This window comes from Somniosus microcephalus, chromosome 16 (assembly GCF_052327205.1).
Source record: "Somniosus microcephalus isolate GS21.2 chromosome 16, FLI_Smic_1.0, whole genome shotgun sequence".
NCBI lineage: Eukaryota > Metazoa > Chordata > Chondrichthyes > Squaliformes > Somniosidae > Somniosus > Somniosus microcephalus.
The window spans coordinates 38,712,907-38,784,995 of NC_141002.1; the positions used below are offsets into that span (position 1 = coordinate 38,712,907).

Genomic DNA, 72,089 nt, shown 5'->3' on the forward strand with positions numbered 1-72,089 from the left:
TCAGTACCTTACCCACAATCCCATGTGCTTTAACTTTACGCGCTAATCTCTTATGCGGGACCTTATCGAAAGCCTTCTGAAAGTTCAAATACACCACATCCACTGGTTCTCCCTTATCTATTCTACCAGTTACATCCTCAAAAAATTCCAGTAGATTAGTCAAGCATGATTTACCTTTTGTAAATCCATGTTGACTTTGTCCGATCCTGACACTGTTTTCCAAGTGCTCTGCTATTACATTTTTTATAATGGACTCTAGCATTTTCCCCACTACCGATGTCAGGCTTATAATTCCCCGTTTTCTCTCTACCACCTTTTTTGAATAGTGGGGTTACCTTAGATACCCTCCAATCCATGGGAACTGTTCCAGAGTCTATAGAATTTTGGAAGATGACCAGCAATGCATCTACTATTTCTAGGGCCACTTCCTTAAGTACCCTAGGATGTAGATTATCAGGCCCTGGGGATTTATTGGCCTTCAATCCCATCAATTTCCCTAACACCATTTCCCAGAAATACTGATTTCATTCAGTTCCTCCCTCTCATTAGACCCTATGTTCCCGACATCTCTGGGAGGTTATTTGTGTCCTCCTTTGTGAAGGCAGAACCAAAGTATGTATTTAATTGGTCAGCCATTTCTTTGTTCCCCATTATAAATTCCCCCGATTCTGACTGCAAGTGACCTATGCTTGATTTCACCAATCTTTTTCCCTTCACATATCTATAGAAGCTTTTACAGTCAGATTTTATGTTCCCAGCAAGCTTACTCTCATACTCTATTTTCCCCCTCTTAATTAATCCCTTTGTCCTCCTTTGCTGAATCCTAAACTGCTCCCAATCCTCAGGTTTGCTGCTTTTTCTGGCCAATTTATATGCTCTCTCCTTGGATCTTATGCTATCCCTAATTTCCCTTGTTAGCCACGGTTGATTCACCTTTTTTGTTTTATTTTTATGCTAAACAGGGATGAACAAATTCTGTAGTTCATCCATGTGATCTTTGAATGTTTGCCATTGCCTATCCACCGTCAACCCTTTAAGTAATGTTCCCCAATCCATCCTAGATAACTCGCGCCTCATACCATCGTAGTTTCCTTTATTTAAATTCAGGCTGCAATGAGCAGGGTGTGGATGGAGAGCAAGATTGATCCTCCCCTTTAAGAACTGGCTGGCGCCAGTGTGTCTGTGTTCCATTGCTGACTGACATCACATGAGCTTTGCCAGCACTCTGAGGTAGCGCTTCGCTCCTCGGCGTTAGCGCCTTAAGAGAGGTGTGTAGTGTCTGATTTAGCGCTCCAATCACCTCCAGGGGCGATAGAAGCCAAGTTTGCAGTCGGAGGCGATAATTAGCGTCAGGCGCTAAACTTTGCGCCCGGCCGATAATTGTGCCCCAAAGGGGGCGATACCGAATTTCTCCCCCAAAATGTCATAACCTGTACTTTATCTTGACAGCTGCTGACAGGACCTGTTATGTAGTTCCAACACCTTCTATCTTGTTTTAGTAACAGAAACTGTCCTGACTTAACTCGTTCCAGTGGTGGTGGAGACACACTATTCTGTGGGCATGTCAAGTTACTGCATGTGCTGGTTCTGCTTCTGCCTCATGGGTGGAATCATAAATGGAGAGTGCAGCGTCAGAAGATCAGTACAGAGGAGCTTTAGCAATGTAACAGCATCTTTACATCTTTTGGTGACAAGAAGACTAAATGCAGTAGGTTTTATTTTGATGTTGGATTTTTGTCAAAAAGGCTGCTTAAATTCAAAGTTAAGCCTCATACATTAATAAATCCCTATTAGATGAGGCAACCAAAACCCTGGAGCCAGACCCCAGCAAAGAGCACAGTGCTGTGAGGTAACTGCAGCCCCGATTTCACTGCCAGCTCTGGAGGGTAAATGGGGCAGTGCAGGTTCTTAAGTGGCACACAGAGACCCACTGCAATTGGTGTTTATTTAGCTGGTCCTCCAAAGTTACAGTGCCACTGATGGTGCTGGACACCACGGCCCACCATTTTCCCCAAGCCTGCCCACTTAGGCCAGCTCTTACTGTTCTATACAGACCTTTCCCAGTCATCAAGCAATGTTCATGGACAGAAAAACACCTTTTTAAAATGTTTGCATCAATTTTTATCTCCACCCCCTCCTCACTTGAAGGTGTGGGCTCTTTACTGGGGTCTGGTTCCAGGGTTACGGTTGCCCTCAATACCTTAGCTAAGAGGGCTTTATTAATGTATGTGGCTTAACATTGAATTTAAGCAGGCTTTGTCGACCATGGGGGCACCACAGCTGATCCACACATCGAGTAGGAACTCTGGCTGAATTTCTCTTCCCCCAATCCAGGAGCACTGGGTCAAATTGTAGTGCCCCAATTGCCACCCATACTGAGAGCAGCTAACTCAACACGGCAGAGAGCAAACTTGGAACTTTCCTTTTCTGTGTGGCACATCCTATCATTGAGCCATTGGGGAGACAGAAGACCAGTTTCATCTCAAAAATGTCACTCAGCTTCTCTATCTCATCTCCCTCCTGAAATAAATGACATTGTGATGAAAGTCCATGTGTAGCTGTTCGTATTGTTCTTCCTGCCCAGCCACCGTTTGTAGTGAAACAACAAATGCAGTCTTCTCACTGTCAGGTACAATTAGAAATATAACCTGACCAATTTACTTAGTTCCAGTGTCAGCAGAGACCTCCTTTTTTAACAAGCTGCTGCCAGATTTAATCGCTCCACTTCCACCTGTTGCCAGATGACAATGTGAAATGGGAGCATGGTGCTGGGAGTCAGGTATAGCAACATGCTCCTGAAACTGGTGCTGGGAGACAGGTATAGCAACATTCTCCTGAAACTAATGCTGCAATACAAAAGTATCTGAATGCACTTGTCCTATTACCATCTCGTCTGGTTTTGAATACCTCTTAATGTCTCTTTACTTCTTTTGTTCTATCGCAGCCCTGCCTTCAATCTATTTCATTTCCTTTCCAGTTTTGAAAAAGGGTTAGACCCGAAACGTCGACTCTAATTTCTCTCCACGGATGTTGCCTGGCCTGCTGAGTTTTTCCAGCATTTTCTGTTGTTATATCTGAATGCAGACTCATTTCATCCATTAGTTATGAGTAAAAGGGTGTGTCACACGTTGGAATGGCTGAAGATATGTAAACCACAAAATTAATTGCCATCAGTGAGCCAACTCCAGCCTAAGGGACATTCCACAAAGTGAAGTGTAGAAATAACTAACCCTCATTGTAAATGGTAGAAACTGTAACCTGCCCACAATGAAATATTTTTCAAGGCAAATTTCCTTATCTTATGTGCCAACAATATGTACTTAATAAAAAGTAACAGGGTTACGGTACTGAGGGGTCACTTAATAAAACATACTGAAGATACTTGATGCAATGTACTGGCAGTAATTAATGCAATGTTATAAGGGTACTGAACCAGTACTGCACTGAAGTGTGAGCCTAGATCTTGTGCTCAAGTCTCTGGAGTGGGAGCTTGAACCCACAACTTTCTGATTCAGAGGCAAGAGTGCTACCAACTGAGCCATGGCTGACACTTCTGAAAAATAACAGAGCTACCTAATGCAAGGTACTGAGGTACCCAATGTAAAATACTGGAGTTACTTGAAGCATTGTAATGGGGTTAGCTAATGCAAGGTACTGCGAATACCCAATGCGCACAGACCTGGGGTTATTAATGTACTGTACTGGGGTTACCTAATGCAATGTACTACTGTAGAATACTTAATGCTCTGTACTGGAGCTCCCTAATGCATTGGAGGTATTTAATCCAAAATACTCCGGGTAGTTAATGCATTCTACTGGGGCACCTTAAACACCGATTATTATGTAATGAGTGTGTACCTAGTGCAATATTCTCTAGGTACTTAATGCAATGTATTGTATCTCGGACCCTTCTTTATCTGTAAGGCTCAGTTCTACTGACAGTGTATTTTCCAACTGACCCATTGGGAGGACTTTTTTTTGAGACAGTCGTCAAAGTATCTCATATATAGCTTCCCTAATAATCCTTTGTGTAAAGGCACTGTCTGGTGCAGTACAATCCCATACAAGTCCCAGGTTTGATTGCTGTTCTTTTCTGAATTAACTGATCTTGGTTGGGGCAGAAACTGGGCGATGACTCTTGCCTCCAGCACACTGGTCTGTGAAAGAAGAATCAGCCAAAATCCTGATCATTATCCAGGTAATTCTTAATGGAAACGTGCTAGTGTCTGGAGGTCGGGTCAGAACAGGATTGTGCTCGACTGTAGCAGCCTCCATGGTAGGACAGCCTGCTGACATTCATTTTCTAGCTTCTTAAATGAAAAACACTTTGGTCAAGGTATTAGAGGGGCAAAAATGGGGAATGTCATTCATTCATTGCAATGTGGGCAACACTGGCACTGCCAGTCTATAAATAACTCAGTTACCTGGTACTTTGGTGCTGAGTCAATACTGCTGGGGTCAAAGAGTAAATCCTAGTGGAATAAAGATGACTCTTACTGTCAGAGTCAACCTCTTTCCAGCCGCTGCTCTTTCACTCTGCAGGTAAAGCAGTGCGGCTGCAGTGAACTGCAACCATTGAGAGGGACATATGTTTTTACCCTGCACCACTGAGCTCATTATCTAAGCTGTGTTGGGAGGTGTCCAGCAGAGTTCAAGTTCTTTTCCACAAGGTGGAGAGAAGAATGGAAGGAGAACCATCCACTGGCTGCTTTCAGATTCAACCAACTACAGATAAAATACATTGCATTAAGTACCTAGAGAATATTGCACTAGGTACACATTCATTACATAATATTCAGTACACTCAGTACAGCTTTGCAAAGAGATGGGAGAGGCTTGGCTGCCCAACAGCATCTTTGCCACAGAACACAGGCAGCCTGGGTAGGCAAGAAGAGCCAGGGAGAAATAAACATGAAATAACCCCTGGAAACTGAAGAATTTTCAGCGAGTACATCAAAAATTGCTGTGTTCAAGCCATGCTCCACCATGCGTCTGTAAACAGGATGTCAGCCATCCAAGTGTAGTGGACCTGCCTGCCTCTTTGATCAGCCCCACATGGTATAGCACTAAGCCATATAGACACACAGCAATGTGGTTGACTCTTAATTGCCCTCTGAAATGGCCTAGCAAGTCACTCAGTTGTAACTAACCACTATGAAACATAATAAGAATGAAACCAGACGGACCACCCGGCATCGACCTCGGCACCGGCTATGGACACGGCAACGGCACACCCAGCCCAGTCAACCCTACAAAGTCCTCCTCACCAACATCTGGGGACTTGTGCCAAAATTGGGAGAGCTGTCCCACAGACTAGTCAAGCAACAACTAGTCAACTAGTCAAGCAACTAGTCAAGCAACTCCACAAATAAACTCTAAAGCCTGCACATCTGCCAATGCACTTTATTATGGTTATGTTTATGTTAATGTATTACAAGCCAAATGTTTGTTGAATGTTTAAATGTCTTAATCTAAATGTACACTCTCGGGAGCCGCAAGCCTACATTTCGTTGTACTGCACTTGTGCACTAACAATAACAATAAAAGATGATTTGATTTGATTTGATTTGATTGACATAGCCTTACTCACAGAATCATACTTTTCAGGCAATGTCCCAAACTCCTCCATCACCATCCCTGGGTATGTCCTGTCACACCGGCAGGACAGTCCCAACAGGGGTGGCGGCACAGTGGTATACAGTTGGGAAGGAGTGGCCCTGGGAGTCCTCGACATTGACTCCGGACCCCATGAAGTCACATGGCTTCAGGTCAAGCATGGGCAAGGACACCTCCTGCTGATTATCACCTACCGCCCTCCCTCAGCTGATGAATCAGTACTCCTCCATGTTGAAAACCACTTGGAAGAAGCACTGAGAGTAGCAAGGACACAGAATGTACTCTGGGTGGGGGACTTCAATGTGCATCACCAAGAGTGGCTCAGTAGCACCACTACAGACCGAGCTGGCCGAGTCTTGAAGGACATAACTGCCAGTCTAGGCCTCCGACAGGTGGTGAGAGAACCAACACGAGGGGAAAACCTACTTGACCTCGTCCTCACCAATCTACCTGTCGCAGATGCATCTATCCATGACAGTATTGGTAGCAGTGACCACCGCACAGTCATTATGGAGACGAAGTCACATCTTCACACTGAGGACACCCTCCATCGTGTTGTGTGGCACTACCACCATGCGAAAGGATAGATTCAGAACAGATCTAGCAGCTCAAAACTGGGCATCCATGAGGCGCTGTGGGCCATCAGCAGCAGCAGAATTGTATTCCACCACAATCTGTAACCTCATGGCCTGGCATATCCCTCACTCTACCATTACCATCAAGCCAGGGGACCAACCCTGGTTCAATAAGGAGTGTAGATGAGCATGCCAGGAGCAGCACCAGGCGTACCTAAAAATGAGATGCCAACCTGGGGAAGCTGCAACACAGGACTACCTGCATGCTAAAAACCGGAAGCAGCATGCTATAGACAGGGCTAAGCGATCCCACAATCAACGGATCAGATCAAAGCTCTGCAGTCCTGCCACATCCAGTCATGAATGGTCTGGACCATTAAACAACTAACGGGAGGAGGAGTCTCCATGAATATCCCCATCCTCAATGATGGTGGAGCCCAGCACGTGTGTGCAAAAGTCAAGGCTGAAGCATTTGCAACCATCTTCAGCCAGAAGTGCCGAGTGGATGATCCATATTGGCCTACTCCCGAGGTCCCCACCATCACAGAAGCCAGTCTTCAGCCAATTTGATTCACTCCACGTGATATCAAGAAAAAGCTGAGCGCACTGGATACAGCAAAGGCTATGGGCCCCGACAACATCCCGGCTGTCGTGCTGAAGACTTGTGCTCCAGAACTAGACGTGCCTCTAGCCAAGCTGTTCCAGTACAGCTACAACACTGGCATCTATCCAACAATGTGGAAAACTGCCCAGGTATGTCCTGTCCACAAAAAGCAGGACAAATCCAACCCGGCCAATTACCGTCCCATCAGTCTACTCACAATCATCAGGAAAGTGATGGAAGGTGTCATCGACAATGCTCTCAAGCAGCACTTATTCACCAATAACCTGCTCACTGATGCCCAGTTTGGGTTCCACCAAGACCACTCGACTCCCGACCTCATTACAGCCCTGGTCCAAACATGGACAAAGGAGCTGAATTCCCGAGGTGAGGTGAGAGTGACTGCCCTTGACATCAAGGCAGCATTTGACTGAGTGCAGCATCAAGGAGCCCTAGTAAAACTGAAGTCAATGGGAATCAGGGGGAAAACGCTCCACTGGCTGGAGTCATTCCTAGCACAGAGGAAGATGGTTGTGGTGATTGAAGGTCAATCATCACAGCCCGGGGACATTGCTGCAGGAGTTCCTCAGGGCAGTGTCCTAGGCCCAACCATCTTCAGCTGCTTCATCAATGACCTTCCCTCCAACATAAGGTCAGAAATGGGGATGTTCGCTGATGACTGCACTGTGTTCAGTGCCATTCACAACTCCTCAGATAATGAAGCAGTCCATGCCCGCATGCAACAAGACCTGGACGACGTTCAGGCTTGGGCTGATAAGTGGCAGGTAACATTCGCACCACAGAAGTGCCAGGCAATGACTATCTCCAACAAGCGAGAGTTGATGCGCTATCAATTACTCATAAAAGACGGAGAGTTAGGAGAGTAACTAAAAGGCTTTTATTAACAAAGAACAGAGCATGCCTCTCGTGGTTGACTGGTTTCCAAGAAGGCAGGGGGCTGCAGAGCAGTCACCTTTATACCTGGGCATGTGGGTGGAGCCAGGGGCGGAGCCAGCTGAGGCATGCATAGATACAACAGTGTGCAACAACAACAACAACGGTGAACAACAATAACAGTGGTTTACCACATTCACCCCTTGTTTAAAATTGAGTCCGATGGGGTGAAGTGTACTAAAGGTTCGTGTAAGTAAGTCTATCAGGTGGCCTTGTATGCCGTCCCGATCGTCGTGGTGGCGGCAGTGATGGTGCAGCATCCAACGTTGAATCTGGCGTCTCATTGAGTGGTTGGGTGGTCAATGACGGGTCCTGGGGCTGCGGCATGCCGTCTACAGGGGTTGGGTTGTAGGTAGTGGTGGATGGCAATGGTAGTGTTTCAGGGGCACCCGAAGGTGCGAGGTCTCGTATGGAGACTGTGTCCTCCCGCCCGTCCGGGTACACCACGTAAGCATACTGGGGGTTGGCGTGGAGGAGGCTCACCCTCTCGACCAGGGGGTCCATTTTATGGGACCTCACGTGCTTCCGCAGTAGGACGGGTCCTGGAGACGTCAGCCATGTCGGTAGCGAGGTCCCCGATGTGGACTTCCTGGGGAAAGTGAACATTTTTTCATGGGGGCTGGCATTGGTGGCCGTACAAAGCAGTGACCGAATGGAGTGGAGCGCCGCAGGGAGGACCTCCTGCCAGCGAGTGGTCGGAAGGCCCTTAGATTTTAAGTTTAAGAGGACGGCCTTCCAAACCGTCGCGTTCTCTCTTTCCACCTGGCCGTTCCCCCGGGGGTTGTAGCTGGTGGTTCTGCTTGTAGCAATACCTCTCGTGAGCAGGTACTGACGGAGTTCGTCGCTCATAAAGGATGAGCCCCGGTCGCTATGGATATAGCTAGGGAAGCTGAACAAGGCGAAAAGGTCATTCAGACATTTAATGACCATGGTACTGGTCATGTCTGGGCAAGGGATGGCAAACGGGAAACGGGAGTACTCATCAATTATGTTGAGGAAGTACACGTTGCGGTCAGAGGAGGGGAGGGGCCCTTTAAAATCGACGCTCAGGCGCTCGAAGGGGCGAGTGACCTTGATCAGGCTTGCTCTGTCTGGCCTATAAAAATGCGGTTTGCACTCGGCACAGATTTGGCAGTTCCTGGTCATGGTCCTGACCTCCTCGATGGAGTAGGGCAGGTTACGGGATTTGATGAAATGGAAGAACCTGGTGACCCCCGGGTGGCAGAGGTCATTGTGGAGCGTCTGCAGTCTATCAACCTGCGCGTTGGCGCATGTACCACGTGATAGGGCATCTGGGGGCTCATTGAGTTTCCCGGGCCGGTACAATATATCATAATTGTAGGTGGAGAGTTCAATTCTCCACCTCAAGATCTTGTCGTTCTTGATTTTGCCCCTCTGCTTATTATTAAACATAAAAGCTACTGAACGCTGGTCAGTGAGCAGGGTAAATCGTTTTCCGGCCAGGTAATGCCTCCAATGTCGCACCGCTTCCACAATGGCCTGGGCCTCCTTTTCGACAGAGGAGTGTCGAATCTCGGGGCCCTGGAGGGTCCTTGAGAAAAAGGCCACAGGTCTCCCCGCCTGGTTAAGGGTTGCAGCTAGGGCGAAGTCGGATGCGTCGCTCTCCACTTGGAAAGGGATGGACTCATCCACTGCATGCATTGTGGCCTTCGCAATATCTCTTTTTATGAGAGTGAAGGCTGCACATGCCTCTGCTGTCAGGGGGAAGGAGGTGGACTTGATGAGGGGTCTGGCTTTGTCCGCATAGTTGGGCACCCACTGAGCATAGTAAGAGAAAAACCCTAGGCATCTCTTCAGTGTTTTTTGGCAGTGGGGGAGGGGGAGCTCCATAAGGGGGCGCATTCTGTCGGGGTCGGGGCCGATGACTCCGTTCTCCACTACGCAGCCAAGAATGGCGAGGCGCGTGGTGCGAAACATACATTTGTCCTTGTTGTATGTTAGATTCAGCCGCTGGGCCGTACGGAGGAATTTCTCTAGGTTAACGTCATGGTCCTGCTGGTCGTGGCTGCAGATGGTGACGTTGTCTAGATAGGGGAAGGTGGCCTGCAGCGCGTTCTGGTCAACCATTCGGTCCATCTCCCTTTGGAAGACCGAAACCCCGTTGGTGACGCCGAAGGGGACTCGGAGGAAGTGGTAGAGACGACCGTCAGCTTCAAAAGCTGTGTACTGGCGGTCCTCAGCCCTGATGGGGAGCTGGTGGTATGCCGACTTCAGATCAATCGTCGAGAACACCCGGTATTGTGCTATCTGATTGACCATGTCAGATATGCGGGGGAGTGGGTATGCATCTAACTGGGTGTAGCGATTGATCGTCTGGCTGTAGTCAATAACTAGGCGCTGTTTTTCGCCAGTCTTCACTACCACCACTTGTGCTCGCCATGGGCCAGTGCTACCCTCAATAATCCCTTCCTTCAGGAGTCTTGCTACTTCGGATTTAATGAAGCTCCTATCCCCGGCACTGTACCGCCTGCTTTTGGTAGCGATGGGCTTACAGTCGCGGGTGAGGTTAGCGAACAAGGGGGGGGGTGACTTTAAGCGTGGAGAGGCTGCAAATGGTGCGCGGCGGGCGATTTAAAAGCTGCTGGCTGCAGACTGTGAGTGGGGGGAGGGGTCCGCCGTACGCTAATGTGACACTTTTAAGGTGGCACTGAAAATCCAACCCCAGTAGAACGGCAGCGCAGAGATGGGGCAGGACAAGAAGTTTAAAGTTTTTGTATTCTGTGCCCCTTACTGAAAGGGTCACTACACAGTAGCCACCGACGTCTGCTGAATGGGATTTGGAAGCCATAGAGATCCGATGGCGCGTTGGCAGGACCGGGAGAGAGTAACTGCGCACCGTGTCGGGGTGGATAAAGCTCTCCGTGCTCCTGCTGTCGAAAAGGCAGGTAGTGGCGCGGCCGTTTACCGTAATGTCCATCATGGACCTGGACAGTTGGTGAGGGAGAGATTGGTCCAGCGTCACGGAGGCCAGCGTATGGTCGAGCGAGTCGCTGTGGTCGTCAGACGAGGCGGTGGTTGAGTCCGGGTCACCCGCGATTGGAGTTGGAGGCGTCCAAGATGGCGGACAAAATGGCTGCGCCCATGATCCCGATCCCCACGCGGCTGGAGGTGTCCAAGATGGCGGACAAGATGGCTGCCCCCACGGTTCACACGCGGCGCTGCTGGCGTTAGCGGTTTTACCTTTGCAGGCGCTGACGTAGTGTCCTTTCTTCCCGCAGCCAGAGCAGGTAGCGTTTTTCGCCGGGCAGCGTGCTCTGGGGTGTTTTGCCTGGCCACAAAAGTAACATTTCGGGCCCTTGGACATCGCTGCAGCAGATGGTGCCGGGGGTGGCGGTCCCATGACCCAAGGTTGCGGCGTCCACGGTGCGGAGCAGTTAGGGGAGAATGCGTCCATATTCCGGTGGGCCGCATCAAGCGAGAGCGCGAGGGACACTGCCTTCTTCAGGTCGATTTCGCCCTTCTCCAACAGTCTCTGCCGGGAGTAGTCGGACTTGAGGCCCGCAACGAAAGCATCTCGGATAAGTCCCTCCGCGTGTGTTGCGGCCGATACCTCTTTACAATCGCAGGCTCGGCCGAGTATCTGTAGTGCCCGTAGGAATGCCTCCACTGATTCCCCGGACTGCTGTTTGCGGGATCTCAGGAGGTGTCTGGCATAAACCGTATTTACCGGGCGTGTGTATTGTCCTTTTAGCAGATCGATAGCCACCGCGTAGGTAGTCGCGTCCTGGATGAGCGTGTAGACTTGGTGGCCCACCTTGGAGGCCAGGATTTTTAGTTTGTTTCCATCTAGTGTCACGGCTGAGGCTTCCAGGTAAGCTTCGAAGCAACGCAGCCATTGTGCGAACTTGGTAGACGAACCCGCCTCTTGAGGGTCTAGGTCCAGGCATGTTGGTCTGAGGGTACGCAGCAGCGCCTGCTGCTCAGCGTTTGGTGCCGTCATTTGCTGCAGCGCCTGCTGCTCAGCGTTTGGTGCCGACATTTTGTTTTTGTTAATAAAATTGATGCGCTATCAATTACTCATAAAAGACGGAGAGTTAGGAGAGTAACTAAAAGGCTTTTATTAACAAAGAACAGAGCATGCCTCTCGTGGTTGACTGGTTTCCAAGAAGGCAGGGGGCTGCAGAGCAGTCACCTTTATACCTGGGCATGTGGGTGGAGCCAGGGGCGGAGCCAGCTGAGGCATGCATAGATACAACAGTGTGCAACAACAACAACAACGGTGAACAACAATAACAGTGGTTTACCACAAGAGTCTAACCACCTCCCCTTGACATTCAATGTCATTACCGTCACTGAATCCCCCACTATCAACATCCTGGGGGTCACCATTAACCAGAAACTTAACTGGACCAGCCACATAAATACTGTGGCAACAAGAGCAGGTCAGAGGCTAGGTATTCTGCGGCGAGTGTCTCACCTCCTGACCCCCCAAAGCCTTTCCACCATCTACAAGGCACAAGTCAGGAGTGTGATGGAATATTTTCCACTTGCCTGGATGAGTGCAGCTCCAACAACACTCAAGAAGCTCGACACCATCCAGGACAAAGCAGCCCGCTTGGTTGCCACCCCATCCACTACCTTAAACATTCACTCCCTCCACCACCGGCGTACCGTGGTTGCAGTGTGTACCATTTACAAGGTGCACTGCAGCAACTCGCCAAGGCTTCTTCGGCAGCACCTCCCAAACCCGTGGCTTTTTCCACCTAGAAGGACAAGTGCAGCAGGCGCATTGGAATACCACCACCTCCAAGTCACACACCATCCTGACTTAGAAGTATATCGCCAATCCTTCATCGTTGCTGGGTCAAAATTCTGGAACTCCCTACCTAACAGCACTGTGGGAGTACCTTCACCACACGGACTGCAGCGGTTCAAGAAGGCGGCTCACCACCACCTTCTCAAGGGCAACTAGGGATGGGTAATAAATGCTGCCCTTGCCAGCGATGCCCAGATCCCATAAGCGAATACAAAAAAAAACAAGACGTTCCAGGTTCTATCACTGGTCTGTGTTGAGTTAACTTTTCTAAGCTTGATGGCAGTATAAGCCTTACAATTGATCTTGGTATCCCTGAACTAGGAAGGGGGACACCAGCGAGAGATCCCGCTTCTGATTGCTACGTGCTCATGTGGGTATTGAATTACTTATCATTGGGATTATTTATCACTCTCCTCACTCATGGTGGTTAGCTTGTTGATACTTACTCAATAGACTCACAATTGAAACAATTTGGAGGTGTATGTACATAAGTCCTTAAAGGTGGCAGGACAAGTTGAGAAGGCATATGATTTCTTTGGCTTTATAAATAGTGCCATAGAGTAAAAAACAAGGAAGTTATGCTAAACCATAATAAAACACAGGTTAGGCCTCAGCTGGAGTATTGTGTTTAATTCTCAGCACCACACTTTAGGAAGTATGTCAAGGCCTTAGAGAGGGTGCAGAGGAGTTTTACTAGAATGGTACCAGGAATGAAGGACTTCAGTTACATAGAGAGACAAGAGAAGCTGGGGTTGTTCTCCTTAGAGCAGAGAAGGTTAAGGGGAAATTTAACAGAGGTTTTCAAGATCATCTGTCTTATAATGACTGTCTTATAATATGGCCAGTCAAATCATCAAGGGATTTCCAAAGAACCTGATCAGGGGTTTTGATAGAGTAAATAAAGAGAAAGGGGGAGAAATTCAGTTGGTGGCGCCAGCCGTTAGCGCCTTAAGAGGGCGATAAGTGGGGCGCGAGGCGGCTAGCGCCGGGCGCGGCGAGACCTGCGCCTTTGGCGAAATTGAGCGGACATTTAGCGGCGGCGCAAAACCGCAATGCCCGCTCAGCTACGCGCGCAGATCCTGAAATCATTTCATGGCGCAACGCCCTTGGGGCGCCCTGAACCAGAACTTCAGTGGCGCCCCCCTCCTTTCCGCCTGGCGCTCCCAGCGACTGGTTGACTGGAACGGTTCCCAGTCGCTGTGGGGCTGGGGGGGGCGCTATTTAAAGGGGGCTCTTCCTGGCTTATTTGTGGTAGCCATTTTTGGACCACTCCTTCTGTGAGAGAGAGAGATTTGCAGAGAGACAAAGGGAGAGAGCTTTCTGCATTGAGTCAACGCTCGCAGAGGTACTTCTGGCTTCAGCCCAGAACTTTGTAGTTGGTTTGATTTTTCACTGGCATAACCTTGAGTTGCCACATACTATGGGGACTGCAATGGGTGGAAACGTTGGGTTTCTCCATTGCATTGAGAGGGCTCAGAGACGCCGAGAGAGAGTGCCAATCATGGCCAGATGGAGGAGGGCCAACAGCCATCGGCACAGGAGGCCTTACCCTCCCAGTGTATTCCGCCAACAGTTCTCATACCTCAACATGTCTGAGGAGCAGTGTTTTCGGAGGCTTCGATTCAGCAGGGAGGTGGTCACTGAGCTCTGCCACCTGCTTCAGCCAGATCTGCAGCCTCAACTGAGGAGCAGGACGTCTCTGTCGGTGGCAGTGAAGGTGGCAGTGGCTCTCAACTTCTATGCCACCAGCTCCTTCCAATCCACTACTGGGGACATTGCCAATGTCTCCCAGTTCGCGGTGCATTGCTGCATCTGCCAAGTCACGAATGCCCTCTTTAAAAGGAGACGTCAGTACATTTCCTTCCCCATGAACCTGAACAAGCAGCAAGAGCGCACAATGGGATTTGCAAGAATAGCGGGCTTCCCCATGGTCCAGGGCACCATTGACTGCATGCATGTGGCTTTGCGGGTGCCATAAGAAAATGCTGAGGATTACCGCAACCGGAAGGGGTTCCATTCGTTGAACGTCCAGTTGGTGTGTGACCATAGAGAGCTGATACTAGCTGTCAATGCCCGCTATCCAGGCAGCAGCCACGACGCCTTCATCCTGCGCCAGACTTCTGCGGCAGACCTTTTCGAAGCCCTGGCTCACTCAGGAGGCTGGCTTCTCGGGGACAAGGGCTATCCTCTGTGCACCTGGCTGATGACCCTGCTCCGTGTGCCCAGCACCCCTGCTGAAGAACGATACGATGAGAGCCATCAAGCGACCAGGAACATCATTGAGCACACAATCGGCGTGCTAAAGCAACGGTTCCGCTGTCTGGACCATTCCGGGGGGAGCCCTTCAGTACTCACCTGAGCGAGTCTCCCATTTCGTTGTAGTGTGCTGCATGCTGCATAACCTGGCAATCCTCAGGGCTCAGCCACTGCCACCAGACATTGGAGCACCAGCAGAGGAGGAGGAGGAGGAGGAGCACCAAGACGGCAGGGAGGCACAAAGTGCAAGGGCTGTCTGTCAGCAGCTTATTGCAAGTCGGTTCTAGGCCCCCTCTGAGGGAATGGCTTGTGCCATTGAAAGAACATGAATGGAACCATTCCGCAACCCCTGAGCCGGTCAAGGCAACAATTAGTTCAAAGAGCAAACATGCACATTCTGAATAAAGACACTTCTTTATTTAACAAACTGTGTGCCCTTCCCGCATGACAAAGTAATAGAGAGAAACCCCAAAAAAAGCAGTCAGACACATAACTGGCTCTCACAACCTGGAGACAATGAACAAAAGAGTAAACAAAAAATGACTGGGGTGGAGATCGCCTTTACAGAAGGTAAGTACTGTAGAAAATATAGGGACAGTGTGATCTCCTGGAAGAATTTCGATCGCCTAGATGGGTCGGAGAGGAATTTCCCAGATTTTTTTCTCCCAAATTGGCCATTGGGTCTTTATCTGGTTTTTCGCCTCTCCCGGGAGATCACATGGGTTTGGGTGGATGCAGAGTGATAGAAGATTTGAGGTTAGGATCAGATCAGCCATGATCTTATTGAATGGTGGAGCAGGCTCGAGGGGCCGATTGGCCTACTCCTGCTCCTATTTCTTATGTTCTTATGTTCTTATGACCACAATCCTCGGCCTTCAGTAAAAAAATTAACAGCATTTTGCCACACCTCCTACTTTTTGCCCTTCAAGGGTGAGCTGCTTCACTTGCGAGATTGGCCCATTCCCACCCTGCAGATCCTCCGCAATGGGACCCCAGTGGCTGCAGCAAGGCTGGGGGAAGGCTGCTGAGTGTCAGAAACTGAGTCGGCAGATGCCCTTGAGGTACGGCCTGGACCAGCTCTGGGCCTGGAGGGCCCGGCTGCTGACTGCTCCAACTCTGCATGGGCAGCAGCAGTCTGTCCTACAGGTGGTGGCAGCTGCAGTGGTGAAGTGACAGTGTTGGCAGCAGGAATGCTGCCATCCTGACAGAGGACAGCAACTCCCTGGTCGGACGACACACTGGCACTCCCATGGGGCAGCACTGCAACATGTGGAGCAATCTGCTGAAGCACAGACTGCTGGCCTGCTGCGGCGCGGCGAGGGCCCCGGTGATTCCTGCCCGATCCAGCGAGGGTGGCAGCAGTCAGTGCTCATGTGGCCTCAATCTGCGGCTGCATCAGACCAGCCACTGACTGCATTGCACCACTAAGCACTTGCGTGGAAGCCGCCTGTGCTGCACCGAAGTCCTGCAGACACCTTGCCAGAGCTGCACCGAAGTCCTGGACACTCCTTGCCAGTGACTCAATGGATTCGGGCATCCTTGCCACTGCAGCCATGAGCTCAGTGTGCCTCTGCTCCGCCTGGGCGCCCATTTCAGCGAGGAGCGCACCTCTTCTGCGCTCACTGTAGCAGGACTGGAGGCCAGACTCTCCCTCCGGGGAGAAGGCCACCGAGCTTCCCTACCACCCGCCTGCATTGCTGCAGCCCGCTGGGCCCAGGAGCTTCACCCTCCTCAGACCCTTCCCCCCTGCTCCCCTCCAGGGAAGATGTGTCCCCATTATGGCCATGGGCTGCCTCGGCTGAGGGTGGCACTGATGGTCCAGCTTCCTCTTCCTCCTCGCCTTCAGAATCACTCACAGTGGCAGCTTGAGGGCCCGCCTCCTCACCTGGTGAATCAGCATCTGAAAGCAGGGAGGTACAAAAGTTGCTTTAGCGTGAGGACAGGGCGGCAGCGAGGGAGGCATGAGTGCTGCGATGCACTGTATTTGTTCGATAGTGGCAAAGGATGCTGGTGTGAGGCACAAGTGGAAGGAGAGAGGTCAAAAAGGTGATGACCTTACCATTGCTGTCCAGAACGGGGTCGGCATCTCCAGTGGCGACGGGACCAATCATCTGGCCTGCCATAATCCGCTCGGCTCGCTGCTCCAGATCGCTGCAGTCTTGAAGGTGAGGCCGGCCTCCCCCGGTCCGTTGCTGCTGCCTCCTGTTATGGGCCAGCTTGCCCTGCAAGAGAAAGGATGGGCTCTGAGTACAGTGTGAAGCCCTGATCTTGGCTGCACTGCCTCCCATGGTGGAATAGCCTTTACAGTGTGAAGCCCTGATCTTGGCTGCACTGCCTCCCATGGTCGATTAGCCCTTACAGTGTGAAGCCCTGATCTTGGCTGCACTGCCTCCCATGGTGGAATAGCCCTTACAGTGTGAAGCCCTGATATTGGCTGCACTGCCTCCCATGGTTGATTAGCCCTTACAGTGTGAAGCCCTGATCTTGGCTGCACTGCCTCCCATGGTGGAATAGCCTTTACAGTGTGAAGCTCTGATCTTGGCTGCACTGCCTCCCATGGTCGATTAGCCCTTACAGCGTGAAGCCCTGATCTTGGCTGCACTGCCTCCCATGGTGGAATAGCCCTTACAGTGTGAAGCCCTGATCTTGGCTGCACTGCCTCCCATGGTCGATTAGCCCTTACAGTGTGAAGCCCTGATCTTGGCTGCACTGCCTCCCATGGTGGAATAGCCCTTACAGTGTGTAAAGTGCTGAATGTGCATGTGAGTTTCACGAAAGGCCCATAGGTGTTGGATGAGGGCTGGGCATTGGGGCTTTCAGGACCCTTTGGCCATAAAGTGAGGTGCACATGCAGGGATGAAGAGGATACTGAAAAGGGTACTCACCCTGATGACCTGAGTGAGGTCGTTGAACTTCTTCCTGCATTGCACAGGGGTCCTAGGCACCATGCTGCTGGAGGTCACTCTGTGAGCCACTTCCCTCCAAGCTTTTCGATATTCATTGGGCAGCGGCCTCCTGCCACTGTCCGGAAACAGGATAGATCGCCTGCGCTCCACTGCGCCAACCAGAATCTGCAAGGCCCCCTCACTGAACCGCTGTGCTCGCTCCCTGGCCCTCTCCATGGTCCTAGGCATTAGAATGTGGCAGCAGGTCTGTCCAGGCCGAGAATCAGGGCTCCGATGCGCAGGGTGTGGCTGCAATCCAAGATCGAACCTCCCCTTTAAGAGCCGACCGGCGCCAGCATGTCTGCGTGCAATCGCTAACTGGCCGCACCTGCGCTGCGCCCGCCCTCGGTGGTAGCGCCTCGCTTCTCCGGCTTAGCGCCTTAGGACAGTCATGCAGCACCTGTTTTAGCGCTCCAAGCACCTCCTGGGGCGAAGCAGGTCAATTTAGCAGTAGGTGGTGATAATTTGCGCCGGGCGCTAAATTTCGCGCCCGCTCGAGTATAACGCCCCAAACGTGGCGATACTGAATTTCTCCCCCAAACTGTTTCCAGTGATAGAAGGGTCGGTAACCAGAGAGCACAGATTTATGGTAATTGGCAAAAAAAACAGGCGACCTGAAGAAACATTTTTTTAACGCAGCGAGTTGTGATCTGGAATGCACTGCCTGAAAGGGTGGTGGAAGCAGATTCAATAGTAACTTTCAAAAGGGAGTTGGATAAATACTTACACCGGAGAAATTTACAGGGTGATAGGGAAAGAGCAGGGTAGTGGGATTAATTGGACAGCTCTGTCAAAGAGCTGGCACAGTCACGATGGGCCGAATGGCCTCTGTCTGTGCTGTATCATTCGATGAAAGAATGGGCACTTGGGGAGGTACTGGAAGGGAGTGGGTGTTCGTGGAACTATTCCCCAGCATGAATGATAAATGTAAGAACATAAGAAATAGAAGCAGGAGTAGGCCATTCGGCCCTTCGCGCCTTCTCCGCCATTCAATAAGATTATGGCTGATCTTCTACCTCAATTCCACTTTCCTGCACTATCCCCATATCCCTTAAATATCCTTCAAGATGATGACCTTCAAGGGAGATGGGGAGGAAATAGTGGGAAGAAAAAAGAGAAGGAAAATAATGAAGTGTAAAAGAATAAATGGAATCGGTGCGCGTGCCGACACAATGGCCATATTGTTCATCCTCCTGTTCATGAAACTACCTGAAGCATAAGCTGGCCTGGTTTACAAGCAGGAATTGTTGATTCTGAATGTTTAGACATGGGGCCAGAAATTCGGGTTGGAGGCTTCCCGCGGGCGCAAGGCCCCAACCTGCACTTACATAACGCGCCTGCCGTTGTGCTGTGGGGCCGCGTGGGATTTCGATCCTGGGCCTCCTCCAGCTGCCACTGTACAGTGCTTGCGTATCCCAGCGCGAAGTTAGTTCGCAGCGTCCCCTGGGATCATGTGGGCCATGGGGAGCCAATCGGAGCAGGGAATCTCCATTCATAGATTTGACAGGAAGAAGACCTGTCAAATCTATGAATAGAGATCGGCCCCAAAACCTAAGTAAAACTTCAAATACAGTACATTTTTTTTAAATCACATTTTTAAAATAACTATAAATTACATAAATTAACTATTTTAAACAAAAATTTAAATTTTTGAAAAAATTAATTTAAGTTTTTAACAGGGCTAAAAATAAACTTATGCTTCTTTAAAGTATTTTAAAATGATAAACCTGTGGAAAAAATGTTTTAATTTTACTTAATTAACCTCTTACCTTGTTAAAAGCAGGCCTTGTGACTGCTTTTTTCACGCGCAGCTGCTAGGGACTTACCTGCATGGAGAAACCTGTAAAAAAAATCAGAAGTTCCAGGCGTACGCGCTGCCTCTCCGGCGCACGCGTTTGACCTGTGAATCCCTTCCTTCAAGGGAACGGAAGTTCCGGTTTCCAGCGCATGCGCAGTGCATGCATGAAACCGGCACTTTCGTTGGCCCTACGCGTGAGTACACAACGCGTACTCACCTGTGGGGACCCGAATTTCTGGCCCAAATAATAAATGAGGTTATAAACAGCTCAGAGAGTTTATAAAAGGTTAGAAAGTGTTGAAACACCACCTGCCTGGGGGCACAGCAGGTGGAATGTTGCCTCGACATGGGCATCATCAGCACTAAGTAAAACACTGAAGCAACACAGTGTCATTAATAGAGCTGTGTTTGCTTTAGCTTTTGAAGTGAAACTGCAGAAAGAGGTTTCATTGGTTTCATGCAGTTGGTGAGTTTCGGTGAGACTTGTCGTTCTGGATGGTAAGCCACTCCTAAAATGGGGAAGAGTGCCTCCTCTGATAACTCAGTTAGTAAATGTCTTTCCCATCTTGTACAGACCAGGAAAGATCCTGGTTCGATGCCTGGCCTTGTGTGGAGTTAGTTGATCTCAGCTCAGATGACAGTGGGGGTACTGCAGCAGACCTCAGTGCCCTGCCACAGGGAGGAGCAGAATCAACCAGGCTCCTCTTTCTGCTCGCTATCCAGTGCTTGAAAGTCTGTAGGCAGCAGTATCAAGCTCAGCTGTGGTGCTTTCCACAATCAAAACAAGGCTTCTTCGGAAGCACCTCCCAAACCCGTGACTTCTTCCACCTAGAAGGACAAGGGCAGCAGGCGCATGGAAACACCACCACCTCCAAATTCCTCTCCAAGTCACACACCATCCTGACTTGGAAATATATCAGCCGATCCTTCATCGTCGCTGGGTCAAAATCCTGGAACTCACTCCCTAACAGCACTGTGGGAGCACCTTCACCACACGGACTGCAGCGGTTCAAGAAGGCGGCACACCACCACCTTCTCAAGGGCAATTAGGGATGGGCAATAAATGCTGGGCTTGCCAGCGACGCCCACATCCCATAAACACATTTTTTTTTAAAAATAGCCTGCTGACGCTCACTGTCTGGATTGCACAAGTAAAATGGCCACGTGGGCGAGTGATCAGAGGGCAGCCGCATCTTTGAACTTGTACCCGTGTGAGAGTTCGTTTCTTGCTTTTGGACTGTGCAATGGCAGTCCGAGTTCTGCTTCTCTCAGTTCGTGGTCTGAACCATGCTGAGTGGGGTACTCTAACTCAGACCTGGTGGTCCCTGATGCCTCCTGGCTACAGTGGGCATTGACAGCTGTACCCCTGCCCTGGTGGCTGCAGATGTGCCAGGTCAGGAAGCAGAAGGGCATAAAATTACCAATCAAAACCCAGACAAAAAAAGAATGAACCCTTCCTACCTTTGCGCATTTTATGATTGTAATGAAACGTCTCCTGACGGAAACCAAGTTGCTGTTGAGGTTTGCAAGAGAGTTTGAATTAACAAGCTTGCACTGCATTAGATGTTTTGATTAAATATTAAATATATTTACTGCTCTTTTAAAATCAAATTAGTTCAGACATTTAAAGGCCGATTTTAACTCTGGGCGGGTATCAGGAGTGCAGGTGGTGAACCTTCCGGCCCTCCGTATCATAAGGCCTGGGAGATTTTAACTCCCGGGACTCACTTCCAAGCTCTGAATCTGACCTGTGAATGATGTCATCGCCAGCAGGTGGGAGTCAAAATTAGGGGTGGGTGTCAGGGTCAGGCATCCACTGCGGATCCACGGAAATGGTCCATGGCAAGGTAAGTATGGAATGAGAGGACAGACGGTAAGTCTGTGATCGGGTAGAAGCCCAGGGCAGGAGAGGCCCAAAGTATCCTTGTGGGGCCAGGAGGAGCCTTACATCTTGCTTTTCCTGTCCCCACAAGGAACCTTTAAAAAAAATTTTTTAAATACTTACCTGGGCCATCTGTGGTCTGGATTCTTGCTGCTGCCAGGTTTTGCTGATGGTTCGGAGAACGTGTGGACCTTTGTCGGGCCTATGGTTAAAATGGTGTACGCATCCTGATTATGTCATCGGGGCACATAAGAACATAAGAAATAGGAGCGGGAGTAGGCCATTTGGCCCCTCGAGCCTGCTCCGCCATTTAATGAGATCATGGCTGATCTGATCTTGGGCTCAGCTCCATTTCCCTGCCCGCTCCCCATAACCCATTGTGAAGGAATAAGCAATATAACCTATTCATAAAAATACACCATTCTATGAAAGAATTCTAGCCCTAATAAAACATGACAAACTGGGTCTGGAAATCGAGAAACCTAACGATGAAAAAGCTGTGATAGCATTCTGGCTATTGAGATAAGATAAGTTGTTGACACTGAATCAATAACCTTATTGAAACAGAAGGTTAAAGGCTCCTGAAGTCTGAACCTTTGGGAACAAGGCAATAGTTACCTAGTTCTAATTTACATCTTGTAAAGGAACACATAAAAGTAACAAACATCTGCCTTCATAAAAATGAAACCAAGTAAAGCGCACCTGCTGATTACACCATTTTTTATGATAAGCTTAGCACACCTAAAGGAGAGAAATAGTTCTGTAGTGCTACCAGCTGAGGTGACTAAGAACTGCAGGGGTCAGCAGAAAAATGACTAGAGATAATTAGCTTACATCAGCAGAAAACCTTAAAGGAAATACTACTGGAAAAGTGTATAAATATTGAACTCTTAAATGGGATAATAGACTCGCTTAAAGGGGCAAAGTGATTCTTGGCTTCAGAGCTAGCTCTGTAAGTCTACAACTCTTTGTACCTCGGGGATCAAGGTACTGTATTTGATTTTGGTGGCTATCCTGAATAAACTTTAAGAACTGTAAAACTGCAGCGAAGTTAAGATTTGAGAGTAAGGATCTCTGACAAGATTGTAAAGCTTTCTCTTTTTGGAACTATTAATGTTGCAATTGACTCACCAACTGTAAATTATATGTGGGTTCTTTAATAAATCTATATATTTTTAGAATTGTTTCACATAATACTTCTGTATAAAACTCGCAAACTCAATCTCTGTACACTCTTTGGTGAGGAGTTGCAGAATTCTGGGGGAGTTTTCCGGACCCTCATAATATCCAAAACGTTACAGTCAAGCTAAACTTATTAAAAGTGCTATCTGGAGGACGATAACTTTTTCAGGTTGTTCCTTTCCTTTAGGGAGAGATAGTCCGGACCTTTAGACCCAATTAAGCGTCTTTAGGATTCGGCTACCTCAAACTTTAGTTGAAAATGAACGTCTGAGGAATACGCCTGATCCGGGGTAGCCCTAAAGGGGCTAGGACTAGTAATTATCCTTTCACCATCACTCCCTTATTGTTCAAAAATCTGTCTATCTCCACCTTAAATATATTCAATGACCCAGCCTCCACAGCTCTCTGGGGCAGAGAATTCCACAGATTTACAACCCTCTGAGAGAAGAAATTCCGACTCATCTCAGTTTTAGATCGGCGACCCCTTATTCTGAAACTATGCCTCTAGTTCTAGATTCCCCCATGAGGGGAAACATCTTCTCAGCATCTACCTTGTCGAGCCCCCTCAGTATCGTATATGTTTCAATAAGATCACCTCTCATTCTTCTAAACTCCAATGAGTATAGGGCCAACCTGCTCAACCTTTCTTCATAAGACAACCCCTTCATCTCAGGAATTAACCCAGTGAACCTTCTCTGAACTGCCTCCAATGCAAGTATATCCCTCCTTAAATAAGGAGACCAAAACTGTATGCAGTACTCCAGGTGTGGTCTCACCAATACCCTGTACAGTTGTAGCAGGACATCTCTGCTTTTATACTCCAACCCCCTTGCAATAAAGGCCAACATTACATTTGCCTTTTTGATTACTTGCTGCACCTGCAGGCTAACTTTTTGTGTTTCATGCACAAGGACCCCCAGGTACCTCTGTACTGCAGCATTTTGTAATCTCTCTCCATTTAAATAATAATTTGCTTTTTTATTTTTCTTACCAAAGTGGATAATCTCACACTTTCCCACATTATAGTCCATCTGCCAAATGTTTGCCCACTCACTTAGCCTGTCTATATCCCTTTGCAGACTCTTTGGGCTGGATTTTGCCATTGGGGCGAGCTGGGGGCGTGTCAGGTGGTTTTCGTGTCAGGAACCCGACTCCAATGTGAAGTGGGAAAAAAGTATGATTTTCCCCTAATTGGGCATTTGATTTCCAGCGTGTGGAAACCTCTGGCCCAATTAGTCTTTCCATCCTGAAAGTCACCTCTGATGACGTCATCAGTGCTGCTGGATTTAAGGCCTGCAATCAGCCTTGCTTCTTCTGGAGACTGGAAATGCTTTGGACATTGTATGAAGGACTTCATTTACCGACCATGTCCACCAGCAAGCAAAAGTGTGCACCTCGCTTTGATGAGCCCTTCCTCCAAGCTCTGGTGCAGGGAGCAAGATCTAATAAGGAGGTGCTCTTCCCTTCCTCAGGGAGAAAAAAGCCACCCCAGCAGACTAAAGCTGTGTGGCTGCAAGTGGCCCATGAGATCAACTCCATCTCTATGTGCCGCAGAATTTGGCTGCCATGCAGGAACAGGTTTCATGTCCTTCTCCACACAGGAAAAGTGAATATGACTTTCCCATCACCCGCAATCTGATCCCCATCGCCTCTCCTCACCAGCACTCTGCTTTGCCAACCTCTTCCTCCACATCCCACTTGACACTTACATCCCTGCACCCTTACCCATTCCCTCTCTCTCTATGGTCACATTCATCTAACTATTCGACCATGCAGCCCTCACACTCTCTGTCACTGTGATGCAATGACAACTTACAACACACAGGGAGGGCCCTTTGTCTCCTTCTAAGCATCTATGTTATGGAATCTCTACACTCACTCCTTCATTCTCACTCAAACTCCACTTGTGTCCCTCATTGCAGGAAAAGAGAGCCCACAATAAGAGGGAAAGAGCAAGGACAGGAGGAGGGCCACCCTCAGTAGCCCAGCTCACTACCTTGGAGGAGGCGGCCCTGGAAATTGCTGGGATCAAGGGGGACAGACAGGCAGGCGCATCACAGCAAGCTGGTGACAGAATAGTTTGGCATCTCTCTCATTGACATTGCATGAGTCACTGATAATGAATCTGATGCTCTAACAGATTGACTTATGATCATCTGTACTATTCAATGTGCATGTAACCTCAACCTCATATCTCTAACTCTTTCCTTTACTCCCCCACAGGACCACCGACAGCCCCCATCCCCACTATCCAGGAGGAAGAGCCTGAGCTTCCAGACTCCTCAGAGGAAGCTGCAACCTCTGAGGGCGCTGCGTCAGCAGAATTAAGTGCACACATCACCAGTGCAGACATTCACACCTCGGTGGGACCTTCGGGACATAGAGTAGAGTTGTCACCTGATGTATCACAGCTCACAAGTGAGCATCAGCAGATGATGGAGACAGGGACAGCAGTGGAGAGTCCTCGTCAGCTCTGCTGCATGTCGGCCCTGTGCCTCTGGGTCCATCCAGAAGGAGAGCGATGCTGGAACTCCAGGAACAGGTGCAGGAGTCTTGGCAGATTTTGTCTCCAGGGTTGCTGTGAGTGTGGAGTGAATGGAGGAGTCCATCGCTAACATGAGCAGAGCCTTTGTGGAGGCGTTGGCGCATTGAACGCATCACCGGAACGGATGGCAACCTCCTTGGAAAGGATGGCTACCTCCATGGTAAGGCTGGCTACCATAGAGGAGAGGATGGCTACGGTAGAGGAGAGAATGATTACGTCCATGGAGGAGCTTAGTCGCCAGGGTATTGAAAACATGGTAATTGTTCAGAATAGACTGACATCTCTTGAGGAGCGATGGTCAGCTATTGAGCAAACAAACCAGACCTTCATGCAAGTCCTCTGGAGTATGACTTCCAGTGCAGAAACGGGTTCTCGTGGCCCACCTGCAGTGCAGCAAGGTGCTGTCCAGCCACTTGCTAGCTCTGAAGTTGGGCTGACCCATGAGAGGGATGCTGGTGGCATACAACAAGGAAGTGGGGGCTCCTCTCCAAGCGCTCACACGACCATGCCACTGCAGAGCCCTCGGTCAGTGCCCCACCAGAGTCCCCACCCAAGTGAGATCGGCGTCTCAAACCCTGCACAGCCGCAGGAGCAGCAGACTGTTGCTGAGCCCTCACAGGCTTGCAACTCCAGAGGACGCCCGCCAAAGGTGTAGAGACAGGAGCAGCAAGAAAGTGAGCAGGGGGCCTCCACATCTGCTGAAGCCACAGGGGAAGCACCACGTAGGAGCACGCGTAAGAGGAAGAGAATGCACAAGTAGTCACAAGGGTAGTCACTTGGGTGCAATGTGTTTATTTTTAAAATGCCATCAGTTGCTTATTGTCATAAAAAATTCTGATGGCAAACTGTTGCAGTTGTGGCGTGTGTCATTTCGCAAATGGGACTTCCACATTGAGAGCTTAGGGTGACTTGCAATTGTCAGTATGGTGGTCAGAGTGATAGGAATCCGCAGGTTCTTGGCCATTGTCAATGATCTGATAAGAAGGTGCGAAGCCAAAGTGTTTGATTGTGCAGGCTAAGCAAATCTGGCCAAGATGAGTGCGTCCCTTGCATCCTGGGCAGCAATGTGGTCGCGCGCTGGTGCCTTCTGGCCTGTGCAGCTTCAGGTGGGTGAGCAACAGCTTGGCGCTCCTGTTGTTGCTTCTGCTGTTGGTGGTGCTGTTGTTCATAGTTCTGCTGCTGCCACGGCTGGTCTTCATCCGAATCTGATGTCTACGATGAAAGGAAATAAATGGTTCCCATGCTTCTGGTAAATGCCTCAGTTGAGGAAGCGCTCAGTCAAGGTGGCGAGAGGGGTTTCCCAGGAGGTCACACTGGAGATGGGTGTCAGGCTCCAAACTTCCACAACAATGGGTATGCCTACTAAAAGTTCCCCCAGACCTGAGACAACAAAGTCCTGCCACCTGCAAATGATGATTGCTGAAAACTCCTTTTTAATGATGGAGCTGCAACTGTTAGTAAGCAATCCACTTGTGAGGCCGCCAGGATTCACTGGCGTGTTCCAGAGGAGACGTGTAGCAGGTGGGAAAAGTGATAAAATCAGAAAGGCCTCTCAAAATGGAATTATAGAGACAATTAAGTGGTTGTTAAGGGCCTTAAGGGCCTATCCCACCTCTTGGAGGCGGGATGGAAATGGGGTCAGAAAACTCACATTTGGGAAAATTGCTCGGAGGCGGGATCAGGCCCACACGCCATTTTTTGCGATTTTACCACCTCACACATCTCCAATCCCGCCTCCTCGCGCCTGGCAAAATCGAGCCCTTTGTGTCCTCTTCACAACTTGCTTTCCCACCTATCTTTGTATCATCAGCAAATTTGTCTACATTACACTTGGTCCCTTCATCCAAGTCATTAATATAGATTGTAAATAGTTGAGGCCCCAGCACTGATCCCTGTGGCACCCCACTAGTTACCATTTGCCAACCGGAAAATGACCCATTTATCCTGACTCTCTGTTTTCTGTTAGTTAGCCAATCCTCTATCCATGCTAATATATTACCCCCAACCCTGTGAGCTCTTATCTTGTGCAGTAAACTTTTATGTGTCACCTTATCAAATGCCTTCTGGAAATCCAAATACACCACATCTCCTGGTTCCCCTTTATCCACCCTGCTCATTACATCCTCAAAGAACTCTAATAAATTAGTCAAACATGATTTCCCTTTCATAAAACCATGCTGACTCTGCTTGACTGTATTATAATTTTCTAAATGTCCTGCTATTGCTTCCTTACTAATCGACTCCAGCATTTTCCCAATGACAGATGTTCGGCTAACTGGTCTATAGTTTCCTGCTTTCTGTCTCCCTCCCTTCTTAAATAGGGGCGTTACATTTGCAGTTTTCCAATCCGCTGGGACCTCTCCAGAATCCAGGGAATTTTGGTAGTTTGCAACAAATGCAGCCACTTCTTTAAAGACCCTAGGATGCAGGCTATCAGGTCCAGGGGACTTGTCCACCTTTAGTCCCATTATTTTACCGAGTACTTTTTCTCTAGTGATAGTGATTGTTTAAAGTTCCCCCCTCCCTATAGCCCCTTGATTATGTGTTATTGGGATGGCTTTAGTGTCTTCGACCATGAAGACTGATACAGAATATTTGTTCAAAGTCTCTGCCATTTAAATTCAGCCCCCGATCCTCTGGGGCAAGCGGCCTTCCTGTGCCCAAATTCAGGCAAGTAAAATAGGAGGAGGGCAGGAACTGGTAGGAAACGCGGCACAGTCCACCCTGCCTGTATCATACCTGGCGGTGGTTAAAATTGGCCCTTTAGTGTTTTGATAGCTGTCAGCCATGGCTCATTGGTAGCACTCTCACCTCTGAGTCAGAAGGCTGTGGGTTCAAGAGACACTCCTGGGTCTGGAGTTCAAAATCTAGCTGACACTTCAGTGCAGTGCTGAGGGAGGGCTGCACTGTTGGAGGTGCCTTTTGGATGAGACATTAAACCAAGGTGGACCCTCGTAATTGGATTTAAAAGATCCCATCGCACTATTTTAAAGAAGAGCAGGGGAGTTCTCCCTGGTGTCCAGGCTAATATTTATCCCTCAACCAACATCACTAAAATCAATGATGTGGCCATGTATCTCTTTGCTGTTTGTGGGACCTTGCTATGTGAAAATTGGCTGCTGTGTTTCCTACATTACAACAGTGACTACACTTCAAAAGTACCTCATTGGCTGTAAAGCACTTTAGGACATCCTGATGTCATGAAAGGCGCTATAGAAATGCAAATTCTTTCTTTCTTACTTTGAGAATAAAAATTGGAGTTAGATGCCTTGCTTTCAGCAATTAGAATTCACAAGTCACCAGCAATGTTAAAAAAAAAGAAAAGCAAGACTTGCATTTATATAGTGCTTTTCACGACCTCAGGGTGTCTGAAAGTGCTTTACAGCCAATGAAGTACTTTTGAAGTGTAGTCACTTTTTATAATGTAGGAAATGCAGCCAATTGCGCACAGCAAAGCTCCCACAAACATCAATGTGATAATGACCAGATCATCATTTTTTTTTGTTGATTGAGGAATAAATATTGGCCAGGACACCAAGGATAACTCCCCTGCTCTTCTTCTAAATAGTGCCATGGGATCCTTTACGTCCAGCTAAGAGAGCGGACGAGACCTCATTTAATGTCTCATCCGAAAGACGGCACCTCCGACAGTGCAGCACTCCCTCAGCATTGCACTGGAGTGTCAGCCTAGAATTTGGTGCTCCAGTCTCTGGAGTGGGGCTTGAACCCACAACTGAGTCAAAGGCGAGAGTGCTACCCACTGAGCAACGGCTGGTCCCGCTAAGCTGCGTGGTCATGCAACGGTCTGGAAGTCCTGCGCAGGCCGCTCAATGGCTTTACAATTGAAATAACCGCGCATGCGCGAGAAATTGAATAGGCTCCGCAGCCCATTAAAGGGGCTGCGCACGCAAAAATAATTAATGGGAACAAAGGTCACCAGTTTCCAACAGATCTCTGTTAGGAATGGCAACACCAGGTAAAAGAAACAGATCACTCGGAGTCTCAGTTTGAAGCTGCTTTTCCAGGATCTCTTAGCATAACATAAAAATACATCTAAGGGGTTTCAGGCAGGCATGTAAAGAATGTGTCTTAATTCTGATCCTCTTTTATGATTCAATCCATTTATAAACTGGTACAACCAGCTTCTCCTGGTATGGGGTTACCAGTTCAAACCTCACAAAAATATTTGAAGAGTGCAACAGTTCCGGTTGGTGTAAAGTGGAGTTTTCCAGTTTGTGTTCAGGTGGTATCCTGCTCGTACCTGCCTGAACTGTTTTCTTAATCAAATGTTTACAGAAGTACATTGTCCAATAGAATATTTACTGCTGTATAGTAAGAGGTTGGGGGGGGGGGGACAAATTTACCCTAATCTTTTGCTACTTGTTTCCCTCATTATTTATGTTACCCTCTCCATAACACCATTCACCTTTCCCTTGTTAAATGGCAGACAAGGAGATGAGCTGTTGCCATGCCTCTGCCAATGATGCTTTTGACCATCAGCTGTCTGGATGCCCAGGAAGTAGCTGCTGATGGATGGCATGGGTGAGATCAGAACTGGTTAGGCATGGACATGGGCAGAGCTGCAAATCAATAGTCCATGACTGAATGATGCAGTGTGTTGGACCTGTGGCAACACTGTGATAGGCCTTTTACTTGTAAGACCTACAATGATTTCCATTCCAGTCAATGGGATTTGAATAGCTTGCGCTTCATTCATAAGCAAAGAGTCAAGTAGCAAATGGTGCTATCAGTGTCTGTTTTTTCCTTGGGGAATTTTTTTATTCTTCAAGGTGACTGTCAGTACTAGGGAGTACAGCACCTTTTTTCTTTTCTAATACAGTAAAGGGTATGCCAAGATACCATGAGCCAGATTCAGCTGAGCCCTACCTCCCTACTCCACCAGAATTATTTTTGTTTCCATTTCCCACACAATCAATCCATATGGCCTTTCTATTGAGATTGCCAATTAGTGCTCAATTGTGAGCTGGGTTGATATTGCCCAGATTCATTTCATCTCAGGGCCTGACAGACAGCAAAGAAAAGACAATTTCATCCCATCCCCTGGGCTAAATTCAAACCCAGGTCCCAGAGATGGAAGGACAGTGCACTATTATCATTCAGCAGGTCAGGCAGCATCTGTGGGGAGAGAAACAGAGTTAACATTTCAGGTCGAAGACCTTTCATCAGAACTGGGGCTGGTGCTTGGGGTGGGATCCCCTATTGGTATGCAGCCAGTGGCGTCCACCTCCTTGGGATCTACCCTCCTTTCTCCGCCACATTCCTGGCCCACTGGAGCCTTCTCCGCTTTTCCAGATTTTTCATGCTTCTCTCCCTCTCTGCTATTCTGCTGTGACCATTTACACCTCCTCTGGATCTATCTTTTATTTCTTTTCTTGTCCCATTATCACTACCTTTTGCCTGGCACCATCATCCCTTTTGTCATTGAATTACTCCTGCTTTTCACCCTATCACAGACTTTCCCTTTTATTCTTTCCTCCTCCCCCACTTTTCCCTGGCCCTGTGCTTGCTTAAAAACTATTCATCTCTAACATCTTCCAGTTCTGACATCGACCTGAAACATTAACTGTTTCTCTCTCCACAGATGCAGCCTGACCTCCCGAGTGTTTTGCAGCATTTTCTGTTTTTATTTCAGATTTCCAGCATCCGCAGTATTTTGCTTTTGCCTTATTGTTATTTAATGTATGCAGACTCAGTATATAATTCCAGCCATCTTAGAGCATTGCCATCACCAGCATGCAAAGCATGTAGGCCACCAGATAGTTTAGTTAGTGGGTGTGATCCAATGATGTGGGACATGGTTTGTATTTGTTCTCAAGGACTTTTGTCATTATTATGAAAGCCCCACTGGTGAAGATTTGAGGCGCATTGTCCCTGTCCAGTTCAAAAGTGACTGAGAAACGCTCAACTATGGAGTGGCCAATAGCAACCTGGTTGACATTCTGTAGGGTCGGAAATTATATAGTGATTTATAGGAGCATCTGCTGTCCATTCTTCATGGCAGAGATTTGGTAAGGAAAGGTCAAACGAATCAGGAAAGGCTGACCATATTGGGTGCCTCAAAGAGAACTGTGCTGTTCGTGGATAGAACAAATCAGAGTGAATTGGCAACATGATTTTGTCACAAAGTCTTTTCACCAATTTGACTACTGCACCTGAGTGACAAAGATGTAGCGGAGCTATGTTGCAGAAGGCTGGTAACCATGAGAGGGCAGTAGGATGCAGTATGCCTGACACAAGATGCACAGAAGGGTCCAGGTGAGCGGGAATTAAAAAAGTCAATGAGAAATGAGAAAATAATAGAGCAGGATAGAGATGGGGGAAATAATAACCAGGGTGTGACAGGAAGGGACAGAATGTTTATAAATAAGAGTGCAACAGAAAATGGGGCCAAAACAAGGAGAAATGGTAAAAAGACAAAGTTAAAAGCTCTATATCTGAATGCACGCAGCATTCGGCACAAATAGATACAAATGGGTATGATCTGATTGCCATTGCACAAACGTGGTTGCAAGGTGATCAGGGCTGGGAACTGAATATTCCAGGGTATTTGACCATTTGGAAGGATAGACAGAAAGGAAAGGGAGGTGGGGTGGCTTTGTTGGTAAAGGATGGGATCAGTGCAGTGGTGAGAAGTGATATTGGCTCAGAAGATCAAGATGTAGAATCGGTTTGGGTGGAGATAAAAAATAATAAGGGGAAAAAGTCTCTGGTGGGCATAGTCTACAGGCTCCCGAGCAGTAGCAATACTGTTGGACAGAGTATAAATCAACAAATAATGGAGGCCTGTAAAAAAGGTACGGTAACAATCATGGGTGATTTTAATCTCCATATTGATTGGACAAATCAAATTGGCCATGGTAGCCTTGGGGAAGAGTTCATAGAGTGCATCGGTGGCATAGTGGTTAGCACTGTTGCCTCACAGCGCCAGGGACCCGGGTTCAAATCTGGCCTCGGGTGACTGTCTGTGTGGAGTTTGCACATTCTCCCCGTGTTTGCGTGGGTTTCCTCCGGGTGCTCCGGTTTCCTCCCACAGTCCAAAGATGTGCGGGTTAGGTTGATTGGCTATGATAAAAAAAAATTGACCCTTAGTGTTAGGGGGATTAAATACATGGGGTTACGGGGATAGGGTGGGATATGTGTTGGTGTAGGGGTTACGGGGATCAGGTGGGATATGTGTCGGTGCAGGCTCGATGGGCCGAAATGGCCTCTATCTGCACTGTGGGGTTTCTGTGATTCTGTGATTCTGTGATCTGGGATGGTTTCCTAGAACAGTATGTAATGGAACCAACCAGGGAGCAGGCTATCTTGGGTCTGGTACTGTGTAATGAGACAGAATTAATAAATGATCTCATTGTAAAGGATCCTCTAGGAAAAAGTGATCATAGCATGGTTGAATTTCAAATTCAGTTGGAGGGTGAGAAAGTTGTATCTCAAACCAGTGTCCTGATCTTAAACAAAGGCAATTACAATGGCATGAGGGCAGAACTGGCTAAAGTGGACTGGAAAAATAAATGAAAAGGTAAGACAGTTGAAATGTAGTGGCGGACATTTAAGGAGATATTTTATAACTCGCAACAAAAATACATTCCAGTGAGAAAGAAAGATTTTAAGAGAAGGGAGCACTATCCGTGGCTAACTAAGGAAGTAAAGGGTGGTATCAAATTAAAAACGAAGGCATACAATGTTGCCAAAATTAGTGGGAGGCCAGAGGATTGGGAAATGTTTAAAAACCAGCAAAGGATAATTACAAAAATAATAATGAGAGAGAAGATGAATTGTGAGAGTAAACTGGCAAGAAATATTAAAACAGAAAGTAAGAGCTTCTACAGGTATATAAAAAGGAAGAAAGTAGCTAAAGTAAACATTGGTCCCTTAGAGGATGAGCATGGGGAATTAATAATGGGGAACGGGGAAATGGCAGAGACTCTGAACAAATATTTTGTATCTGTCTTCACGGTAGAAGACACTAACAACATCCCAATAATGAACAATCAAGGGGCCACAGGGAGGGGGGAACTAATGACAATCACTATCACTAAGGAAAAAGTACTTGCTAAAATAATGGGACTAAAAGACGACAAGTATCCTGGACCAGATGGCCTGCATCCCAGGGTCTTAAAAGAAGTGGCTGCAGAGATAATGGATGCATTGGTTGCAATATACCAAAATTCCCTGGACTCTGGAGAAATCCCAGCGGATTGGAAAACAACAAATGTAAAACCCCTATTTAAGAAAGGAGGGAGACAGAAAGCAGGAAACTATAGACCAGTTAGCCTAACGTCTGTCATTGGGAAAATGTTGGAGTCCTTCATTAAGGAAGCAGTAGCAATCATAATGCAGTCAAGCAGAGTCAGCATGGTTTTATGAAAGGGAAATCATGTTTAACAAATTTGCTGGAGTTCTTTGAGGATGTAATGAGCAGGGTGGATAAGGATGAGCCAGTGGATATCGTGTATTTGGATTTCCAGAAGGCATTCGATAAGGTGCCACATAAAAGCTTACTGCATAAGATAAGAGCTCACGGAGTTGGGGTAATATATTAGCATGGATAGAGAATTGGCTAACTAACAGAAAGCAGAGCGTTGGGATAAATGGGTCATTTTCAGGTTGGCAAATGTAACTAGTGGGGCGCCACAGGGATCGGTGCTGGGGCCTCAACTATTTACAATCTACATTAATGACTTGGATGAAGGGACCGAGTGTAATGTAGCCAAGTTTGCAGATGATACAAAGATGGGTGGGAAAGCAAATTCTGCAGAGGACTCAAAGAATCTGCAAAGCGATATAGACAGGCTAAGTGAGTGGGCAAACATTTGGCAGATGGAGTATAATGTGGGAAAGTGCGAGGTTATCCACTTTGACAGGAAAAATTAAAAAGCAAATTATTATTTAAATGGAGAGAAATTACAAAATGCTACAGTTCAGAGGGACCTGGGGGTCCTTGGCCATGAAACACAAAAAGTTAGCATGCAGGTGCAGCAAGTAATCAAAAAGGCAAATGTAATGTTGGCCTTTATTGCAAGGGGTTTGGAGTATAAAAGCAGGGAGGTTCTGCTACAACTGTACAGGGTATTGGTGAGACCACACCTTGAGTACTGAGTACAGTTTGGTCTCCTTATTTAAGGAAGGATTAACTTGCATTGGAGGCAGTTCAGAGACGATTCACACGGATGATTCCTGAGATGAGGGGGTTGACTTCTAAAGAAAGGTTGAGCAGGTTGGGCCTATACTCATTCGAATTTAGATTGAAACATATAAGATACTGAGGGGGATTGACAAGGTAGATCCAGAGAGGATGTTTCCCCTCGTGGGGAAATCTAGAACTCGGGGGCATAGTTTCAGAATAAAGGGTCGTCCTTTTAGAACTGAGATGAGGGGGAATTTCTTCTCTCAGAGGGTCATAAATCTGTGGAATTCTCTGCCCCAGAGAGCCATGGAGGCTGGGTCATTAAATACATTTAAGGTGGAGATAGACAGATTTTTGCAAGATAAGGGAGTGAAGGGTTATGGGGAGCAGGCAGGGAAGTGGCTTTGAGCCCAAGATCAGCCATGATCTTATTGAATGGCAGAGCAGGCTCGAGGGGCCAAGTGGCCTATTCCTGCTCCTATCTCTTATGTTCTTATGCAGTTAATGATCCACCAACAGGAGCGTAATATTCCTCAACTGTGTAGGAGAGTTCGAGAGCAGCTAAGTGTAAAGTGGAGGGATTTGCTTCCCAGCTTGAGCTTTATTGGGCCACCTGCTTGGTTGGATTACTGCCACGAGGCCAACGTTTCAAAGTACAAGTAGTGTATGTTTACCTTTAAGAGGAACTATGTTTTTGAAGCCCCTGTATACTGTAGTACCAGTAGTGACCACTCGGGTATATAAGCCTGTGTAGCGTCTTGTGTAGTTAGTTCACCTCCAGACTTTGTTCAGTAAACACTTGTTAAATCAACTCCTGCATTCCGTGTCTCCATTAACACACGGATCTAACAGTGGCGACGAGTTAGAAACGAACTTACCTGCAATTCAGCAGCACCTCAAGGGGATCGATTCCTCAGACGAAGGTCGAAGCCAGAAGCAAGAAATAAATAAATAAATAAATAAATAACTCGAAGAAACTCGAAAACGAGGGCCAGGCTTGGCCTCCAGTCTGTGGTTTCCCCAGCTAAACGGGCTGGTGGCAGGTAGTGCACTGATCCTTCCTGGGCTGCGGCGGGCTAGAGCTCAATCGGGTGGCTCTGCAACGGGGCTGGGCAGCGAGTCGGGAAGCAGAAGCAAAGAGAGAGAGAGGGTGGAGCACTCAGGGCGCGTCCGGTGCTGCAAAGCAGGTCAGCGCTCGGACCGAGCAGAGGGAGGGGAAAGTCCCAGAGAGTCCGCTCCACGATGGGAACGGTTCTCCAAGTAACGGAGAAACTATTGAAGAGATACATATAAAAAAAAATAGAAATACCGCGAAAAACTGCAGGTCGCAACGGGAACCGCGGAGAACAGCGTTGGCAGCAGCGGCGGGAAAGCGCGGGAGGTGCCATCTCAACTCGGCGGGGAAGAAAGAAAAGCGCGGGAGGCGCCATTTTGATTCATCGGGGACAGAGGAAAAGCGCGGGAAGTGCCATTTTAGATTTTCAAGATGCCGAAGACTGGCAATATTACTGCTTTCGATAGTGATATAGAAGATTGGACCACATATGTGGAAAGAGTGGAGGTATATTGCAAGGCGAATGAAGTAGCGGATGATAAAAAGGCATCGGTACTTCTAAATCTGATGGGCGCAAGGACATACGGGCTGTTATGAAACTTGATCACTCCAGCCAAACCGATGGACAAGAATTTTAAGGAGATTGTTGATACCTTACAAGAGCACTTAAACCCAACACCGCTGCTGATAGCGGAACAATTCAAATTCTTCAGGAGGAATCAGCACAAGAATGAAAGTAACGCTGATTACCTCACTGAATTACGAAAGCTGTCAAAGCACTGCCAATTCGGGGCAGGACTGGCAGATTCTCTACGAGACAAATTCGTCTGCGGTCTCCTAAGCGAAGGAACACAGAAAAGATTACTTTCTGAGAAAGATTTGACACTGGACAAGGCTTTCAGTGTGGCTGTATCATACGAAGCAGCAGCAAGAGGAGCTGCAGAGATACAGCAAAAGCCACAGGACTTCGGCACCCATGAAATGACACGGGGTTGCGAGAGACGTTATCGCTGCGGCAGATCCACCCATGACCAGAAGGACTGCTGGTTCAAGGACAAAGCATGCAGGCAATGCGGAAAGATGGGACACATTGCACGTGTATGCAGATCTGGAAAGAAATCCGCTGACAGTAAAAAGGCCAAGAAGGAAAAGTACAGAAAGGTACAAATAATGACGGACAGTAGCTCCGAAGACCAGAAGAGCGATAGCGACTCCGGAAGCAAGAGACTAAGCTGTCTCAAATTACATAATGTAATTGCCAAAGAAGATTACCAGACCATTTGGGTTACCCTCACGATAGCGGGATCCCCAGTCAAAATGGAGCTAGATACCGGATCAGCTCTGACCGTCATGAGTCGATGGGATTACGAGCGGCTATTTCCGCATATACCTTTGAAAGACACATCCATTATCTTGAAGACATATACGGGGCAGAAAGTATACCCCAGAGGGAAAATAAGGGTGCCTGTTGTATACAACGGCAAGGAAATACAGAAGTTGTATTTATACGTTCTGCAAGATGGTGGTCCACCGTTGTTGGGACGTGAATGGATCAGAAAGATACGTTTAGACTGGCATGCCATTCAGGCACTGATGGTGACCAGTAAGAAAAAAAACGATGATGACGTCATACCTGGACGATTAAAAGAAATCTTGGCTAATGCCAAAGAAGTGTTTCAACAGGAACTAGGAACCCTGAAAGGCGCCACCGCCTCAATAAAAGTGGAAGATGCGGCAATTCCCAAGTTTTTTAAGGCAAGGCCGGTGCCATACGCAATTCGTCCAGCCGTCGAGGCAGAGTTGGAGAATTTGGAAAAAGCAGGCATGTTATCCAAGGTAGATTGGAGCGAGTGGGCAACACCCATCGTCCCGGTCATGAAGAAAACGTTGAATAATGATAAATCTGAAGAACAGAGAAAAGTTTGCATCTGTGGGGACCTCAAGGTGACTGTAAACCTGGTTCTTCACATGGTACAGTATCCTCTTCCGAGGATAGAAGATATTTTCGCCTCACTATCCGGAGGGAAACGTTTCACCAAAATTGACTTAGCACAGGCATATCTACAGATGGAGGTTGAGGAGGCCTCTAAAAAGTATCTCACGATAAACACACACAAAGGCCTGTACCAGTACAATCGACTGGTTTTCGGAGTGGCATCAGCTCCGGCTATCTGGCAAAGAGCTATGGAGCAAGTACTGCAAGGGATTCTGAGGACTCAATGCTACCTAGACGACATCCTTGTAACAGGAGAAAACAACAACGAGCACCTTGCCAACTTGGAGCAGGTGCTCACGAGGCTGAGAGAACGGGGCCTACGAGCAAATCGCCCCAAGTGCGAATTTTTCCAGAAACAAATATCATATTGTGGCCATGTCATTAACGAAGAAGGGTTGCATAAGTCACCTGAAAAAATTGAAGTGGTCGTAAAGGCCCCAGCGCCTGAAAATGTCTCACAATTAAGGTCGTTCCTGGGATTAGTAAATTACTATCATAAATTTTTACCAAACTTGTCGACGGTTCTGCACCCGCTAAACGCACTGCTACAAATGGGAGTAGTTTGGAAATGGAGCGAAGACTGTAAACGTGCCTTCCATAAATGCAAAGGCTTGATCACGTCCGGGGAAGTGTTGGCTCATTACAACCCATCACTGCCAATCAGACTGGCGTGCGATGCATCCCCTTACGGAGTGGGAGCGGTATTATCGCATAGATTCCCTGATGGCTCGGAGCGGCCGATAGCTTTTGCGTCATGCTCATTGAACTCAGCTGAGCGTAACTATGCCCAGATCGACAGGGAGGCACTCAGCCTGGTGTGGGGGGTGAAGAAATTCAACCATTACCTACACGGACAAAAATTTACCTTGTTGACTGACCATCAACCCCTCATCTCCATATTCAACCCTAAAAAGGGCGTTCCCATTATGACAGCGCAAAGGCTACAGAGGTGGTCCCTTTTCCTAGGGGCACACCAATATGACACAGAATACAAAGGAACAAAACAGCATGGGAATGCTGACGGGTTATCGCGCCTACCGTTGCCAACGGTGGAAGAGGCACCTACAGTGGACCCAGTGGAGATGTTCCACTCGACCATAGTGGAATGTCTACCGATGACAAATTCTACCATTGAAAAGGAAACGCGAAATGACCCGACTCTCTCACGAGTCTACGATTTAACGGTGAAGGGATGGCCAGCACATGGCGAACCACTGTTGCCAGCATTCTCGCAAAGAAGAGAACAGCTGTCAGTGTGCCGAGGAACCTTGATGTGTGGATCCAGAGTGGTGATTCCACCCAAACTCAAGGATAGAGTGCTAAAGGAGCTTCACGAGGGGCATCTGGGTGGAGTGAAAATGAAGAACTTAGCCAGAGCGTTTGTGTGGTGGCCAGGTATCAATGGAGACATCGAAGAAATGACCAAGAGCTGTCTAGGATGCCAGAAGGTCCAAAACGCCCCACCACAAGCCCCTCTACATCCATGGGAGTGGCCCTCATCTCCATGGCAAAGGGTACATATCAACTTTGCTGGTCCATTTATGGACTCAATGTTCTTAATCGCGGTGGATGCACACTCCAAGTGGCCGGAGGTAATAAAGATGTCCTCCACCACCACGGAGAAAACCATCACAGTATTAAGGACCATATTCGCCAGGAATGGGCTGCCTGAACAGATCTGTTCTGATAATGGACCGCAATTTGTATCCGAAGAATTCAGGAAGTTCTTAAAAAACAATGGGGTTAAGCACTACACGTCCGCCCCATACCATCCCGCCACCAATGGATTGGCTGAAAGGTTTGTCCAGACCTTCAAGAAGGCCATAAAGGCCATGGGTAATGAAGACATAAATCTACAACATAAGGTAGATAACTTCTTGTTTGCATACAGGAATGCAACACATGTGGTTACAAACCAATGATGTTTTTCAATAGAAGACTAAGATGCCGGCTGGATTTGGTCAAGCCAAACGTCAGAAGGGACGTAGAGAACCGGCAATTTCAAAGCATGAATGAAAGGCCAACTAGAACCTTCCAGATAGGTCAACCAGTTTTGGCCCGGGACTACCGTACCGAGAAATGGCAGCCTGGAACTATTTGCACACGACTAGGACCGCTGATGTATACCGTGGACATTGGAGAAAGCATAATAAGGCGCCATGCTGACCAGATCATAGAGTCATCTGAAAAAGGACAACCTACACCATAACTCTATACGCCTAGTGATGAAGCAGAGATACCCATAGTATCTACCTCCGATCCGGTGATACTGGAACCAGATGAACCCGACACTGGCATTGAAGCCGAATCGACCTTGCCAAAAGAACCTACTACACCACCGAAACCTACTACACCACCAAGGCGTTATCCGGACCGAGTCAGGAAGCCTCCAGAGACTGAATTTGTAATTGATTAACTTCAGCAAATGTGTATATTGTTGTTCTTGTAAAAATGTTATTTAATGATTACTTAAAATGTTATGTACTATTTATCTAAAAGGGGAGGAATTGTAGTGTATGTTTACCTTTAAGAGGAACTATGTTTTTGAAGCCCCTGTATACTGTAGTACCAGTAGTGACCACTCGGGTATATAAGCCTGTGTAGCGTCTTGTGTAGTTAGTTCAGCTCCAGACTTTGTTCAGTAAACACTTGTTAAATCAACTCCTGCATTCTGTGTCTCCATTAACACACGGATCGAACAGTACACATGAGCAACGACATCAGCTTGTAGAAATACCAAATCAATGGCCTCCCTCAGGGTTCAGTTCCAGCAACACTCTTTTTTAATCTGTACATAAACAATCTGCCTGGAACCAAATTGCGGAAATTCAGCTATGCTGATGATGGTGCCTTTGGTACTAAGCTTTTCCACTCACTAATGACATGAAACATATGGCGTGCTGCCTGAAATAGCGTCTTCAGCCAAGTACCATGAAGTCTGTCTCCCCTGACTTTCACTTGCACGATGCTAGTGCCTCTAGTGAACTCAATATCATCTTGAATAGTCAACTTCTCAAACATGATGCTCATCCTGTTTATGGCCTTGACCGGTCACTAACCTACAAAATCTATTTACCGAATACTACTGAGAAAGTCAAAACCTGAAATAACCTAATCTCCAAATTTGCCGGCAGTGTACTAACACAATGTCATCTAATCCCTCAGTATCCTTTAAAAAAAACAAATTATAAATAAACATTAGCGTCCTTTTTGCTATTTCTGACTTTCTACACCACACTGAACATGTATCTTCCTACCAATTGGCTTTCCAAAAGAGAAGAATTCACCAGAGAAAATCCCAGCACATTATATCCACCTTCAGTGGGCATGTTACATTTTATATGATCCGATGAGCTAGTGAATTAGAGAACAGTCATTCCCGAGTGCTGTTTTAATTTAAGTGCTGCCAGAATCAATGGGATTAATAAACATCGAAGATAGGAGCAGGAGTAGGCCATTCGGCCCCTCGAGCCTGCTCCGCCATTCAATGAGATCATGGCTGATCATCCAAATTCAATACTCTGTCCCTGCTTTCTCCCCATATCCCTTGATCCCTTTAGCCTTAAGAAATATATCTAACTCTTTCTTGAATATATTTAATGAATTGGCCTCAACTGCCTTCTGTGGTAGAGAATTCCACAGGTTCACCACTCTCTGGGTGAAGAAATTCCTCCTCATCTCTGTCCTAAATGGCTTACCCCTTATACTTAGACTGTGACCCCTGGTTCTGGACTCCCCAGCCATCGGGAACATCCTTCCTGCATCTAGTCTGTCTAAGTCCTGTTAGAATTTTATAAGTTTCAATGAGATCCCCTCTCATTCTTCTAAACTCCAGCGAGTATAAACCCAATCGACCCAATCTCTCCTCATACGTTATTCCTGCCATCCCAGGTATCAGCCTGGTGAATCTTTGCTGCACTCCCTCCATGGCAACAACATCCTTCCTCAGATAAGGTGAACAAAACTGCACACAATACTCAAGATGTGGTCTCACCAAGGCCCTGTACAACTGCAGCAAGACATCCTTGTTCCTGTACTCAAACCCTCTCGCAACGAAGGCCAACATACCATTTGCCTTCTTAACCGCCTGCTGCACTTGCATGCTTACCTTCAGCGACTGGTGCACAAGGACAGCCAGGTCTCGTTGCACTTCCCCTTCTCCCAATCTATTGCTGTTCAGATAATAATCTGCCTTCCTGTTTTTGCCACCAAAGTGGATAACCTCGCATTTATCCACATTATACTGCATCTGCCATGCATCTGCCCAATCACCCAATCTGTCCAAATCATACTGGAGTTTCTCGGCATCCTCCTCACAGCACACACACCCACCCAGCTTTGTGTCATCTGCAAACTTGGGGATATTACATCTAGTTCCCTTGTCTAGATCATTAATATATATTGTGAATAGCTGGGGTCCTAGGACCGATCCCTACGGTACCTCACTAGTCACTGCCTGCCACTCAGAAAAAGATCCGTTTATTCCAACTCTTTGCTTCCTGTCTGCCAACCAGTTCTCTATCCAAGTCAGTACCTTGCCCCCAATCCCATGTGCCTTAACTTTACATGCTAATCTCTTATGCAGGACCTTATCGAAAGCCTTCTAAAAGTCCAAATGCACCACATCCACTGGTTCTCCCTTATCTATTTTACCAGTTACATCCTCAAAAAATTCCAGTAGATTAGTCAAGCACGATTTACCTTTCGTAAATCCATGTTGACTTTGTCCGATTCTGTCACTGTTTTCCAGGTGCTCTGCTATTACATCTTTTATAATGGACTCTAGCATTTTCCCCACTACCGATGTCAGTCTATAATTCCCCGTTTTCTCTCTACCACCTTTTTTGAACAGTGGGATAACATTAGCTACCCTCCAATCCATGGGTACTGTTCCAGAGTCTATAGAATTTTGGAAGATTAATGGTGTGTAGTCATCAGAGTTCCTGTTCTAAACCAGGAGACTGAATTGATTGAAGTACAAGATTCAGCAGAGAACCTGTATGTTTCTACAGTCTAGTCAGTGATTTTCTAAAGTTTTATTCAGCTCCCTTTTGCATATTCTACCAAAGAAGCTGCATGTTTCTACACTCTAATCTCACAGGTTTTTCCTCCAGTCCCCTACAGGATATGGTTCCACAGGCATTGGTAGCCCTCCAGTTCCTTGCCCAAGTCACCATTCTTCATGTCTGAGCCTGGCCTGAGAGAGTCAGCAGGCTATTTGAGCATGGGAGGGCATCACAGGCAAGACTGATCCTGCCCTTACCAGACATTCACACATATGCACTGGCAGTGACCCGTGATTATCCCTTTGTAGCCCCGTTGTCCTGAGGCAAGTGTCAGCATCCAGTTGCCAAAATAATTGTTTGCCAAACCTTTCTCCAATTGTTTGTGAGCACATAATGAAATGAAGTAAACATGGTTGATGTACATTGTCAATTGTGTAGGATGTCACTGTGATGGAAATGGTGTACAACTCTTCTCATTCCCCATTAACTTGTGCACCACATGGCAGAGTTGTGCTGATCATTAGGACTCTAACACTTGAAGCCTTGGAGCGAGGGATAAAACACAGTTTGTATTCCTGTGATGCTCAGTTACTCCCAGTGGCAAGAAGCCAAGCGGAGGCTGTGGCATTTCCTTGCAGGAGAGGGAAAAGTCAAAGGGATTCCACCAAGTGGCTGGTTGGAAAGGGCGGTAGCGCTTGTTTGAGAGCAAGTTGTCCACTCCCACTCTAACCAGCTGTCAAATCCAGGCTACCAAAGATGGAGGAGGATTTACATGTTCGGTTTTCCAAATACCCCTTTCATTCGGAAAATGCCTGCTTAAGGCTCTGGAACTTACACTCATGAAGTATTTCTTTCCACACCTATCATTAGGCTTGCAACACTCAGCAGTCTCTGTGGCTGCGATTATTCATTCATTACCAGTTGGATACTGGTAGGTGTACAGTGCAAAACACTGCCAACACCTAGTTATAATGTGTGCTGTGCCTGTTTGTGAATCGCGCTCTGCCCGCCAGACCGGTTCTGCTCCCCCAGGGGCGAGTGAGATCATGTGCGTTCTTATACTAAAAAGGCCAGTGAGTTTATTCGGTGCTCATGAAATCTAGTGGACAGCCTGAGCATTTTCTAAATCCAAGTGCACATCAATCACATTGAGGTTAATACTCCACATGGTGTCCAGTTCAAGAGCTGCGAGGAGCTCTACCCGGACAGGCCCATATTCCTTGGCTTTAGTGTATTCCGGAGTTATTTGGAACTTGACAAGCGTTATGTTGCCAATTTCACTGAAACCACGTCACATCAGCGCAACAGTGTAACTGCACTCACATGATGCACTTTGTTCGTATTCAGACCGAGTGGGAAAGAACTTACATTTATATAGCGCCTTTCACGACCTCGGGACGTCCCAAAGTGCTTCACAGCCAGTGAACTACCATTTGTTGAAATGTACATTCTTGTAATACAGGAGTTGGTATTTTTCCAGTGAGACGTGTTGATTTATTTAATAAGTAAACAAGATAAACGTTTCAGTGGGTTTGTTAATGTCCTTATGGTTGTTGTCTGAGCAACCTATCAGCGCGCAACTCCAGCCTGAGCCGCGAGGTTTGAATGCAGGAGCAGGAATACCCTGACTCTGATCGTGGATGCTCGACAGCCTCTTTAAACAATGACAGGGTCACAACGAACCTCAAATAATCCGATTGATATGAATAAAACAATCTTTCTATTTGTGAGTTTAATTATGTTTGTGGTTTAAAAAAAATCATTTTATGCCAGATTGTGAAGCACGAGGAAGAAGGAAGCGGGTAAATGGGTTTCAGGTGCTGTTAGCAGGGATTGGTGGGATGAGCTGGTTAGACTGGTTGAGTGGGTTAAACCAGCAGATCGCTTGCACCATTCAGCTTGAAGTGAGCACTTTGCTGCTCCTTAGTTACTTCCACTCGCTGGGTCTTTCCGCCAGTTTGTTTTTAGGAGCAGTTTGTTGCAACTTTCCTGCTAACATGAAGGTCGTCCTACTTTTATTAGGTGTTTGGATCTCATCTGCTTTCTGTGACGGTAAGTTAGCTCCTTGTGTTAAAACATAGTTTAAACTCAAATTCAAGTAACTTCTTGAATTTTGGCTCTTTAGTACAATCTACACTGATCGAGTTCCACTTGTTTTTAATAGATTTCCTCAGGGAAAAAAGTTTTTGAACTAACTCTCTCCCCTTTTCGTAGTTCTAAACTTCAAGCCAGAAATTCCCTCGACCGCTGAAATCCGAGCTCTCCGAACTGCTACTACCGTGACTCTAACCAAGCCCATCTGTGTGTTCACCAATGGGAATGTCGTCGAAGTCTTCGGAGTGCAAGCCAGTGTGCCGTGTAAGTGTTGGGCGATTAATATAACTCTTAACTAGTTAGGTGGGGTACTCTTCCGACCAGCCTGTTGCCCTCTCTTCATATAAAGGATGAAAGGAGCGTCCAATCCTCCAGCTCCTTTTTTAGAAAAGTGACCCCTTGTATCAAAAGTTCTCTCAAATAACAGGCTCGACAAGTGACCATTCGATTGCAGGTATCTGGGGCTACAGGCTCAAGGTGGGAATTCCTATCAGTTGAGACTGAAGCTGGAAACCTTCGGCTCCAACTATTGGTTTACTAAGCGGCCGACTAGACCATACATTTAAATTGTCTGCTTGGATCAAATGTAATTTACCAGCCTGGTCTATATAGACTTAGTCTTCAAAAAGTATGGTTCCAATGGGGTTTATCGGTGTGGCAGGCCCCTGAGGTGTGGCTGGAGTGCGGTCTGACTGCCCAGGTTGCAATTCACGGGTGAGCCCAGAGTGAGAGATCGGCTATTTGACACAGGAGGATGGTATAGCTGCGTCTGATCCTTTTCCCATCGCTATCCACATGTCTTTTCAGAGGTCACTGGATAACCATCTGGATCTTACCCCTACCTAGGATGAGGCAAACTGTAGCGTTCCAATTATTACCCTGGCTGGGATCTGTTAACTCGGCACAGACTCAGGTTCATCTAGCCAGAGCTTGGTGACGATTGTGACTGCTTTGCAGAGAATAAAGCACTTGTGTATCAAACTGAATTGCTTTGATGTTTTCCTCTTGTCTGCTTTCCTGAAACTGGTTCCTTTTAATCTCCTGCCATGTTCATTGGACCCACATTTTATTTGGTCTCTGATGTTGGTTCCTAAGCAAACCATTTTCTGCTATCAATCTGAAGTTAATCTTCTCTTGTTCATTTGAACCAGTGTGGTTAACTTGTCCTATTCTGTTTAATTTGAAGTGTTCCAGAGGTTATCCAGTTTATTTTTTTCAATCATGACTTCATCTCCTGACACTCTGAATTAGTCCTGTGGTCTTTGCCTTCTTGTATTTGTGACCATAACTGGACATGGTACTTAGTGTTTTTACTCTGTCACATTTGTTTCAGTGGACTTCTACATAAGTGTCTTGGTGCTCTTGCTTTATCATCCCCCCCCCCCCCCCTTATCAATCATTATGGATTTGTGAATCTATCCTTTTTTTTAATTTCACGTTGGCACTTTTTTAACTCAGTAATGTTGTATTAAAGCCTGCAGTGTCTCTGGTATTTACTGGTGACCAGGCTTTTTCCCTTTATGCTCTTGTATAATGTAACTGCTTCACCTAGAATGAATATACCAGGAATCTGTTTAGTTATATTGTGGGGACGACTGGAGCAACATTGAATTGATTGCAGGAACAGCTGTTTGAAAGTAGCAGCCTTCACTTTTTGGCTGCAGACCTCCCTTAATGGTTGAGGAAGATCCATACTGTCCAACAGATTGCTTTCTATGCAATACAGGCTCAGAGGTTTGCTGTTTAAGTGGGAAGATGACACACTCTTGCCCTTTTACCCTGCGCCTGATCCTCCTGCTGTCAATGGTGCTCCTAAAGATTCACAGTAGACTTGATTTTTGTAAATGTTCCTGTGGGAACATGTGGCCCCTCCTGTGGTTTGATAAGTGCTTTGTTGAATTAGCATGCTGGTGTTGTGATAGAAAATGGTGTCAACACAAGCATGCTGACGTGGAATCAATGCAATGTCAATTCCAAGTCTACAGTGATGTTTCCAGGCATGACAAATCCATTGTTTAACTTGCCTGACTAATTGAATGAGCAGTTACCTTAATCATTTGGTTTTCCTGTCTTAGTGACCTATTTTAGAACATTGGAAACCTGGGAAGATGGAGGAAAATTACAATAAAGACATAGGAGCAAGGTGCAGTGGTCATCTTGTGTTTGATGCCCTGCAACTGACTGTAGGTAAAAGGGCCTTGAGTATAAATCATTGCTGCTCTTGAGTATTCAAAGCTCTTGCCATTGAACAATCTCAATCTTAAGTTGATTTCTTTAACTCCTCCCATGTACTCTTCAGAATTTGTAATCTCCAAAGCTAGATAAATGCAACACAATAGTACTTCTAACTACAACTTGTATGTGGGTTTTTAAGGTGCCTTTAACACGATGCCATGGGTTTAATGCTCTCTTTATATAATGGGTGCTGCAATAGATGTTTTTGAGCTTTGTTGTCTATTTTCAAGTTTGAACTTTCGGAATGTACTGTTGGATAATTTAACTGCCAGCCCTTCAATTATGGATGGATGCAACATTATTGTAACAGATAATTCAAATGGTAGCTCACATTAGGGCCAGTGGCTTAAGCAAAACTAACAACTGCTTGAAGTATGAATTATAGTAACCAGTATTAGCTGGCACACCAACTTTTTTCCCCCTTTTCTCTCTGACTTGTGCTAGGATATGGTACCTGAGCTTGTTATAGATCTGAGGCTTCATCTAGCAGCCCAGCTGTTGGCTTGTTGAGATTCAGTTATTGGACAAACTTGGCACCTGCCTGGTCTGTAAGACTTGCACTTGCCAACTGAACTTTCTGGCTGGAGGTGCAACTTTCATATATTTAAAAAAAAAAAAAAAAAAAAATCTAGTAGTTGCAATTTTTGAAAGTAAAATGAGTGATTAAGAGCCAAAGAAACAAGCTAAGCACACACATTGATGAAGTAATCGTCCTTAATGATACTGGCTCTAACATTTTTAATAAAGTTGTTTGCTATGCAATTTTCAGAAATCTCACCAGGTCTTGTATAGTTGTGCTTAAGACAAGAACGGGTGTATCAGTGTTCCTTGCCCTTTAATCTGAAGTCTTTCCTCTTGCTTCTAAAGCCAGTCTTGGCAATAATTAATTTTGAACATCTTTCTTTCTATTGGAGAAGTTGTTTAGTAATGTCTCTAGGACCAACAGGCTGTTGCTGCTGTCCCTGATCGCTGGATTAGCTGCAGTGTCATGTACTGTAGGTTTTCTTTCTGTAATATCTGCAATGATATTGGGCAAGAACATGAACAAGCTCTTTCCATTTAAATCCTAGCCTATAATTTGCTGCCTTCTCTAGCTTAGCTGTAGATGACTTGCCTTTATATTACCTTCTATTTCAAAATTTGCTACATCTCATCATTCAATAACTCAAATCTTTCTCGTGTGCAATTTGAAGTTTTCATGAACCAAAACAGCTGAACTGACGAGTTTCAAAATATTTCTGTTTGCAGCAATCCCAAATGAAATTGGCGATAGCGCCATACGCACTTACCAACAAACTAAAGGAGGGGAAACTGGGCCGTACCGTGCTGCGAGCTTTGGCATCCCAATCTGCACATCTTTGCCCTTCGTGGTGAGCACAGTTCCTGCAAGGATCCAAGCAGAGATCGATCAATATGTGTTCAGGGTTGGAAATGATGTCCAGTGTTTGAACCAAATTTCCAATAATCCAGAAAACTGTAATGCACCACTTAATGCACATGTACAGTACAGGTAAGGAGGTAAAAATCTATTCTCAGTGGGGAAATATGTTGTGAATTTTGTGCCACTTGCAGCAGGCAGGAACTTTCTCTGCTTGTATAAAACAACTTGACTACAATGAAGATAACTTTACAGACATCAACTTAAAATCAGCCTTTTGACCTTTAGTCAACAGTCACTTGAATGAATAATGCTGACCAGAATTATTCCATCTAATAGAGTATTCCTTTAAGACCTACCTTTTTATTAAAACATCATTACTATCACTTTGGGGCCAGGGTATGGGTGTTGTCGATCAGAATGGTCATAACTTTGTGAAAACCCATTTCCCAGCGTATAATAGTACCCTGAAGAATGCTCCCTCAGTGCTTCCACCAGTGGCTTACCCCACCACCCAAAAAAAGACAAGGGATTGGGGGGGTAGGAAGATACAGAATTTCCCTTGGCTAATTATCCAGGTCTATAAATATAATGGTGACTCCAAAGCTAATTCAAAAATTGTTTTGTATAGCTGCAAGATGTATATTGGTGTAGCAGCATCACCTTGCTGTAGACTCGTTGATAGTTAAGTGTCATTGTAGGCATGTATATTTGAGCATTGATTTTCAGCTGTCAATTCAAATTCCACAGATTGAGGCTGGCAAAACTACTCCATGTGGTGCATCTACTCTAATGTTTTTAAAATCACAGGTTCAAGTATGCTGTGCGAAACATAACCACAAAAACAATTATAGATGAAACACACTGGTCAGACTCCATCGCCCTTCTACAAGGTTAGTGTTCTTCATTGGGTATCTGTTCATATTTAGCCAGCAGAAGCTTGGCATGGTAGCATCTGTTTAATGTCTGCTAGAATTCTGCTTCCCGTATCTCATTCCGCACAGAGTCCTGCTCGTCTATCGTTCCTGTCCTTGGTGACCTACATTGTCTCCTCCTCTCCCAATACCTGCAATTTTACATTTTCATTCTTGTGCTTAAATCCCTTCATGGATTTACCTCGCCAAACTAATTCAGTGTGAACTTCTGGCCTGATGACTTTGCCACATTTCAAATAGGTGGAATGTTTGATTGCTTTGCAGTCCGTGCATTCCAAGCTGCAAGTCTTTTTTGCATACGTGTACACTTAACTTTGATTGTTTAAACTTTTTAACAGAAAATATTTACACAAATTTGAAAAGGGGAAAGAAGATCTGAGTCCTTGTGGAAATATTTTAGTTAAGTCAAGTAATCACAAAACATTGTCCAAATGTAAATCTTTTGCTTTTGTGCAACATGGGCTGGATTGCTTGGTGAGTTTTCCCTCTGATTTTCTTTGTTTCCCCCAACCTTGTGGAATGTTTCTGAACTCTGGCCACTGCCCTACAGAGAAGCTGATTGGAATCTCTGGAATGTGGATGTCTGTAGATGTGAATTTGTGTTGAACCACTCTTGTGGCTCCAATACACTATGCCACAAAACTCTCAACACTGTGAATTCATAAATAACGTGTCAAGTGAGAATTTCACCCTTTTACATTAGGAATGTATTGCTGGAAACTATTTCAATTATGGCATGCATATAATAGGTCGCTATCAAATATGTGCATCATCTCCTCTTAATACCTTGTGTAAATTTCTGGCTAGACTTAGTATCAAAATGGCCCAAAGCCTGCATTGTTGCACATTTGCCCTGCAGGGTTTGAAATGTGTGCTGTATCTTCCCTTAAATTATCTGCTGCTAAAAAGTTGAATTTGGGATGACTTACCTAGGGGGAAAAAAGGAAATATTGTGCCACTTTTTTTTTGTTTTTTGAATTGGTTAAAAAGCTAGCAACAACAACTTATATAGCACCTTTTTAATGTAGTAAAACGCCCGAAGGCGCTTCACAGGAGTATTAGACAAAAATTTGGGCAGATGACCAAAAGCTTGTTCAGAGGTAGGTCTTAAGGAGGCAGTGGTTTAGGAAGGGAATTCCAGAATTTAAGGCCAAGGCAACTGAAGGCACAGCCACCAATGGTGGAGCAATTATAATCAGGAATGATCAAGAGGGCAGAATTAGAGGAGCACAGATATCTCCGAAGGTTGTGGGGCTGGAAGAGATTAGAGATATCAAGGGCAAGGCCATGGAGGGATTTGAAAACAAGGATGAGAATTTTAAAATTGAAGCATTGCTTAACTGGGAGCCAATGTAAATCAGCAAGCACAGGGGTGATGGGTGAATGGGACTTGGTGCGAGTTAGGGCACGGGCAGCTGAGTTTTGGTTGACAATCAAGCACTGCAGAATCAAGCTGGAGATATGCAGGGAAATCTTTCAATTATAATGGGGGAATTACATCTTTGAAGTGACTTTAAAGTTTAGTATTAAACTAAACTGTATTAATGTGGATTATTTTTGTATTAACACAACTCAATTCTTTTAAGCTTTAAACTAGTAAGATGGGGCGAGGGATCTACAAGAAATGTAACCAGTCTAAATATAAACAAAACCGGAAGAGCACAGGAAAGAATAAAGTAAGGGAGGACATTCATGGCAAGGGAATATAGTTATAGAACAGAAATCTAAAGATGGTTAAACATAGTGAGAATCCCATTAAGAGTTAAACTGTCTGTACAGCAATGCACAGTGTCTCTAATAAAACAGGAGCTGGAGGCAATCATACATTGTGAGGAACCAGGCACATTAGGGATTACTGAGACATGGCTACAGAAAAATCAGGACTGGGAATTAAACATTGCAGGGTAAAACTTATTTAGAAAAAGGGGAGGTGGAGTAGCTGTACTTATTAGGGATAACAATGGCAGAAGAAAAAAGTGACGCACATATCAGCAAGACAAATAGAATCCATATGGATAGCGATAAAGGACCAATCACACTAATAGATGTAGTCTACAGACCACCTAATAGTGGAAGGGAAGTGGAGGAAGAAATATGCAGACAAATTAGGGAAATGAGTTTTAAAAAAAAAAAAACAGAATAATAATCATGGGGGATTTCAACTACCCTGATATTAATTGGACAGAAGAGGTAGGCAAAGGGAATTAGGGAATGGCATTCCTACAATGTGTACAGGACTCCTTTCTAACCCAGTATGTAAAAAGCCCAACCAGGGAGGATTCGATATTGGATCTAGTAATGGGGAATGAACCAGAGCAGATAAGAGAAGTAAAGGTAGGGGAACATATAGGAAATGGTGACCATAATACAATATGCTTTATGATAATTAAGGACATAAGTATGATGAAAACCAGGTTAATAGATTGGAGAAAAGCTGATTTTTTTTTTGAGGGGCTGAGAATAGAACTTGGGGAAACAAAAATGGGTAACAATATTGGCAAACAACTATGTAGAACAGCAATGGGAAACATTTTTAAGTGTTCAACAGAGTGCAGGAAAAATATATTCCATTAAAAGGAAAGAAACTAAACAATAGAGACTCCATGGATGAATAAAGCCTTGAAGGTAAGGAAAGAGGCATACATTAAGTACACAGACAGCAGGGGAGTGCATGAGAGTAAATGAAAAGGTTAGGAGAAGCCAAAAAAGAATTAGGAAGGCAAAGGAACTATGACACTAAATTATCAAGGAACATAAAACAAGGTATTGACTTGGATAGAGAACTGGTTGGTGGACAGAAAGCAAAGAGTTGGAATAAACGGGTCGTTTTCCGAGTGGCAGGCAGTGACTAGTGGGGTACCGCAAGGATCGGTCCTAGGACCCCAGCTATTCACTATATATTATGATCTGGATGAGGGAATTGGATGTAATATCTCCAAATTTGCAGATGACACAAAGCTGGGTGGGAGGGTAAGCTCTGAGGAGGATGTCGTGAAACTCCAGTACGATTTGGACAGATTGGGTGATTGGGCAGAAACATGGCAAATGCACTACATAATGTGGATAAATGTGAGGTTGTCCACTTTGGTGGCAAAAACAGGAAGGCAGATTATTTGAATGGCAATAGATTGGGAGAAGGGGCAGTGCAGAGAGACCTGGGTGTTCTTGTGCACCAGTCGCTGAAGGTAAGCATGCAGGTGCAGCAGGCGGTTAAGAAGGCAAATGGTATGTTGGCCTTTGTAGCGAGAGGGTTCGAGTACAGGAACAAGGATGTCTTGCTGCAGTTGTACAGGGCCTTGGTGAGACCACACCTTGAGTATTGTGTGCAGTTTTGGTCACCTTACCTGAGGAAGGCTGTTGCCATGGAAGGAGTGCAGCGAAGATTCACCAGGCTGATACCTGGGATGGCAGGAATGCCGTATGAGGAGAGATTGTGTCGATTGGGCTTATACTCACTGGAGTCTAGAAGATTGAGAGGGGATCTCATCGAAACCTATAAAATTCTGTCAGGCCTGGACAGACTAGATGCAGGAAGGATGTTTGATGGCCGGGGAGTCCAGAACCAGGGGTCATAGTCTAAGGATAAGGGGTAAGCCATTTAGGACTGATGAGGAGGAATTTCTTCACCCAGAGAGTGGTGAACCTGTGGAATTCTCTGCCACAGAGGGCGGTGGAGGCCAGTTCATTAAATATATTCAAGGAGTTAGATATATTTCTTAAGGCTAAAGGGATATGGGGAGAAAGCAGGGACAGGGTACTGAATTTGGATGATCAGCCATGATCTCATTGAATGGCGGAGTGGGCTCGAAGGGCTGAATGACTGACCTCCTCCTATCTTCTGTGTTTCTATGTAAAATATTTTATAGGCACATTAAGGGATAGTTGGGACAATACCACAAGTAACAATAAAGAAATGGCAGAAATATTAAATAATTTTGCTTCAGTATTTACCAGGGAGATGGAACAGGCATGATCTTATTGAATGGCGGAGCAGGCTCAAGTGGCCAAATGGCTTACTCCTGCTCCTATGTCTTGTTATGTAGGTGGACATGACATTGGATGATAATGAGAAGTGCATTTAAAATAAAAAGGGATATATTAAATAAATTAATCAAACTCCGAGGATAAAACCCCTGGTCTGGATGGATTGCATCCATGTATTTTAGAAGAATCTAGGGAAGAGATAGCTGAGGCATTACTATGCATATTTAATAATTTGTTAGAAAAAGGTATAGTGTCAGAGGACTAGTGGATAGCTAACTTAATACCGATATTTAAGAAGGGGGATAGAACATGTCCAGGGAATTATAGACCAGTCAGCTTAATATCAGTGGTAGGAAAAATAATGGAATCCCTACTAAAGGAGAAAATAAGAACATCTAGAAACCAAAAATATAATAATGAATAGTCAACATGGATTTCAAAAGGGAAAGTCTTGCTTGACCAAACTTATTGAATTTTTTGAAGCGGTAACCGAGGACAATGGTAATGCAGTAGATGTAATTTATCTGGATTTTCAAAAGGCCTAGTGGTTAGCACTGTTGCCTCACAGCGCCAGGGACCCGGGTTCAAATCCGGCCTCGGGTGACTGTCTGTGTGGAGTTTGCACATTCTCCGTGTTTGTGTGGGTTTCCTCCGGGTGCTCTGGTTTCCTCCCATAGTCCAAAGATGTGCGGGTTAGGTTGATTGTCCATGATTAAAAATTGACCCTTCGTGTTGGGGGGGATTAAATACGTGGGGTTGCGGGGTTACAGGGATAGGGCTTGGGTGGGATGGCTGTCGGTGTAGGGACCGGGTGCTGGGGTTTGGATGATCAGCCATGATCTCATTGAATGGCGGAGCAGGCTCGAATGGCCTACTCCTGCTCCTATCTTCTATGTTTCTATAAGGTACCCCATAATAGACTGATGAACAAGGTCAGAGAATGCAGAATCAGGGGACAAGTAGCAGAATGGATTGCTGGCTGGCTTCAGGACAGAGAGCGTAGGAGTAAAGGGTAGCTATTCAGTGGCAGAAGTTGGGTAATGGTCCACAAGGATCAGTGCTGGGATCACTGCTGTTCACAATTTACATTAATGATTTTGACTTGGGAATCAAAAACACTTTTTAAATTTGCACATGACACCAAATTGGTGGGGATAGTCAATACTGAGGAGGACTGCAACAAGTTAGAGGACATTAATAAATGAAGTTCAACACCGATAAATGTGAGGTATTACATTTTGGTAGGGAGGTCACATCACTTGGAGGATGCGAGTCCAGGTGGGGAGAGGAACCAAGGGATCGGAGTACAAATGCACAAATCACAAAGTTGTGCCACAAGTTAGCAAGGCCATTAAAAAAAGCAAACCAAACACTAGGGTTTATTTCTAGAGGGATAGAATTGAAAAGTAGGGAAGTTATGCTAAACCTGTATCGAACCTTGGTTAGACCACACTTGGAGTACTGCGTACAGTTCTGGTCGCCATATTATAAAAAGGATAGAGGCACCGGCGAGGGTGTGGAGAAGATTTACAATGATACTACCAGAAATGAGGGTATACATATCTCGTGAAAAAAGAAGGCTGAGGGGTGACCTAATAGGTCTTTAAAATTATGAAAGGTTTTGATAGAGTGGATACAGAGAATGTTTCCACTTGTGGGGAAGAGCATAACTGGAAGAGCATAACTAGAGGCCATCAATATAAGATAGTCACCAAGAAATCCAGTAGGGAATTCAGAAGAAACTTCTTTACCCAGAGATGTGGAACTCGCTACCACGGAGTGGTTGAAGCAAATAGTATAGATATATTTAAGGGGAGGCTGAACAAGCATGAAGAGAAGGGAATAGATGAGGAAAGATGGGAGGAGGCTTGAGTGGAGCATAAACACCGGCATGGACTGGTTGGATCGAATGTCCTGTTTGTGCTGTATATCCTGTGTAAAACAAAACTTAACATTACTTTTGATTTTTGTAATTTCTCTCTTCCACCCCCCCCCCCCCCCTCACAGGGTTTTGGAGTCCCACTTCACATGATGATTCCTGAATCTGTTTGGGGAGCTAGTGTTGAGTCCATTTTGTAACATTTTTATTTGTCTCCAGCTCCTGAACCTGCAGTTATTGATACTTGGCCAGGTGAGAGGACTGGAGGAATGGTGGTGATCACAACTATTCTAGTCATCCTTCTCGCTCTTATCCTCGGTGCCTTTGTCACTTTGCTGATGTATATGTTTTGGTGAGTATTCCTAGAATAAGCATGAGGAAAAAAAAAAAGTGGGTGGTCTTGAATGATATTTCTACATAGTGCTGTTTCCTGTTTTTCTACATGGTGCTTTTTCCTGTAACCTGATATTTAAAGGGTAGTAACATGGTTCCAACAGGAAGCCAGGTAAAGATAGGGCTGCAAAATTGTTGCCTCAAATCCCACAACCTTTGCTCACCACCAATGTGGCTACACGTTGGCTGAATTGCCCCTCAAGTCTTGCTTGCAAGATAAGCATCTTGGTAATTTTTTGATTTCTCTGATCTTCTCTGCTTAAAGTGGTGATTGGTGCAGACAAGTTTCTGGTACCTTGCCCAAGTATAAAGATCAGCAAGTGTATCCTTGTGTGTAGAGAAAGAGCTGGGAGTTGCAGGCAAGCTCAGTCTGGTCCTTATGACATGTAGTGTTGCAGTCTTCAGTGATCACTGGATAGTGATCAGAAATAGAAATGCATGCTCTTCTGCATATGTTATCCACCCTTCCTTGCCCAAGTTTAAGGATACTGTTATCTGGTAACTGCATGTTTCTTTCCCTATTAGTGAACCAGCAGGATTTTTACAAGTGACTGCTTCATGGTCACTTTTACCAGCATTATTGGTAAACTGAATTTAATTTTCCAAAGTGAGATTTGAGCTTGTGTCCTCTCTTTAGTCCAGCCTCTAGATTACGAGTCCAGTAACAAAACCATTACACTACCACTACCCCCCCCTGGAGCTGTTCTATTGGCTTCCCCTTCCTTAACCATTGTTGAAGTTGTTGCTTATTTCCCAATTACCGGCTGTAGTTAGTCACAGCTAAGATCACTTATGGAAAAGTGTCTTAACATTGACAGCTGGGGTTGTGAACATGTCTTTTTCTTTCCAGAGTAGTTTCTGAACTTGCATTTAAGAACATAAGAAATAGGAGCAGGTGTAGGCCAATCGGCCCCTCGAGCCTGCTCCACCATTCAATAAGATCATGGCTGATCTGATCCTAACCTCAAATCTTCTATCACTCTGCATCCACCCGAACCCATGTGATCTCCCGGGAGAGGCGAAAAACCAGAAAGACCCAATGGCCAATTTGGGAGAAAAAAAATCTGGGAAATTCCTCTCCGACCCATCTAGGCGATTGAAATTCTTCCAGGAGATCACTCTGTCCCTATATTTTCTACAGTACTTACCTTCTGTAAAGGCGATCTCCACCCCAGCCAGGAACAGGAATAAAACCATCTCCTGAAATCTAACACAGAATTAGAACACAGTAGGAGCAGAACAAGGCTACATGGCCCCTGGGCCCACTCCACTACCCACAGGGCCATGACCATTGTATAATGCTTAACTGTCATTTCCAGGTCGGGCAGAAGGTACCTCAACATCTTGCTCTGAAAATTGAGTGTGCAAAATACGTTTATCCAAAAACACTGGTCTATCATACCCCTAGTGCCTCACTGTCGATAAATGGTTTATTGAAATTGCACTTTTCTATAATGTTGCCAATCTGATGTAATAATCTCCCTTCTATAGTCTGCATGAAGAAAGCCCTGCAGTGGAGCAGCAGCCAGCTCCAAGGAACTATCTTGCACATCACAGAAACCTTGGCTTTTCTGAAAGTATCTATGCAGATCCAACCAAAGCTGTCGCCCAACAGCCACCTGAGCCAGAGCGTTACCAATCTACTGTTGAAGCTTCTCCAGCTCCAGTGCAAGATAGTTGAAAGATCCAAGAGATGCAAGTATATATATCTCAATTTGCTATTGTGCACTCTTGGGTTGCTGCACATTCAGGATCCCAAACTTTTTGGTCAAATGCTAGAGATTAGAGAAAATAAACCAACAGCTGGATTAAGAGAACCTGCCATTACTTTACAGCACTTGTATCTACTGGGACTGCAGTCTAAATCCTCCATTCAAGATTCCACTTTACTGCAGCAGTCAAACATTCCATTGTTGAGGATCTCATGAACCTGGCAGTTCCATTTGCCGAAGATGATTTATGGGCTTCAGTTGTTGAAGCCTGAGATTGAGAACACTTGCACTTGCTTTGGAACACTTCTGGAAAGGTGGTTTAATCTGAGTTAAATATTCTAATCCATCTTCTATCTCCTTGCTGGATACTGGGGCACTATTATCCCTCTAGTGCCTTGCTCTAGTGGCCATTATTCATGATGAATGTTGCAGGCCACAGCTGCATTGAATCTTTCCTCACCTGAAGTGTGCACATGCATACTTTGGCAGAGGTGACCATCTAGGGGCTTAAAAAAAAATCCTTCCTTAGCCCAGAGGCACTGGGACTAACTAGTGACAGTACTGCTACCATGGCTGAGATCAGCCATTCAATGTAGATTGGTGATCAGACCTAGTCTGCATCAATGAGATGGAGATTTTACAAAATGATGCTGGAAATCTGAAATAAAAACCAAATGCTGGAGATACTCAGCAGGTCAGGCAGGTGAAGAGAGGAACAGAGTTAAAGTTTCAGGTCGATGACAAAAGGTCATCAACCTGAAACATTAACTCTTTCTCTTCACAGATGTTGCCTGACCTGCTGTGAGTATCTCCAGCATTTTCTGTTTCTATTGGAGATTTTACATCCCTGTGGTATGGATGTCTGGTTTAAATAATTGTAGGGGCAAAATGGATTTTTGCCAAATTAGGTTGTTTTACATGTAGGTTGTTTTACATTTCTGTGATGTAGGTTGTTTTACATTTCTGTAATGTAGGACTCCAAATTAATCTCCAAATTTAGTGTAGAATGAGATGAAGGTCTCCTAGCTGTAAAGCAGAAGTAGTGGAGGCAGTACTTACCAAATTGTAGCAAGTGTGTTTTTTGAGGAGAGGGGGAGGCGGATGATGTTTCAAAATGCAGGAAGGTATTTATTTTTATTTGTTTATGGGATCAGGGCATCGCTGGCAATGCCAGCATTTATTGCCCATCCCTAGTTGCCCCTTGAGAAGGTGGTGAGCTGCCACCTTGAACCGCTGCAGTCCGTGTGGTGAAGGTGCTCCCACAGTGCTGTTAGGTAGGGAGTTCCAGGATTTTGACTGACTATGAAGGATCGGCGATATACTTCCAAGTCAGGATGGTGTGTGACTTGGAGGTGGTGATGTTCCCATGTGCCTGCTGCCCTTGTCCTTCTCGGTGGAAGGAGTTGCAGGTATATCCTGTATTCAGCCAATGCCTGTCATAAGTGCATCTTTTCTCTTTGACTGGACATGGATGTTTTTTGGGTAGGGAGAGACAGGGACACCAGCTGCACTGTTGGAATTACTGAAGCATGATGGCATTTAAATTTAAAGTAACCTTAATTCTCCTTTTAGGGCCAGTGATTAAAAATGAAGACTCTCTGAAGATTAATGACTGGGCAGCAGAAGTACTGATCAACTACACTGGTGACTTTGTATTCTGCCAGGGTAAATGCATAATTGTTGGAGCCCAAACTTGCTTTTAGAACCCCTGTTTGACCGTGACTACAGGGATAGTTAAATTCTCACTGACTTGGCTCAATTTTTGTATGGTGTTTTCTTGTATACATTACTTACAATAAAGTATCTTTCTGTGTAGCTTGAGTCGCTGTATTTTTAACTGAATTATCTTTTTTGCCTCCCTTTTACAATGACCTGTACGTCCATGAGGATTGTCTCTGGCCCAGGTGATCTAGTACAATGGCTATCTTTCTTCAACTCTATTTTCTCCTCTCCTAAAGGTATTTCTTACTGTAATAATCTTCCATTGATTCCAGTTGCCCATCAGTACATTGCTTTAAAACATTTATTTGTGAGCCTGGATGTTGTTGGCAAGCTGGACTGTGGGGGCATCATGACTGAGCCAGATCTGTTCTAGTTGAACAATCCACTGTTAAGTAGGAGAAAGCGGGTCGGCAGGATTGAAGTGCTACCAAAAGAAGGACTTTTGGACACCGATCAGGAGTTGATGAAACCAAGATGTTGAGGTGGGCAGAGTGTGGAATAATGACTTCAAAATGATGGAGTAGAGGGTGTGGGAAATGGAGTAGTTCCATGTGTGTGCGCACGTGCTTTTGGGGAGCAGCGTCCAGATCTCTGGGGTAAAAGGGCTTCCTGACATCGCTCCCAAATGGCCCAATTATGCTTGTGTGTGGTTTGGTGCCTAAAACTGAACACTGTACTCCAGGTGGGTTCTGACTAAGGCTCTAAGCAGCACTTGCCAATCTGAACATTCCCATTACCCTTACTCTGTCTCCTACCTCCCAACCAATTGCCAACACATCTCGATGTATTCAGTTCTCTGCCTGAGAAGAGAGACTGCCATGTTTACATCTGTGAATGGACCAGCAGAGGGACAGAAACGGTAAACCCAGTTTTGCCAACTTACTACTGGAAGTCTGTCCATTCTGATTTTCAGGTGGACTTCAATTGAGGCGGCAACACTTCTAACAGGCGGGGCTCTCAAATGTTTGTAAAAGGGAGTAAAGTAAAATGAGATCCCAATGCTGATAAAATGCTAAATGGTCTGGGAGATGTTTTGCTGGTATTGGGTAGTGATTTTTTGGTTACTTCAATGATTTTAAACTGCCAGGTTATGTAACTTCCAGAACACACTCTAGGGGCTTCTGGCAATGTACTTGGTGGTGCTGCTGATTCCAGCAACTCCATTCTGGCAGGAGGAGGCGGGAACTGCGACAGGAAGAAGCAGCAAACCACTGCAGGGATACCAAATAGCAGGAGGTATGCTCACAGGAATCCTTAAGAGTTGAAAGGCAAAGGACAACAGACCTATGCCTTTTTGTGTGATTTCTTGGAATAGGGTGGGGCTGAAGTTGGTTGGAATCATCTCTGGTTGTTTAGTACAGAATTGCTCTAGGATGCTTCTAGCTGACGACAGTTATTCAGTGGCCTAGCTGTCAAAAATTACTTCTATAAAATGTGGAAGTATTTTGAACCAGTGTGGTTCAACTTTTTTACCTTTTTTTTAAGGCTAGCACATTTTTGTTTTCCAATTATATAGATACTACCATATTTTCAAATCAAAGTTTTTGTTATAGGTAGAAAATACATTCCCCTCTTTCTCTTTTTTTTCCCCCCCCATTTTTTGTGGCTCAGTGGAATGGAACTAATGGCATTTTTTATTATGTATATTTTCATGTAAGCAGCATAAACACACATCTCTTTCCTTCCCCTCCCCACTTTCCCTGCCCCACACTTGCTTAAAATCTGTTACATCTCTAACCTTTTCCAGTTCTGATGAATGGTCATTGACCTGAAATGTTAACTGTTTCTCTCCACATATGCTGCCTGACCTATACTGAGTAGTTCCAGCACTTTTTTTCTTTGTATGAACATGAACTGGCTTGTGGCTGAACCATTTACAGTGAACTGCCCCCTCTGCTGGCTGTGCCCTAGAAGAACAACCTCCAAGTTGTTCCTTTTATAATTTTGTACAAAAGGAGATGTTTGTGTTTGAGCAAAGGACACAGGGAAAAAAACAAGGAAGCAAAAGTACTATCTGGCCCTGGGAAATGAGATAAAAGGTTGGGATAGACAGATAAAATCTAGAGAAGTAAATAAAGTATTTATTTAAAAAAAAAAAAAAATTGCAGATAAGAAAGCTACAGATAAGCTGGGATGTAGAACTAATAGCCCACAAGTGACATGATCTGCAAATTCATGACTGGTGAGTCATGGTTGAAAGTATATAGAAGCAGGTTTAATTGAGTCACTCTTCACCATAGAGCTTGTTCATTCTCTCTACAGATAGCACTCCCTTAGCACTGCTTGGGAGCGTTAACCTAGATTTTTGTGCTGAAGTGTCTGGACTGGGACTTGAACCCACAACCTTCTGACTTTGAGGCGAGAGTGCTGCCCACTGAGCCTCGTCTGACACACGTTCAGCAGTGAACCTCAGCTGAACCTTCTTGATCTTTAACGATATCCTCAGTAAGAAATCACAACAGAAAAAGATTGAGATATAAGGTGTTATAAAAAAAATAAAACACCTGAAAGTGCTTCACATAAAATTAATTGATTTCAGAGGCTAATAGGGCAGTCAGTTTATTCACAGCAAGATCCCACAGAGGTGACCAATTCATCTGTTTTTGATGGTGCAAGGTGAATAAGGAATATTTACAAGGAAATCAGAACCTTTTAGCAACATAACCAAGTTATAACACACATGACTTTAAAGATTTGTGCAATTTGCTACTGAGAATAATGTATCTGGATCTTGCAGGTTATACAGGATGCATTCCAGTACTGTATTATACTATGTCATGTGGGTATATAGAAAGGTCATTGTGGCTTTGAATGAGGGAAGGAAAAATCAGGCAGGATTCCCACTCCTGATTGATTGTAGCTTCCTCTGAGGAGTCTTCAGGCTCATGCTGTTCCTCTGGGCTAGTGGGGATGGGTGCTTGTGATGGTTCTGTGGGGGAGTAAAGGAAAGAGTCAGATGTGATGCCAAGGTTACATGCATATTGCAGATGATCATAAGTCTGTCTGTTAGAGCTTCAGAATCATTATCAGCGACTCATACCATGTCAATGAGAGAGATGGAAAACTATTCTGTCACCAGCTTGCTGTGATACACCCCTCTGTTCGTCCCCCACTTGCGCATCTTCCTCCACTCCTATGATCTCCAGGACCGCCTCCTTCCCAGGGGGTGAGGTCGGCTACTGAGGGTGGCCCTCCTCCTGTTCTCGCTTATTGTGCGCTCTCTTTTCCTGCAATGAGGGAGACAAGTGGAGGTTGAGGGAGAATGAAGGAGTAAGTGTAGAGATTCCATAGCATAGACACTTAGAAGGAGACAAAGATGGAGTGAGGTGGCAAGACCAAGGGCCCTCCCTGTGTGTTGTCAGTTGTTTTCATAGCATCACCGTGATGGGGAGTGTGAGGGCTGCATAGTCGAATAGTTAGGTGAATGTGACCATAGAGAGAGAGGGAATGGGTAAGGGTGCCAGGATGTTAGTGTCAAGTGGGATGTGGCGGAAGAGATTGCAAAAGCTGAGTGCTGGTGAGGAAAGGCAATGGGGATCAGATTGAGGGTGATGGGAAATTCATACTCACTTTTCCAGTGTGCAGAAGGTCATGAAATCTCTTCCTGCACTGAATCCAGGTTCTGTGGGTTACTGATAATGAGTTGACCTCCTCTGCCACCTGGATCCACACAGCCTTGGTCTGCTGGGGAGGCTTCTTCCTCCCTGAAGAAAGGAAGAGCACCTCTTTATGAGCTCTTGCTCTCTCAACTAAAGCCTGCAAGACAACATCATCAAACGTGGGAGCAGACCTAGATCTATCGCTGGTCATTCTGCCTCCAGGTCCCTGTAGCATGAAAGGCCAAAAGGTTGGAAGTCTGCCCAAGAAGCGAAGCTTGTTGCAGACCTTAAACGCAGCAGCAATGATGACGTAATCGGAGGCGACTTTCAGACTGGAAAAACTCATTTGCCATGGGTTCCCACACGTTGGAACTCAATTGGACAATTAAGTTAAAATCGCATCAGTCTCCCACATCGATTTAGATTCGGGTGGATAACATGAAATACGGATTACACAACCACAGCCCGCCCCTGAATTAAAGTCCAGCCCTATATGTTTGACAATGAGTAGTTAGATGGGCTGAAAGCTATAATATGCCCAGAAAACCATGAGTTCAGCGGAGGGAACACTTGTAACCAATGCAGACCAAATTCACCAGTCACACAACTTCCCACTGTGGTAATTATTTCCTGGTCCCTGGTGAATTGTGATTAAAGAAGCTGAGCCACTACATATTTCTTTTTAAAGCATACGAGCTTGGAACTGTATCATCCAATTCATAGGTAAGATACAAAATGCCTCTTGTACATCCCCGATTTCCATCGCTCCACTATTAGCAGCTGTGCCTTCAGCTGTCTAGGCCCTCAGCTCTGGAATACCCTTCCCTAAAACTCTCTACCTCTCTCTCCTTTTGAGATGCTCCTTAAAACTTGTCTCTTCGACCAAGCTTTTGGTCATCTGCCCTAATATCTCTGTGATTGTGTCAAATTTTGTCTGATTATGTTCCTGTGACATGCACTGAGATGTTTTTCAACATTAAAGGGAATATATAAATGCAAGCTGTTGATAGTGAATATGTCACCAGCATAAAGACCACTTTTATTTCAGAAATAAAAAATGAGCCCACTTAATCGTTCTCTTCCACATCATTGTATTTTCTAGGTTCAGCACCTGATGTTTTCACTCACCCATCCCCCTTATGTAGCTCTTGGAAATGTGTGAGAGAGGGAGAGGGATATTATATATTTTGGTTGTCCTGTTATTGCTGCTACAGGGGTTAAACTTGTTCACAATATAGGAGAACTTAAATAAGAATGCACAATGTGCAAATGAACGTGTGAAGCAGGATTTCCTGATCTAACGAATGAGAGATCTACCCACCATTAGTTCCTACCATTTCTACTGGTGTTAAAAGTATGCTGTATGTAGAAGGGAGTTCTTAAGGGGACAGGGGATTTTCCTGGTTTATTCTCTTGACTATTTTTCAGCAGACTTTTTTGGGGATATGGTTACTGAAACATGTTTAGTAAGTGGAAAAGTAATGAAATTATTGTCTCTGAAACTCCTTTTAATTCTGACCGTTAATAACGCACTTACAAGATTTCAGCAGAATACAAAGATTCTTAAAGAGAGGTTCTGCCAAGTGGCTCCTTGAATACAGATTTTCTCTCCCGCTGAGGGAATAACAGGGTATCTAACTGCAAGCTACAGAGACTGGTGCTATTTGGCAAGTGAATGTAACCTTATTGGTGGGGGTAGCTTTTAATGGTGGAAGATGATAGAAGCCATGCCCAAGAGATCAGCTGGCACCAGAGCCAGACTGGCCACACCCACCATTATGTCACCGACTGTATCTCCAGGCCTTGGCATACCTATCTAGCAATGACCAAGGTCAAATGCTGCGGCAGTTCAGCAGGGAGTTTCTTGGACAACTGTACTTTCTGATGTAAGATTTCTGCTGCCAACCGCCACCATCTACCTTATGCAAAGCACTTCTGCTTTGGGATCCATCAAGCAGGTGGTTCAAGACCTGTGCCAATCCTTTTACCATCTACATGATTTTGTCAGTCACTTTTTACCAACCTGATTCTTTTGATGGCCAAAAATGTTGTGTTGTAGGAATGGTCAAATTCCTATCTAGAGATTGAGTTTGACACAGGCAATCAATCAAAAAGGTTTTTAATGTCAAACTAACGAGTTTAAACAGATTGATGCAAGAGAACTATGAATACAGGTCTTAATAGGTCGGAGGCTCCACGAGGACAGCCAGGGCGGTCCCGTGGATGGCGTCATGACGGTTTTCCTGCGTTTGGGTGATCACGTGATTAGCGGCATGACGTCATCGCGTTTGCCCGCACTCTTAAAGGGACCGCGCACTGTACATGCAAACAGTATATACAATGGTACAGATTTAGTCTGTAGCTAACACATCGTTAAAGGGAATTATGTACAGTTGTTCAGAGTCCCTCAGTGGCTCTGCCACAGTGTTATCCAGTGATTTTGCTGAATTAAAAATTGCATGTTGTCTACCTTTCAATGGCCACATTCCCTTTTAAATGGGTGCTATGCTCCCCTGCTGCTGTATTCTCACAAGCTCAGATTTGGGTGGTCCTGTCTGCTAATTGGGTGGCCCGTGGCCTATCCAGACCCACCCATAGCTCGGCCCCTCCTGTGGATGTCAGGCAAAGACAGGAGCTTGGACTTGGTTATGGTGCCCTCCACAGTTAAATAGCCCACTGACACTCATTGTCTAAACTCATACACGAAGAATGACCATTGGGGCAAGGGTTTCTGACATCCATGGAATCATACCTGAGCAAGCCAGGGCCTTCAGTGGGAACTGTAGCTGAATTTTCTCCTCCTAACCAGAAAATTTTGAGGCTTTCTACAAACCAACTTAAGATCTGATAAACAAAACAAAAAGAGAAGAGAACTATGACTGGAGACATGTATATAATTTATCTCCAAAACAAATTGTGATGTAAATGAGATTTACAGATTGTTAGACCCAAAAGTGTTTTGTTTTGTACAATGACTGTGTTCTGACACTTTATTTAGAAGACAATGTTTCAGTGTCAGTGGTAAGATCGCAGGATCACGATTTCACACTCACTGCATAAGAATTCAATCAACCATTGAAAGTTATCTTTAAAAAATCAAACCACAAAACACAAACCTCCCTTCATAAAATCCTTATCACCACATAACAATGTCCTGACCAATATTTATCCCTCAATCAACATCACTAAAAAAACGGATATCTGGTCATTATCACATTGCTGTTTGTGGGAGCTTGCTGTGCGCAATTGGCTGCCGTGTTTCCCACATTACAACAGTGGCTACACTTGAAAAAGTACTTCATTGGCTGTAAAACACGTTGGAACGTCCCGAGGTCATGTAAGGCGCTATAGAAATGTTGGCATATGGAACTCAGTTAACTCAGCTTCTGAACGGTCTTCACGTTTAGTTCATTTGATCTGGGGAAAAAAGATGGTTTGCACTGTTAGAGAGAGAGATACAGATTTCACTTAGCAACAGCCAGTGTTCAAGCCTGAAGATGCTAATAGTATTGCCATACTGTAAACATCCCATCACACACCATTGCAATCTTGGCAAGACGATGGTAAAGTACAAGCCGGTTGAAGGATGGTACATTGAATGTAAACCACCGAATGTTGATGTACGAGAAATGTAAACTTGTGTGCGTCGGCTGAAGGACGGTGCTTTTGGCCGGATAAGGCAAGGCTACTTCCAGTTTGATAAAGGAAATAGTGTATAAGAAAGAAGTTTTTGTGTTAAGTTTGGAGAAGAAAGAAACCTTTCTTGGGTGCATGCCTACACTCAGAACGGTTGATGAAACTCCGCTTGTAAACTGCGTTATACTCTGAAGAAGTTATACTCTGCCTTTAGATTGTTTTTTTGTGTTAAAGTAGGAAAAATTAAAGTGATTGTAACCATAAAACTGAATTCTTTACTACTCAACGGAACAACAGAAGACTGTTTAAATACAAATGCAAGTCTTTCTTTTCTTTTGAAAAGATTACTTAGTGTAACAACACAACTGCAGAGCTCCTAAAACAAGGCCCGAGGCAACATATATGAACAAAGTAAGTTCTCCTGTTAGAATTATATATTTAGTTATGTGCATATATATTTTTAATGAGTTAGGCATTGTATTAACAGGGGCACCGCATGGGTCCCAGTGTGATACCACATTTGTACAGCCCATGGGCAATAACCATATTTCACACACTTATGATTGTATCATGTTGTGATCCACATAATACGATCAATGCCCTATAGGTGGTCAGAACTTTTATTGTAAAAGTTCTCAGTTTTCTTCTCTCCTTTACTGAACACAATAACTTGCTCAGGTACAGTTCCATGGCACTGGCAGCCCTTTGGTACCTCTATTAAATGACCAAACTCCAGTATGACCATTGGGCGCGATCTTGCCAGCACTGGGGAGGCGAGTATAGAGGTGGGACTGCTGGGAAAATGGCAGAATCTGGGGGCAGGTGCCCAACCCGCCCCCAACCTGCCTCCGTGCCATCTTGCCAGGAGGCGGGTAGCCAACCCACGCCGGGTCCCGTCTCCTTGGAGGCGGGAAGGGAATTTGTTCCACTTATCAGCCTGTTAACAGGTAGTTAACAGGCAGATAAGAGGATTATCCCCATTTTACCCACAAGTGCGGGCTTCCCGAAGGCTCCGAACCCCACCAGGGTCACCAAGGTGAGTAGTGGGTCTGCGGGGTGCAAAAGTGCACTGTGAAGGTAAGTGATGGGTGCAAGTGTGGAGAGGTAAGTATGTGAGATAAGTGGAAAGTGTTAGTAAAAGTTTACTTACCTTTGTTTCTTCCTGCAGGCTTCAAAAGCTGGGGATGCGGAGAGTCTCGTACCTCCGCGGCAGAGATGAGAGATGGCTGTTGCATTCTCCAATGTAGCAACCATCAATTTTCTGCTAAAGAAAGAGGTTTGATGAGGTCTTGAATTCAAGAACTCATCAAACTACAGAGAATGTCAGTGTTTAACAGCTTCACAGAGCTGTCAAGTGATGACAATTCATCTCTCAAAACTTTTTGACAGATGCAACGTCACACATTGACGTTCTCTGTTGCCGGCTTCCCCTTAATTGGCCTGCTAGGCCTGCTGGGTGGGATTAACAAGGTCAATCAAGGGAAGATAGCGCGGGTTGGCCAGACGTTGATGGAGGCGGGGCTGAAGCCTGACATGTGGGAGACCCACCCCCAAAAGCTCCCCATTGGCAAAATCCAGCCCATAGTGTCACTTGGTAATTTCACTGTTCCACCATCAGAGCATCACAGCTGAGTTCAATCCTGTCTTATGTCCACATATAAGAACATAAGAAATAGGAGCAAGAGTAGACCATTTGGCCCTTCGAGCCTGCTCCACCATTCAATAAGATCATGGCTACCTCATCTCCACTTTCCTGAACTATCCCCATATCTCTTGATTCCCTTAATGTTCAAAAATCTATCGATCTCTGTCTTGAATATACTCAACGACTGAGCCGCCACAGCCCTCTGGCGTAGAGAATTCCAAAGATTCACCAACCTCTGAGTGAAGAAATTTCTCCTCATCTCTATACTACTGAATGGCCGACAGGGGAAACATCCTCCCTGCATCTACCCGGTCAAGTCCTGTAAGAATTTTGTATGTTTCAATGAGATCACCTCTCATTCTTCTAAACTCTGGATAATATCGGCCTAGTCTACTCAATCTCTCCTCATAAGACGTTCCCCCCATCCCAGGAACCAGTCTGGTGAACCTTCGTTGCACTCCCTCTATGGCAAGTATATCCTTCCTTAGGTAAGGAGACCAAAACTGTACACAGTACTCCAGGTGTGGTCTCACCAGGGCCCTATATAATTGCAGTAAGACGTCTTTACTCTTATACTCAAATCCTCTTGTAATAAAGGCCAACAGACCATTTGCTTTCCTAATTGCTTGCTGTACCTGCATGTTAACTTTCAGTGATTGGTGTACAAGGACACCCAGGTCCCTCTGAACACCAACATTTCCCAATCTCTCACCATTTAGAAAATACTCTGCTTTTCCAATTTTCCTACCAAAGTGGATAACTTCACATTTCTCCACATTATATTCCATTTACCATGTTCTTGCCCACTCACTTAGCCTGTCTATATCTCCTTGAAGCCTCCTTGCATCCTCCTCACAACTTACATTCCCACCCAGCTTTGTATCATCAGCAAACTTGGTCCCCTCATCCAAATCATTGATGTAGATTGTGAATAGCTGAGGCCCAAGCACGGATCCTTGCGGTACCCTACTAGTTACAGCCTGCCAACCCGAAAATTATGCATTTATTCCTACTCTCTGTTTTCTGTCCATTAACCAAACCTCAATCCATGCTAGTATATTACCCCCAATCCCATGGGCCCTAATTTTGTTTAATAACCTCTTGTGTGATACCTTATCGACTGCCTTCTGAAAATTCAAATACACCACATCCACTGGTTCCCCCTTATCTATTCTGCTAGTTACAACCTCAAAAAAACTCCAACAGATTCGTCAAACACGATTTCCCTTTCATAAATCCGTGTTGACTCTGCCCTATCCTATTATTATTTTCTAAGTGCCCTGTTACCACGTCCTTAATAATAGATTCTAGCATTTTCCCTACTACTGATGTCAGGCTAACCGGTCTGTAGTTCCCCTTTTTCGCTCTCACTCCTTTCTTAAATAGTGGGGTTACATTTGCTGCCTTCCAATCCGTGGGAACCGTTCTAAAATCTATGGAATTTTGGAAAATGACAACCAATGCATCCATTATCTCTATAGCCACTTCTTTCAAAACCCTAGGATGTAGGCCATCAGGTCCAGTGGATTCATTGGCTTTCAGTTCCATTAATTTCTCCAGTACTACTTTTTTACTGATACTAATTTCTTTCAGTTCCTCATTCTCGCTAGACCCTTGGTTCTCCACTATTTCCAGGAAGTTTTTTGCATCTTCTTCCATGAAGACAGGCACAAAGGCTGCGAATTTAATAGACCTCAGAGGGCAGGTTTGGAGGTGGGTCGGTTGTGAAAATCGGAAAAATTGCCGGCGGGCTGTAAACCCGCCTCCATCCCGCCTCCACGCAACTTTGGCAAGTGTCAGGTCAGCAGTTCCCGAACTGACCCGACACCAAACAGTGGGAGAGGCAATTCAGGCAGTTAACAGGTCATTAACTAATCCTATTTTAAAGGACTGTTCGGATTTTGGAGGTTTTTCAGCCGGCTGCCTGCCTTCATAAAAACACGCCAGGTGAATCGAGCCGGGTTGAGCTAGGACCTGAATTGTTGCCAGCTGCTCGAACAGCTTAAAAGCGGTCCTGCTATCGCTCATTCTTTCACATGCCACAATTTAGTGCTTTGAGGTTTGGGAGACATTTTTCAGCTCTACTAATCTTGTGAGTGTTGAGGCTGAAACCCATCTGCAGAGTGAATCCTTGGAATACCCTCTGGTCACTTTGAGCGCAAACAACCTCTATTCCTCGACTGAGATATATACCAGCGGTATGGGAACAAGTTATACCCTCTCATCCTGGTCCTCAAATTCGGAGGAAGGGCAGCCGCGACAGCAGCAGAACCAGGCACAACAGCAGCACCAACAAGAGCGCCAACCTCCTCCTCAGCCACCTGATGCTGCACAGGGCAGAGAGCGTCAGCGCAGGCCTGCACGTCGCCGCAGGAGATACCCCCAACACAGGGTTTACAGGCCGAGGATGAGCTTCCTCAACATGAGTGAGCAGCAGTGCCAAAGGAGGCTGAGACTGTCGCGAGAGGTAGTTGCTGACATCTGCGCAATGCTGCACCAACACCTGAAGCTCAGAGGAGCGGGTGGACACTCTTTACCAGTGGCTGTCAAAGTCACCACCGCCCTCAACTTCTTTGCTTCGGGCTCCTTCCAGGGATCAGCAGCAGACGTCAGCGCCATCTCCCAGGTGGCCGCACACACCTGCATCATGCAGGCTACCGACGCCCTCTTTACAAAGGCGCACAATTACATTCACTTCTCCACGGATGAAGCAAGTGTAACTGTGCATGCGGTTGGCTTTGCAAATATGGCAGGCTTCCCGAGGGTGCAGGGTGTCATAGACTGCACACATGTGGCCATTAGGGCACCCCAGCACAACCCAGCTGTTTTTGTCAACCGCAAGGGCTTCCACTCCCTTAACGTCCAGCTGGTGTGTAACCACAGGAAGAACATTATGCATGTTTGCACCAAGTACCCTGGCAGTTGCCATGACTCCTTCATCCTGCGGCAGTCTACGGTGCCTCAGCTCTTTAATCTGCCAACCCAACTTTCTGGAGGGCTACTTGACGACAAGGGCTATCCCCTGAAAAAGTGGCTCATGACACCAATGAGCAGGCCATCAAACAAGGCTGAGGAGCGGTACAATGTGAGCCACATTTCCACCAGAAGCATCACAGAGAAAACCATCGGCTTGCTCAAAATGCGATTCCGATGCCTCAACAGATCTGGTGGAGCCCTACAGTATGCACCATCCAGGGTGTCCAGAATCATCGTGGTCTGCTGTGCCCTGCACAACATTGCACAGCAGCGTGGCTTAGTGCTGCCTGAGGAACAAATGGCTCAGCGCAGACCATTCTCGGAAGAGGGGGAGGAGGAGGAGGAAGAGGATGAGGAGGAGGCTGAGGAGGAGGAGGACAAGGATGAGGAGGAGGCACGCCTTGTGGGACCGGGTGTGGCCATTGCAGTAGCACTCGAGCACATTGCTGGCCGTCACGCAAGGGATGCACTCATCCATGCCAGATTCACGTAAGCTTATGCTTCAACCACAGATGGCTGGCATATGGCTATGAATGTGTGGATGACCTTCTTAAAATGCCATATATCATCTCTGCAATAAACTGTGCTTTCCTATCTCTCTCAGCACCATCATTACAAATGCAAGTCGCCCTGAGCCCTCAATGTGCAACTTCCATTTCCCAGAACACATAGGCCAGAACTTCAACTGTTTGCCATCACTTTTGTTTAACTCATCACAGAAGGATGACAATCAAAAATATACAACAGAACAAAACACCCAAGTGATTACCCTTGTGACTATTTGTGTGTTAGCTTCCTCTTATGCGTGCTTCTACGTGGTGCTTCCCTTGTGGCTTCAGCAGATGTAGAGGCACCTTGCTCACTTTGATGCTGCGCCTGTTTAGACGCCTTTGGTGGGTGTCCTCTGGGTTTGGGAGCCTGGGAGGGCTCTACCACAGTCTGCTTTTCCTGCGGCTGTGCAGGGGCTGAGACGGCCATCTCAGTTGGGTGAGGACTCTGGGGCTCTGACCGAGGGCTCCGCAGTGGCATGGTCGTGTGAGCAGTTGGAGAGGAGCCCACACTTCCTTGTTGTTGACCACCAACATCCCACTCATGGGTCAGCAGCACTTCACTGCTAGCAAGTGGCTGGAGAGCACCTTGCTGCACATCAGTGGGGCCATGAGGACCTGTCTCTGTACTGACAGTCCTCATAATGGGGACATCCATGTACCTCTGGTGTCTCTCCTCAATAGATGCCCATCTCTCCTCCATAGCAGACCATCTATTTAGAAGAGTCACCGTGTTCTCGTGTGTCTGGCGACTTATGTCCTCCATGGAGGTTGCCACCCTCTCCATGGCAGCACGTTCATGCGCCATTGCCTCCACAAAGGCAGTGCTCATGTTAGAGATGGACTCCTCCATTCTCTCCACACTCGCAGTTATCCTGGAGGCAAACCCTGTCAGACACTCCTGCACTTGTTCCTGGAGTTCCAGCACCATTCTCTTTCTGGATGGCCCCAAAGGCACAGTGTCTACATGCAGCTGAGCAGAGCTAGGAGTGTCCTGCGGCCTCCGGCGAGGACTCGC

At 46.0% G+C, this 72,089-nt stretch overlaps 1 protein-coding gene across 3 annotated transcripts; it reads left to right on the top strand.

The window, feature by feature from the left end:
* The first annotated feature begins 43,959 nt into the window (after positions 1-43,959).
* LOC147106083 (uroplakin-3a-like) lies at positions 43,960-58,760 on the top strand. 3 transcript variants are annotated; one of them, XR_015081332.1, is made up of 8 exons: positions 43,960-44,387; positions 44,550-44,693; positions 47,913-48,174; positions 48,853-48,935; positions 55,060-55,192; positions 56,725-56,932; positions 57,069-57,259; positions 58,518-58,760. XR_015081332.1 is itself a non-coding variant. In XM_086008840.1 (7 exons), the coding sequence occupies exons 1-6, from the start codon at positions 44,102-44,104 to the stop codon at positions 56,912-56,914; spliced, it is 1,098 nt and encodes a 365-aa protein (XP_085864966.1). In that variant the 5' UTR covers positions 43,961-44,101; the 3' UTR covers positions 56,915-56,932; positions 58,518-58,760. The 3 variants fall into 3 exon arrangements, 2 of the variants coding, with proteins under 2 accessions (XP_085864966.1, XP_085864965.1); XM_086008840.1 differs by lacking the exon at positions 57,069-57,259 and having other exon boundaries at positions 43,961-44,387; XM_086008839.1 differs by lacking the exon at positions 57,069-57,259 and having other exon boundaries at positions 43,968-44,387; positions 56,725-56,928.
* The last annotated feature ends 13,329 nt before the right edge of the window (positions 58,761-72,089 follow it).

Coding starts and splice junctions, on each gene's coding strand:
- LOC147106083 (XM_086008840.1), top strand. CDS start 44,102: ATGCCAGATTGTGAAGCACGAGGAAGAAGGAAGCGGGTAAATGGGTTT. Junction 44,388..44,549: donor CTCATCTGCTTTCTGTGACG/GTAAGTTAGCTC, acceptor CCCTTTTCGTAG/TTCTAAACTTCAAGCCAGAA. Junction 48,175..48,852: donor AATGCACATGTACAGTACAG/GTAAGGAGGTAA, acceptor TTAAAATCACAG/GTTCAAGTATGCTGTGCGAA.